Raw genomic sequence first — 72,089 nt, 5'->3', positions numbered from 1 at the left:
TTAAAATTGTGTTATGTTTACATTATATTTCATAATAACTTATGATATTCATCCATAGTTCATTCTTGAATGCATTATTACACAATCATTTCTAAAAAAAGACAAACAGAATCATAAGGGTACATCACATGACATGCATGCTATTTACTATTGGGCCTAATTCAGTGACATAATTAATTGTAGAATTGTAACTTGGGTTAATATTTGTTCAATCAATTAGCTAATTTGCTTATGTTAGGAGACAACAATTGACATGCATACTTTAGAGAGATAAATTTATGGAGGGGGGTTAATAGCAGGCATCCACTCTTTTCTCAGGACATTAGCGAGAGGGGGCTTATTTGCGGTCAAATACGTTACTTTCGTTTTCGGAAAAAAAGTGACTGGAGTTCCTAGCGCAAATTATCCACAGGGACTTGAGAATTTGTTACAGCTACATTTGGACCTACTCTTAGGTTTTCAGAATAATTTTAAACGTTTTAGGGGTTTAGATCAACTCTCGGTAAAAATGCCATCCCCAATGATGATATATAAATATATATAGTTGTAACAAATTCTTATTTTAGCGTAAGTGTGATTTTAAACTGGGACCAAGGATGAATAATGATAGCTGTATAAATAAATAAAAACATTATTACAAAACCATAAAAAAATCAGCTTGTGTCCTAAATGAGTTGTCTGCCCTTGTGTATATAACGAGGCATTGATCTTTGTCCAATGAAAAAAGGGAACACGGGAAAATTAAAAATAAATCTTTTATTCAATAATTGGTGTTCTACACAATACGAACACCGAAAATTATACACATTTTGAACATATAAGCATATAGGTTAGCACAACAGAATATCAAACCGAACTTATAGTTATCACCACGTCACAATGGTCGGTAGCTCAACTTGCGTCGTTTTTATCGGATTCGATGGTCTGTTGAACATTATAGGGAGCGATTGAAAATTGTAAATGGCACAGAAAGATGCATATGTTTCTACAGATTCGTGCAACATGACAAATAAAGCACTAGAATTATTATCTAAAGCTGCAGACCAAAAAACAAGTAGGATGATATGAAAAAAAAATAGAAATGCTAAACTATGAGACCGATTTTTGTCACATAAACGTTCAAACGACAACGGCTTCAAAATGAGTAACTGTGACGTCAAAAAATAACGCAAAACCCATATCCGTCACTGGCTCCACTATCCCTGTTTTACCCTATGTATCATCGTTACCATGACTACACTGCTGAGACTTGTACCCTATCAACCACAGGTACTGGGGCGTATTTGGGTGTAAGGTAAATATCTTTGGTAAGCATATGGTAGATGCAGGCCGCGGACTTCACTTTATGCATGACCTTATCACCGAGGACGTTTGTCTCCAGACTTTTCGCCATCAACTCGTTCACTTCCGTTAACGCCTCCAGAAGGTCAATCCGGAAGTTATGTTGTGCCATCTTATAGAGGACTTCATACATGCAGTATGGCAACCATCCTCCCTTGAAGTCATTGGACCATGCGAAACGCTCTGTTATGAAAGAACAAACATAATTATGTAACCAGACAACCATAGTCACGTGATCAACGTTGGCACTACTCAGACCTGGAAAAAATGGCAAGACACGTGTTGATGATCTTAGCTATACATTCTACCTTCACTTACGTTTAATGGAATATGTTTGTGACCTTGATATTTACCTGAAGCAGATGAGAACATGACGAGACAGTGAGGATAACACGGGATTGTACAGACGTCCACATCACCAGAATGGCGCGGGCGGGGCGGGTAATAGGGCACACGCGAGTTGTCTGCCGCTGACAAGTCTGGATCATCACTGTCTTCTGTATCATCGTCATCTGCGAAAGGAATTTCATCTAGGTTGATCTTCCCCCGAATAGATTGAGACAGGTCTTGCGATGAGCCGTTCGGATCGCCCTGCTCATCCCCTACTGATGGATGTAAGTTATTTATCCCCATCGGACTGTCTCTATCCACGTCCATCCCTTCAGGATGGTCTCTGACGTCATATCGCCGACTCTGGGGAGCACGTACGGCGTCCGTTACTGTGATACCCCGGTCTACTGAGTCACAGTCCGCAGATCCGTGAACGGTACGACAGGCCTAAAAACAAAGAAATAAAGACAGCTTTACAAACCATACCGACCCGTCAAATACAGCAAGCTGTGTAATGTATATGTCAGGTCCAGCCAAAATTTGACAAGTGCAAAACCAGGCTATGTAAAACTAGATGAGAGTTTGTACGAATTCGTTAGGTCTGTTGCTAAAGTTAGCTATACAACATGAAGTAACACCGTAGATCTGCCAGTTTTACTGCGAGACAACCATGAAAATCACCTGTATAAAGAAGAGTTTAGGTTTCCCTCTCAGAGACCGGCAGTAGCTCTCTGTGAACGGTCTGATGATATTATCGGTAGGTATCCAGCGGTCGTAGGTGAAGGTCGTGTGTTGTCGCCTCTGTTTCTCGCTGGGTATCCTCGTTTCCAGACCATGTGAGCTGATCAGGCACAAAAAGCAGTCGCAGTCCGAGGTCAATGTCGAACGTATTTCTGCGTAAAGTAAGGAGGAGTTAATCAACAAAATGAAACTTTTTGTATACCAAAACGGCGCCCAGTAAAGCCCAGTAGGAACAGCCGTTATCTAGAATCAGGTAAATCTACAGATAATGCCTGTGACCGGTGTGCCGGATTGTAACAGCCATTCCGATTCAGGGTAAACCAGGCTGATATGCATCTGTAAAGAAGACGACTTACCTTCAAGTCTTTGCAGTAATTCCGCTGTAGATTTATCCTTCAGTTTTATTACGGTGAAGTTCAGGGCTTTTAAGATCTTTTCAAACACTTCAATATCGCGTTTGGCATATTCTCTATTTGGAGATATTTTCGGGTTCAGGAAGGTCACATTGACAATAAGCACAGCCACTCCACGTGACCTGTAGCTGAAGTCGTACACCGAATCCGAAGTTCGTACATAACTTGGGTCATCGAAGACGTTCCCGAAGGCGGCGTCACCTGTTTGTCCGCGGGGGCTGGATGGAATGTCTGTGAAATGACCAGTCTTTTCCGTGGACACTGGACTCGTAGCTGGGGACTCACTGATGCTAGCAACCCTATTACAAAAACAGGAGAGTTAGTTTCGGAGTTTGATTTCATAGTTTGAGTAGGCAGTGGCGTGGTTACAGAAACATGTTGGGCAATGATGGAGTCATTTGTGATTCTGTACACGAGACCATACCCTATACTACCGACAGTTTTAATTCCTTGCTTCCCCTGTACACGAAATCATCCCCTATACTACCGACAGTTTTAATTCCTTATTCCCCCTGTACACGAGACAATTCCCTATACTACCGACAGTTTTAATTTCTTATTTCCTCTGTACACGAGACCATTCCCTATACTACCGACAGTTTAATTCCTTATTTCCCCTGTACCCGGGCCGTCCCCTATACTACCGACATTTTTAATTCCTTGCTTCCCCTGTACACGAAATCATCCCCTATACTCCCGACAGTTTTAATTCCTTATTTCCCCTATACACGAGACCATCCCCTATACTACCGTAGTTTTAATTCCTTATTTCCCTTTTGCACGAGACCATCCCCTATACTACCGTAGTTTTAATTCCTTATTTCCCCTGTACACGAAACCATCCCCCCATACCCTATACTACCGACAGTTTTAATTCCTTGCTTCCCCTGTACACGAAATCATCCCCTATCCTACCGACAGTTTTAATTCCTTATTCCCCCTGTACACGAGGCAATACCCTATACTACCGACAGTTTAAATTCCTTATTTCCCCTGTACACGAAACCATCCCCCCATACCCTATACTACCGACAGTTTTAATTCTTTATTTCCCCCGTACACGAGACCATTCCCTATACTACCGACAGTTTTAATTCCTTGCTTCCCCTGTACACGAAATCATCCCCTATCCTACCGACAGTTTTAATTCCTTATTCCCCCTGTACACGAGACAATTCCCTATACTCCCGACAGTTTTAATTCCTTATTTCCTCTGTACACGAGACCATTCCCTATACTACCGACAGTTTAATTCCTTATTTCCCCTGTACACGGGCCGTCCCCTATACTACCGACATTTTTAATTCCTTATTTCCCCTGTACACAAGACCATCCCCTATACTACCGACAGTTTTAATTCCTTATTTCCTCTGTACACGAGACCATTCCCTATACTCCCGACAGTTTAATTCCTTATTTCCCCTGTACACGAGCCCATCCCCTATACTACCGACAGTTTTAATTCCTTATTTCCACTGTACACGAGACCATCCCCTATACTACCGACAGTTTTAATTCCTTATTTCCCCTGTACACGAGACCATCCCCTATACTACCGACAGTTTTAATTCCTTATTCCCCCTGTTCACGAGACCATCCCCTATACTACCGACAGTTTTAATTCCTTATTCCCCCTGTACACGAGACCATCCCCTATACTACCGACATTTTTAATTCCTTATTTCCCCTGTACACGAGACCATTCCCTATACTACCGACAGTTTTAATTCCTTATTTCCACTGTACTTGAGACCATCCCCTATACCCCCGACAGTTTTAATTCCTTATTTCCCCTGTACACGAGACCATTCCCTAGACTACCGACAGTTTTAATTCCTTATTTCCACTGTACTTGAGACCATCCCCTATACCACCGACAGTTTTAATTCCTTATTTCCCCTGTACACGAAACCATCCCCTATTCTACCGACAGTTTTAATTCCTTATTTCCCCTGCACACGAGACCATTCCCTATACTACCGACAGTTTAATTCCTTATTTCCCCTGTACACGGGCCGTCCCCTATACTACCGACATTTTTAATTCCTTATTTCCCCTGTACACGAGACCATTCCCTAGACTACCGACAGTTTTAATTCCTTATTTCCACTGTACTTGAGACCATCCCCTATACCCCCGACAGTTTTAATTCCTTATTTCCCCTGTACACGAGACCATTCCCTAGACTACCGACAGTTTTAATTCCTTATTTCCACTGTACTTGAGACCATCCCCTATACCACCGACAGTTTTAATTCCTTATTTCCCCTGTACACGAAACCATCCCCTATTCTACCGACAGTTTTAATTCCTTATTTCCCCTGTACACGAGACCATTCCCTAGACTACCGACAGTTTTAATTCCTTATTTCCACTGTACTTGAGACCATCCCCTATACCACCGACAGTTTTAATTCCTTATTTCCCCTGTACACGAAACCATCCCCTATTCTACCGACAGTTTTAATTCCTTATTCCCCCTGTACACGAGACAATTCCCTATACTACCGACAGTTTTAATTACTTATTTCCCCTGTACACGAAACCATCCCCTATTCTACCGACAGTTTTAATTCCTTATTTCCCCTGCACACGAGACCATTCCCTATACTACCGACAGTTTTAATTCCTTATTTCCACTGTACTTGAGACCATCCCCTATACCACCGACAGTTTTAATTCCTTATTTCCCCTGTACTTGAGACCATCCCCTATACTACCGACAGTTTTAATTCCTTATTTCCCCTAACGGTGTTCGTAAGACAACTGCAACGGAAAAGTAGAATGCTTTGATTTTATGAACTGGAAAATTAGAAATAACACATTTCATATTGTCAATAAGTGTGCAAAAATGCATAATATTGGGAATATGACGAAATAAACCTGGACCACACTTCATTAGCACACAAAATATCTACGCCTAGCTGTATAGCCCTCTGACAGGAACGATGTTCCTTCTACACTGAATAGTCACTGCGGAACTGGGATCTATTTCCCTTGTCTGTCGGAAGATACTTGCCAGAGAACCTTCTTCATAACTTTGGCTTCCATCATACATGTTAGTAATAACTTCGACGTATTTCACATCAATAATATTACTAATTTATTTATTCTATAAAACCCTTATCTCCAATGATTGTCAACGGTTTGTTTTTGGAAAATCGACGAAAGCCGCCCACGTTCATGATGTGAGTTGTCTCCCCTATATATAATGATAAGGATCGAACCTCCGACGACAGATAACCTTAGCCGACATTACAGACTTACACAGAAACAATCACTGATAACTGCCTACCAGTGTTGAGTAACCAGCGGTTTTATCCATGTCTTATCTAACTTGTCTTTATAAATGCGAATTACTTGCCGTTTGCTACAAGCGATCACGTACCAGAAATGTTTATATTCTAATAGTAGTATATTCTGCAAACCAACACCAAATATATGTGAAGCTGTCCTTTTTTTATTTGCTTATTTTTAAGTGTTGCGAGGAGAGTGAAATAATTGTTAATTTCAATGTTTCATTTTAAAATATTTTGGTATTTGAGATGCGAGAATACATTTATTTACCCAAAGTTTCAACAAAAACAATTAAGCATTGAACTGCTTTAATGACACAGCTTTGTAAGCAAACAACATAATGCGCGCTAGCGGTGTCATTCAAATAGATCATAAATACCATACAAAAACAGTTCAATACTTATATTTACGTTTTCTCTACCTCTTATGTTCTTTTTTAACTGATAATTTATATTTAAAATTAAAAATGCCCGCCTTATCGACAGTCCACACAATTTCGTTCAATAGTTTGAACAGCGTATTGTCGCGTGCGGATTGGCGAACAAAGTAGTACTTTGAAATTTTAACAAATACTTCAATTTTATTCCACAATTCAGTATCAATACAATTGCGTATGATATGTCTATAGGGTGATTTAAGTTTATCAATAGAACTCTGCGCTGAAAGTTAGATTTGAAATTGTTTAGATTTTTCCCCGGAACAAATTTCGCGCATGGACAAATACAGTGAACACCGTAAATCCGACCTTGCTCTCCACGACGGAGTTATTTTTGGAAGTTAATTCGAACTTTTCTCTTTGCTCATTTTGTAAAAAATCCACGCGTGACTTTATTTGTTGATAGTATGGGAACCTGACAACAGTCGGTAGATTCTATAACGGCCTCGTTATTTGACATGTCGTCAGAAATCAGGAACCGTGGATGCGAGACGCGTGAAACTGATAGCGTTTGAAGTGAGTGATCTTGCGACGGAGCACAGGTTCGTTACAAAATGTCTGAAATGTTAATGTGTGCTGTGACTCATATCAGTAGGTCTGTAACATATGTGTCAGTAGGTCTATAGAATATGTGTATTTCAGACATTTGTAACGAAACCCCTGTTGATCAGTGCAGTGTAACAGACGATATTTCTGATAAATTGCATGAGCGTTATGGTTATTGGTGATTTCAACCGATGTGCATTTTGTACGATATTGCTTTCGTTGTAATAAAAGTGATTTTTATTTTATTTTTTATTTTACACATAAATTTACAATGACATTGTCAAATCTCACAATGCCCAGCGATATTTCAGCAGCCGTCATGTTTATTTATATTGGATATTGTAGTTCCGGTCAGTGTCGTATTAATACGCTAATACTGGTGTCTCGTGATGTATGGTTATTAAAGTCCCATCAAAGACACAGCTTTCAAAGAGGCTATATAGTGGCAATGCCATGCAAATGTAAATATATATATATACACTGTATCTATATACTGCAATAAACTGACATCAAACCACTCTTGATTTTGAGTACAACACTAGAACTGAGATATCAAGGTCATGAGTTCGAGTCCGGTTTCACGTTTCATATTCCTTTAGTTCCCTGAAAATCACCGCATTATCTTACTTCAGGATAATACGCTAACTTAGAGCGTGGGTGAGGGTAACTGCAGACAAAATGTTCTAGTATTTCTATAAAGACGAAGCACGTCAAGTAGCTTTCTATTTTTTTCTACACACGCATCACATGTACTTCTGTCTTCTGTTCCTATTTCAGACGCCCATCGAAATACAAACATATTTTTGCCTGTCATACAAAGAAAAACTTACCGCTTCGTCAACTTTTTCACACTCGAGTAGAATTTCTTGAAGCCGCTATCAGCATGTGAAACTGAAAATTAATTTTTGAGTGAAATTGATTATCAATACGACGAATATTACTGGAATAATTTTGTATTTATTTGTCAACAAAACCAAGGCAACTGAATAAATCAACTTTGTGTTAACAAAAATCTCCTTTGCAAAACCAATTTACACATAATCAACATCGTGATGGAGGAAAGCACAACGCCAGATGTGTACTGAGAGAAGGGTCGACATCACAAGTCACGTGTGTACTGGAGAGTCGACATCACAAGTCACGTGTGTACTGGAGAGTCGACACCATAACGTTACATGTGTACTGTAGAGTCGACATCATAACACATGTGTACTGGAGAGTCGACACCATAACGTCACATGTGTACTGGAGAGTCGACATCATAACGTCACATATGTACTGGAGAGTCGACATTATAACGCCACATGTGTACTGGATAGTCGACATCACAAGTCACATGTGTACGTGAGAGTCGACATCATAACGCCACATGTGTACTGGAAAGTCACCACCATAACGTCACGTGTGTTCTGGATAGTCGACATTATAACGTCACATGTGTACTGGAGAGTCGACACCATAACGGCACATGTGTACTGGAGAGTCGACATCATAACGTCACATGTGTACTGGAGAGTCGACATCACAAGTCACATGTGTACGTGAGGGTCGACATCATAACGCCACATGTGTACTGGAAAGTCACCACCATAACGTCACGTGTGTTCTGGATAGTCGACATTATAATGTCACATGTGTACTGGATAGTCGACATCATAACGTCACATGTGTACTGGAGAGTCGACACCATAACGGCACATGTGTACATGAGAGTCGACATCACAAGCCACATGTTCACTGGAGAGTCGACATCATAACGTCACATGTGTACGTGAGTGTCGACATCATACCATCGCATGTGTACGTGAGAGTCGACGTCTCAACGTCACGTGTGTACTGGAGAGTCGACATCATAACGTCACATGTGTACGTGAGTGTCGACATCATACCATCGCATGTGTAGGTGAGAGTCGACGTCTCAACGTCACGCGTGTACTGGAGAGTCGACATCATACGTCACATGTGTACTGGAGAGTCGTCATCATAACGGCACATGTGTACGTGAGAATCGACATCATAACGTCACATGTGTACTGGAGAGTCGACATCATAACGGCACATGTGTACGTGAGAGTCGACGTCACAATTCACATGTGCACTGGAGAGTCGACATCATAACGTCACATGTGTACTGGAGAGTCGACATCATAACGGCACATGTGTACGTGAGAGTCGACGTCACAATTCACATGTGCACTGGAGAGTCGACATCATAACGTCACATGTGTACTTTAGAGTCGACATCATACCGTCACATGTGTATGAAAGAGTCGACATCACAAGTCACATGTGCACTGGAGAGTCGACATCATAACGTCACATGTGTACTGGAGAGTCGACATCATAACGTCACATGTGTACGTGAGAGTCGACGTCTCAATGTCACGTGTGTACTTGAGAGTCGACATCATACCGTCACATGTGTACGTGAGAGTCGACGTCTCAATGTCACGTGTGTACGTGAGAGTCGACATCATACCGTCACATGTGTACTGGAGAGTCGACATCATAACGTCACATGTGTACTGGAGAGGTGACGTAACAAAGTCACAAGTGTGTACTGGACAGTCGATATCATAACGTCACATGTGTACGTTAGAGTCGACGTCTCAATGTCACGTGTGTACTTGACAGTCGATATCATAACGTCACATGTGTACGGGAAAGTAGACATCACAACGTCACGTGTACTGGATAGTCGACATCACAATGTCAGATGTCTGATTGAAAGGTAATCACATCACAGCTATGGGCTTGATAGACCCGGTTCTGGAGTATCGTTCGCGGTCTATACATCGGATATATTATGGAGCTATCGTAGTACTCGTGTCGAACATACCCTAAGTCGCGCCTTACCTTCGTCCGAAGTCTCACTTCCGGGTAGATCTGTGTCGCTGTCTCCGCTAGAGTTCGGATTCGCCATGGCTGGTCTGGACGGTGGAGTTTGTTGACTAGCGTGTCACATGAAACATTCGTTTAAATGACCTTTGAACGACACAGAGAGGGATCTACTTTAGTAACATCTTCGCCAATGGTGGGTGATCTTAACGTCACACTTCAGTTCGCGTGGTTATAAATAGATACAGCATATGTCTACACATAGCACTGCAGGGTTTTTTAACCACCTACACATATTCCGATATAAAAACCGCACCCCTTGAACAGGGCAGTATCCGACGGGAAATATATTGATAGGCAAGCACGAGGAAAAATGAAAGCTCAATTCCGGGTACAAATAATCATGATGTGTCATAGGTTTCAGGAAATGTATTGTAAATTCCAAGAAAATTGTGAATGGAGGTAATGGAATAAAAGATATATATAAATATATATCTATACCTATGTAAATTATACCAATCCTTAATACCATATATTCCTTAAACAACTTTTCGGGTTGGTTATACTTTCGGTGGTAATGTTATATACATACATGTACGTGATGAAAATGTCATTTAACACCGATCAAACTGTTCTCGCTTGTCCTTGTACACAGGACAGCATAACCTCTCTATCAATGTTTGTAAAGCCGCTAATTCCTTCCGTGTACAAAGTTCGGGGATACGTACTAGGTGTTACATAGCATTTGATCTGCACTAGTGCACTGTTCAAATATTGGGGTTTCTGTAGGGAAAAAGAGGCCGGGGAGACGTAGAAAGATTATTAAGGGGAGAGTCTAACCGCTCTTTGTCCTATCTCAAGCAAAGAAGAGTTCCAATTTTTTCGTCATTTTTCTGGCTTGAAGTTGGCTGCCTATTTATTTTATCGTTACATACGAAAGAATATTGGTTTTTCATTGTCAATACGTGCACAATTGTTTCATACCAGATCGTACATGTATCTTGCATGTGACACATAGATCTTAATACCAGATTTAATTGAGTATTTCTAAACTAATTACTCTTCTAAAAACAATTATGTATAATAAAAATTGCATATATGCATGTATGTTGGAGTATTCATTGTTTTAAAAGTGTTGGATATAAGCACCGAAACGAACCAGCGTTTGTCTACCTGGCATTTAAACAGGACATCTGGTTGTACCGCATAAAGTGTCAATGTAAGGAGGTTGCGATACATCGGGGTTATACTATAGTCACATATCAAAACATAAATTAATCATCTCTGCGCGTGTAATTAAATATTATCTAATCTATGTCACAAAGTTAGTAAAAAGTTATCTGAGTAATCTACTCCAAAATCATATTTTTTCCTGAATTAGGTTAGCTGTATTGTAGCTGGTACTATTTACTGATAATACTGATAATATGATATTTAGATACATATTGTATGGTCTACTTGATCTATTCAGTGCGATACATTGTGCTGTGTGCACCTTGCAGCCTCCACCGTTTCCTAGTCTGCGTGAAATGGGCAAGCCTTATGCAGTACTTCCCTGTTAGCGACCATGGGCAAGCCCCGATACTCACTGGTAGATATAAGCGAGAATGAAAGGTGAGGGGAAACAACTCTGACAGAACCATCACAAATCTCTTGAATCTCCTACCATTTCGACTCTGTTTTGCCACTAGACCAGTAAGTGCAAAAGATGTTGTGAAAATTCCCCCTCACTTAAACTTCAAAGTGGCGGTTGACACTAAAATGCAGCCATGCCTCCAGGCTGAAAGTCGATGAGACCACTCTTAATGCAATGGATCTCAATAACAACTGTGTCAACCTGAAAAGGTTGAGGATTGCTGGGCAGCGATTTAAGGTTGAGGATTGCTGGGCAGCGACCAAGAACACGAACACTTCACCCTCCTACAGATCATTGGTCTCATTACAATGAAGAACCAGAATTTGGAGGAAGACGACCAATTCAGTGCCTATTTAATTGAAGAATCTTTTTAAAAACAGATCAAAAATTAAATCTCAAACAGAGGCTTTTACATGTACCGCTAAACTGTCTGACATGCAAGAAACTTTGTTCAGAAAAAAATGTAGATATTAAGAGATTTGCTTACAAACAAGTCCAAAAATATGTATACGATTCTTTAAAATCGATTAAAGGACCCGAGTGCTGACGAATTTATTTGCTAATTAAGCGGGCAAGGTTCTGGACAGCTGCATGAACTGTTTTTGTTTTGTGATAAAGGTATATTTTAGAAATAATCAACATATCTGAGTGTACTAGTATTATGGTGAATTATATAACGAGGGTGAACAAATGTTGGAAACGATCATTTATGAAGGTCGTTTGCTGTCTGGGTTTGATCATTTTTCAAACATTTTCGAATCACGACTTTTATTTTCCACTTTAATATAGCAACTTGTTAATTATATCTTTTCGACACAGTAAAATATCTCTTTTTCGTGTCTACCTCTCTGCTTATACGCCTACAATATGCAAGGTTACCTAATTAATCTAATCTTAATTTATTCCAACGGTCACTTCATGCCAATATGTCTTGATTTCGCAACAAGCTGCTCGATTTTTGTCCATTTATGTCCCTATGAAACTGGATATCTTTGGGAAGGTCTTTTCATTTTCAGTCGCCATTTGGTCGACCATGCTTTTTACCAGATGTTTATTCACGTCAATCAAAATCACCTATCTATTGACTTCGCTCGTCAACACATGAGCAGTGGGCAGATTTATATATATACTATTTGAAGTCACTTTGTGGTCAGTTCGGCGGAACGTTCTGATTGCAAGCTTGTCATATTTTTAAATAGATCTAAGGGTTAAATAAAAACGCGTTGTTTGTCTGCTATCAACCAATAATTCATGGTTCTTATCCAATTAAAAATGTCGTTGTATCGAAGACGTGGTAAAATGCCGCAATAGTTCAAGGATATGTTTATTATTCATCTAAACTAGCGGACAGGAAATTGTTGATGCAGTGACTGCCACAGAAATCTATCACTATCAGTAATGCTGGAAAGATCCTAGTCAATTAACTTCTCGATCACCTGATCGTTCATTTGGTCTTCTAGCCACCTAGTGGTAAGATAAAGTATCCACCTCCTATCAGTCTCCTGTAGCGGCATTATGTGTGCTTGGTTGGCTGCGTCTGTCGCATTCCAGATGCACTACTCCTAAAACAGCTTCTTTAGTGGCCATGAAAAAAGGTCCCTGGATTATTGAAGAGCCATGGAAGAGCCTATCACTAGATCATTCGTTCTGTCGTGGTGCTGTAAATAACATCTTTAAAGACGCTCAAGCTACACGCTGTGCGGTGTGTAGAACGAAAAGTTCGTAAATCGAGGACAGCAAGTATATCACAGCAGAAACCGAACATGTGCACAACCTGCAAGTGATACATCCTTGCCCAGATCGTTGTCTCCGGAAACAAAACCTAATGAACAACTGCCTGGTGTCATGGTCAACTTCACAGAGCAATGAAAAACACCACATGTATATGTAAATAGTATGTAACAGAGAAGGGCCGGGATCCGTGTGCTTCTGACCGTTTGTACCAAACGTTAACGGTTAAGTCAAAGGCACTAGAATAAATAAACCAATGCTCATTAACTTAACATGTAATACTGTTTTAATTTTGTTCGTAAATATCACAACTGTTCCCATGTCATGATGAAGGGACTAGTCTCCTGGGGCGGGACTTGGCCCCGGAGCGATTCTTCGAAATATGAAAATTTCATATATGGTTATAGGGTAGGGGTTTCAACTTTCCATGTTATATCCCAAGATTATAATTCTGCTGTGCCTTCATGCTCAGCAATTGTTCATGTGGTTGGTGTGGCGATCTAAACGTTTTATGCTCCGACCCAGGTTTAACGTACCCCGGACTAATCCTACTAGCGAGCTAATATTTGTTTCTCTACACTTACACAGCTAGTCCGAATTATTTTGACGTTTTATCGACTTTTTTTTTTATATCGGTCTGGCGTTAATCGACGCCAGACCGATATTAAAAAAAGTTGATAAAACGTCAGAATAATTCGGACTACTACACAAAGTGCATATATGATTATATAGTGACCTCCGTTATTTTTAAGTACATATCTGTACACCTAAAGTGTCCTCTATTTGAGCCCCACTTTCCAGTAGAAGGGGTTTTACCAACGTCAAAAACTTTCACAAAACACAACTTTGCCCTAGTGATCAGGTCAAATACGCTCCCAATCCGTGGAGCTGTTTTGTATAAGTATTTTAGAAACGATAATACCCTACTTTCCATCTTCGTTTAAATGGGCATTATCCTACGTTTATACAAAATCGAGCTCCTTTTGCCCAATGATGCTCCATACCAAATCCGTTAAAATCCCATTTATAGGTACAAACGGAGTAGGATTTTTAACATTTATTTCGCCAATTGGGCCCCACAACTTTTCCCCCGGCGTGCCAGGGGACACACCTTCTGTTCATACACATTGAATCACCTTCATCAAAAATGTTCTAGATGATATCGTTAAAATCCCTTTACTTGCACTGAATTTCCCACCTAATCAGCACTTCCCATCTGTCCCCAGGAGGGCTACTACCTCAAATAATTGGTTGCCTCTCCTTGGTTCAACAATAATCCAAACCATGGAGTCAAAATCAACTCGGCTGTTCTTGAACAGTAGAGGGGTTTTATTGAAAGTTGACAGACAGTGGAGAGGCTGTACCACCAACGTCACTTGGCCTTTCTGACCACACACTACATCATTGCATAGGCTTATAATCAATCTTGAACTACTGACAACCAAAAACAACACATCAGTCCATACATCCAAGGAGTAAGAATTTTAATACATTAAACTGTCTTTGCAAAAAGTTTAAGATATTTATTAAAATTTCTATAGCTGCTCTTTGAAAAGAATTCTCACTATCTTTCAATATTTCCTGGTATTAGAACAAAGACAGGTCTTACATATACAGTAATTTGTAACTGTTTGCCAATAAATATGTAATCTGTTACAACTGTTTGACAATGAACAGAATGTATAATACAACTTTGTATAAAAACATGATATTGCTACACATATTTTATAGCAAGATTTGCTCTGCCATAAATCCTAGATTCCACTATGGCTGTAGGACTATTAATATTGGATGTTCCAGTATTTCACCAGTAATAACATATCTGGCAAAGCTCACATCACATGGTCTACCACCCCTCTGTAAGCATACTTGTAACACTTGACACAGTTTAGCACTTTTGACACTAGCTTGGAGCACTTAATCATGTACATTGTTTATAAATTATTTCCATTCTAACAATATTGTAAACTATTGAAGAAAACGTCTCGACACCAACTCTTTATTGCGCTGAAATGTTAACTATAGCAGAGTGCGCAAAACTAGGAGTGTTATAATTGGTACATCGACAATATGTCTCTCGCACAATTCATAACAGCCTGATATTTAACATCTCAAAAAAATGTACAATATTCAAAATATTTTGAACTCATAATTTTCTATAAAGGTACCGAATCATACCTAAACCTTCCATTCCAAACCTTGCACGTCCAACTGTCTTCTCTCTTGACGTAAACTACTGATATCACGGTACACATACACATTACAACGTGTCAGGTGTAGTCCAGTATACATTAGCACTACAAACATTCACAAAATATTTAAATCATGACCAAAGTACAGTCAAACTTCTATAAATCAAACTTTGAAGATTCAAATTACTGGCTTTGTCGATCTTTATACAACTCTACTGATATTCCCTTTATGAATCAAACTTTGATGAGTCAAATTTCTCACCGTTTCAAACTACAATCAAGGTCCTATCATTAGGAAATCATTGGAAATTACAACTAATAAATAAAAGTAAAACAATTACCTGTACAAGAATATTAGTGTGTCCAGGGGTCATTTTAACACCCAAACATGCAAACTATATACAGTGTACATGACACATTTTTTCTAATTGTATAAAACCAATGATTACAGATTTCAAATGAGTTTTTAGCCCAGTGTTCCATCACTTCCAAACCACACTTGGTCTTATGCAGTATATGCAAAATCTAAAAAGAAAATGAAGATCAACATTTGCGAGTCAAAGTCTCAATGTTTTTAATTTTCCCAGATAGTCTCGCAAAGTTTGAAACATCGAAGATTGACTGTACTTTATTCTGCCTTAATATGAATTCAGTGTGATTTACTGCTTCAGGTTGGTATATCACATCTTCAATGTATTCATTCTTTTGACCTTTAACTTCTAGTAACTATATCCTGGTCATTGTAGACAACACCTTATGTTGTGATTTGGGATCGGTAAAGCTCACTACCTGGCACTGTGTACTGTATACTTGCTCAAGGGAACTGAAGCAAATGTTACCCTTCATAATGGAAATTCTATGTATGGAAACATGTGTAATGATATTCACTCACACTGTCCTGAAACATTTGCCCAGTGAAAAAAACCTTATTTATCCAGTATACATTTTGTCTTTGCATGTAATGACTATATAGGGTAAACTGTGCTGTCACATTGGCCATTATGATAAATTTGCCCTTATTGCAGAGGACGAAAAGGCATAAATTTAACTGCAGTGAAAAGTTTTTGAGAGATTTTTGAGAGATTTGTCCTCATAATGGAGAGTGAAAAGGGCAGCTGCACTGTGACTAACATTTCCCGGTATACATAAACACTTGACAAAGATACCTGGGTCAAGGAAAACCAAGTCATCAACAACTTTCTGAAATAAAACTTGTGTGAAGGCTAATTAACACCTTCCTCTTATACCTATATCTTTCTGGGCTGGTGAATTTGAGAAAAAGTTTTTGTGTGTGTATTTTTTTTTTCATAGCCAGATAGAAAGAAGTACTTGGCAGATGATCTAACCGACAGTTATAGACAAGTGGTAGCTCAACACATAAAAGCTACACTTTAATAAAGGTGTACATGGACCCCTGTACCACTGCCAAAAACTGAACCTCTACGTCGGAAATATCTTTTTGACATGTCTATAGATCTGACATATATATGAAAAAAATATCTTGCAAAACTTTATTGAAAAAGTTATTTAGATGAAAAAAACAAAAAAGTAACAACAGTGTTCGAAATGTGTTAAATTGCAATGGCACCATATATACCAGGATTCAAACCCAGGACCTCTATTCATTATACTGTTGCTCTAGTAGTACTGTAGTACCTTGACCGAGTCATGATAGTTAGTCGCACTACAATTATCCAAAATGAAATAAAGGAGGTTGCTGTAAGTACAAAAAACTACAGTGGAATTCTCTTAAGTGTTTTGCCTGCAGTGGCACAGAGATCCTTAAAGCTAGTTACTATGTTTAAATCCAAAATTACAAAATTACAACTATAACTAAAAGTTAACTTCACTTGACTTTGTTTAAACTTTTTAATTTAAATTCCAAAAGTTGAGAAAAAAAGATATACGTCTTCAATTTATTGACTAGATGTGGAAGATGTTGAATTTATTCTGGGGAAAGAGAATTTTTTAGAGGAGTTAACATCTGATTTCACTACAGCTACAAGTTTTGTTTTAATTATAACCAGGCCATAGAGTCAACCGCTTTCCCATACACTTAAAATTTAACGATTTCACAAATTTATGTCATTGTCTACAGTGATGGTATACTATACTTTGTATCCCTACTAAACCAAGCCTGGAAACCAGTACTCAATTTAATTCCAATGAAAATTTTGATTTACCTACATCACGGTACTATTTTATGAATAATGTTCTTGTCCAAAAATGTATACAGAAAGTATTCATACTACAGCTGGGGAATTCCGGCTATACAACAGAACTCTAAACAGATACATTTGTGCAACAGTTTTGACTGAAATACATTGTTTTCATGAATTATACCTATTATCAGAATAGCTATGTCTTACAAAAGAGCAAGTAATGCTGCAAATTTGACAAGTTTCCTGTAATGTGTTGTCTGTCAAAAGTTACAAATTACAAAACAGTGAAGGAGTAAGTGAGATTTATCCAGGTAGAAGCTTATATTATATAACTAAATTTGTACTAGCCAAAAGTGCTGTAATATAATTAGAACTGTTGTTTCCCTCCCCTCAACATGGTCTATAGCTATTACGATCTAGTGATATTATTGCAGTTTCAATGTCCATATTTACTGGTCGAGCTGGAGTTGTTCCCCTTCTTCCAGTGTGGTCTGTAAAAGCTGTCCGTCCATGGCCAGCAGGGCCTGTACAGTTTCCAAGGGAATGGGCTCTCCGTCCCCACCCTGGAGTTGTACCGTGCTCCCATCTTGGTTCTGGATGATAATTATGCCATCAGCTGTCTGGTAGATATTTGAGGCAGTGATGATGTGGTCCGAGGGCACCTGTATGCCCTCCACACCCTCCTCCTCCAGAATCTGGTCCTGTACTAGTTGCACCATTTCCGCTTCCTGAAATTCTCCCGTAGCTTCCACAATGGTATCACTGGTATCCATTATATTGTCAAGGCTCTCAACCTCGTTTTTACATAAAATTGTGTCTGTATCAAGGGACTTTTGTAACTCCTCCTGTGGAGAGTTATCTTGTTCCTCCTCCTCCTCCTCAACCACAACAGAAATATCCATGTTTTTCTCCCCGTTGGTGACTGGGGAGAGGGAGGACAGCTGAATCGCTGACTCCTCAATTACTAGACCATGTACCACAGACATTGGTACAGAAGTCAGGGGCCCAGTCAATGAGGTAACACTGTTTTGTTGGTTGTCATTTGCAGATCTGTCCATGGAGCTAGCTTCCAGTAAGTTTTCTACGACTGTATTTGAGGGAGATTGGTTGGGCAGTGACTGAATTACTATCGTGTTAGTAGGTGTTGAGGACTGAACTAGATTAGATGTCATACTCACAGTCACTGGCTGTGACGTGGACGCCTTCTGAGCGTTTGCCAGCGAGGCAAGGTTTGGTGGTAGTAAACTGATACCACCCACAACACTTGGTTTAATGCCTGGTTTAGACTCCACCGTTTGTATAACTACTGGCATACTACTGGACTGTTTACCGACCCCCTGTGCCAGACTGTTTGTATTAGACGATGTGAGCACCGTGCCTCCATGACTAGGTGCTGCTGACACTGTCACAAACCTTGGCTGTGTTGAGGACACTGGTGTAACTGATTGCACGATACTGTCTATCTTACCAAACTTTTGATTGTCAAGCAATGCCGTAGTTGAAGAGGAAGACATTTTACCGTTACTTGCCTCCATGACAACTGGTCGCCCTGTTGTGAACACAAAATTATTTCCACCTGAGCCACCCAACGTGGTCCTTGTCAGCTGCTTCCCAGCGGCCATCTTGGAGAGCAACTGTCGCTGGGTGACATACTCCACACGTTTCACACGAGGCTTGAGGCTGATGTCTACACGTGCAGGGTCACTAGATATTTGTCTATAGTGGAATGTTGATAACTCACTGGCAGGAATCTCTTTTACTTCATATGTATTTAGCTCCAAATTAAGCACCTCAGCCATACCTTTGTTCTCCACCTGTATCAAAACAGAAAGAGTGAAAATCAGACATTTTATTAGATAAAGTTTATACATGATTGTATGAAGTATCCAAGGTATTGTTTGAAGTGATAACATGTCATCATAAAACAGATAATATTGCTCACTGTTAATTTAAACTCTTTCAATGAAAGTAGTAAGAGAATTCAGATATAACTAGATTTTACTTAAACCATTGGCTATACAGATGACTCTGCTTCCTGCAAATGTATATAGTGTTAGGTACTTGAGGTCAAGGTCAACTAGTTGGTTTTTGACCTCATAAACCTCATTTCAATATACCACATTTTGACCAACTGACATTCACATCAAGTCTTACTTTTTCCATAAAATGGTAGATAACTTAGGTCTACACTGTATGTTTAGCTTGAGGCCACATTGAGGTTGAACTGAATGGATTTTATCGCTCGACATGTTCATTGATTATAAAGAACCATCGTCAACCGTCCATTTTCGTAACATACTTCCGGAAAAAGTACAGCTCGGACTCAATTATCTTGATCGAAATGTGCATGTACACCATGTCGTCATTTCCGCATTGCATATCGGGCATTCAATATCGTAGTGCAAATTATAGTTACACCTGGGCCCTTTCGTTTAAACGGTCAAACCGATCGGACCACTGTTGTTTGTTTATTAAATAAGGTGGGACCTAGTAATCTGATGCTGCTTTCAGGCGAGCCTTGAAAAAGCCTTGCAAGGCCTGCATACACCTTTGCAGGTCCGCCAGGATTTATACTCGAAATTGTTACATTTATAAACGGTCAAACCGTTTGCTCTGCATAAAAGAACAGGCCCCTGGTAAACAATAGTACACGTGCGTGCTGATGATATGTCAACACTCAATATCGAGATTTTAACGGGAAATGTATAATCACACGTANATATAGGAAACGCATGGAATGCGGACGTACCGACCTCACATGTGCATATCGCGTGCTTACACGAGTTCATAAGCTCGAGGTCGTTACGATTTTCGCTGTTACAATCGTGTTTACAAATGTAGTCTTCTTACTCTGTGAAAATAATGTTTTGTAAAATATCAAGATACCTATGAAATGCATGTGTGAGTGCACGTGAGAACGGCATACCATGCGATAGCCTCTGGTCACATATGTACCTGACATGTAATTATAAATATACCGTGAGTTAGCGGACTGTGGAATGATGTCCAAAGTGTATACATGACTGATGGTAATTTGGTTCCATTAAAGAACAATAAATTGATAATTTTAATATCATATTTTTGATTTATTTCCAGCATTTTTGTTATATGTAAACCGAGTGAACTGTCTTTGTGTAAACGTCACCCCTCTGCAAAAAGTTCCGATTTTTTTTAGGGAAGATAACTCACACCCGGATCGAAGTGATTGTAAAATGTAAAATAAATTAATTATAAAGCCATTGTGTATATTTTGTTCAATTTCCCACTCTATATGTATAGATCGTTGTGTCCTGTTTGCTTTTAGCTTATAGATAATCACTTTTATCATTACAATTCAATAAAAAACACTTTGTGTAACATGTGTTACCTATTTTGCGATTAATAAAATATTTGTAGGGTTAATTAGAAATGCTTCTTTTCATTTTATTTTTGTTGTCATTGTTCTGAACAATGCCACACACACAAAAAACAGAAAATATTAAAATTGACGAAAATTCAATTGTTTGGTATTTTTTCCAAATAAGTCCCCAAACTATCGGAATGTTTAGATTTTCATAAAATCAACTCTACGTAGTCGCATAACCATTATATGAAAGTTTCAACGAATTTTGCTGGTTAATTGCGAAAGTGTGGAGCCACTTTAAGTTGAAGTCCATTAAAAAAAGGTAGTCAAGATATGCTTTGGAAACTTTTATTATACTGCATTTCAGTACCGGTACTTGAGGTCAAGGTGAAAGGTCAAATTGAGGTCACAATGTGCCCATTTAGGACAACAAAATGCCATCCATTAAGTACCAATAAACAAAGTCTAATGCCAATTCATGAAACCGTAGCTGATAAATGGTCTCAAAATCATAATTTTAGTACTTGAGGTCAATTTCAAAGGTCAAATTGAGGTCATAGTGACCTCGTTTTACAATACGACAAACCATCTTCCCAAGAAGTAACTGTCTGATATATATTAAGTTTGATGCTCATTCATGAAATGATCAGACATTTTCTAGTGCAAATTTTGATACAAAATAAAATCATGCATTTTATGACTCTTCACAAGTTTGACACTTCATGAGACAAAAGGTAACACCATTTTTCATCGCTAAATCATGATCGTTGATATCACTTCTCTCACCCTATTGACTGTTACTTGACAGTATCGCAAGCTAGGATGCAGGTTAACACTAGTTCTGAGGTATTGATCAAAGCAGATCATTACGACCATAAAAAGCATTTTTTTCTTGAAATTTTCCAACTCATTGATATAAATAACAAAGAAAACAGATAATTTAATAATTTCAATTATTACATTAACATCTCCCACTGTTTCCACATTTATCTATGTCTGATGATCATAGGGCATCTCACATCTAGTCCAGACAACCTAAAATCAATGGCAAATAGCTTGATCATTTATTACAATAAATTGGTTATTGAAACATTCTTCTCTGGCTAATAGAATATCTTTCTATGCAGGTTCCACCATATTTTATTTACCTTTAACTTTTTTACATTGCTGATGTTATTTTCTGTGTTAGCTAGTGGCTTCAGATAGGTTTTGCAGAATTTCTGAACTTGTTTGGAAAGTGCCTCAAACTCGTGGTAGATGTCGTCAACATGAGGGAGGGATGGCTTGCCCTTCTCTACTTTCATGAGGAGAAATTCCCAGAGAGTGATGACCTGGGCGAGGCGAGGCAGGACCACCTCCATCAGCTCCTCATCCTCACACTGTCGGATCAGCTGTAACACAACAATAAACTCAGCACAGGGACTCCATACAAACAGATCAGCAGCATGAAAACATTGAACTTAGTACTGGGACTACATACAAGAGGAATTAATTTAAGACCAGATTTTCTTCAGTACAATTCTTTCAAATGTAAGATTCATCAGTTTGGTATGAATAATAAAGACTAAGTTTGTTTTGAACACAAACAGGAATAGAACAATTATTTTGCGAGTTTTCGAAACGTCTGTTTCCATGGTCAAGCAAAGAGTGTAAATGGTCGGTGTCTCGACTCTGAACCGCTGAAAACAACTAACTAAGCCACAGTGGGCTGAATCGAGACATTTTGTCTAATTGTACTAATACTGCAGTCAGTCAGGGGAACGGGTAACATGTTTACCCATTCCGACCCTTGGTGGATGTTAAAATGGGGTCATAAAGATGTACCTTCAACTTTTGGAAGGAAAAATATCCCAATTTTTTTTAATAGTTCCACTTTGCAATATCAAATTGGTGTTTAATGATGCATTCATGACACTATTCCAGTTTCAAAACGAATTTAAGTCTCTTTTATGCCTATGATTTAGGATATGGAAATTTCCGTAGGGGGGTTATCAAATTGAGTAAAACCTGTGGCTTGTAGAAGATTTTGTTCAATTTGAATTGAGGGTGGGGTTTTCCTATCCTAAACTCCTGGGAATGAAAAACAATTTTTCTCTCATTCCAATTACCAGAACAAGCTCAGAAATAGTCAGGCCCATGAAAACATATAATAGTCTAAATTTTATAATGTCGTCATTTTCCACATTGCATCACAATTTTCCCATGTTCATGAAGTCACATCACTGTAGAAGCACATCAGAAAGATAAGAATTTCCTACACCTTTTTCTTGCCCTGGACAACTCTATCTTGCACTAACAGTAGTGAGAGAAAAAGTGTGTATTGGGATGTCTGTAGGCATCTTACGTTAGTAGAGCAGTACAACACCACATGATGACCCCTGTCAAGTCAGAACCTAATCATACAGATTCTGTATAGTCATAATATCAATATATTTAACCTGTGTAATCAAACAGCTAATAATATGAAACCTGTGTGGTTGGGCACCTCATAATGTGAAACTACTCCAACAGTGTTAGAGGTTTACACCGCAAGATACTCTTGACAGGCGCCAGGTGGCAAAATCATATCCGATAGAAAAAAGGCCGACCAGCGGCCTCTTATGTTATAGGAGTAAATATGGAACCTGTGTAATCATGCACCTAATATGAAACCTGTGTAGTCGGGCTGTTAATAAATCCTCATGAATCAGTGTAGCATCACATGTACATTTCATTGTCATGAAACCTGTGCTTTGATAAATCAATTGACCAAATATATAACATTGTACAAACATCTTTGAGCTATTTTAAAAGAATTGAAAAAATATTCAACATGATCTGACATCTGACCAAAATTACAAATTTGCACACTACAAGTATTTTAATTTTGTAATGACTGTCAATGAAGCCATTATTCTTTCCTTCTTAAATCACAAGGAATCTCTGGTTACATCACTGCAGTTATATACATACATCTCGCAGTTTATTTTTTCGCTTGAGTGGATTTTCAAAGTTGCGTCCCCGGTATCCTCCTCGCTGATGGAACATCTTGTTGGGTGTCCCAGTGGAGGGGATCCCAGAGATGGAGTCCTGAGTATTACTGTCCTCCGACAAATTACCTGTACTGTTGCTTAGACCATTATGGGAAACCCTGGCAAAAGCTGAAACAAAACCATTGACCTATTATTTAGTAGATCTATACCACATTTACTGGCCGAATACAAACAACCAATATTTGAAAATAACATCACTCGCAAATTAAGAATAAGTTACAATAAAATCAACATTGCTATAAACCAGTACATGTACTCTAATTGAAAGATAAATGTGTAAAAAAATTGCTCTCGTCATTGTACTTCAACCACATTCAAAGGGAGGGGGCACATCTATCATTTATACATATTAAATTTCCTTTGCCCAAGGATGCTCTAGAACAAGAGAAGGATCTTTGATATTTTCCTCTATTATTTTCCATAATGGGCCCCACCCATCTGCCCCAAGAAAGGGGGCCCTTACACCTCAGTTAATACAAAATTGATTCTTTTGTCTCTAAGCATGCTTCTGACTGCATTTGGTTTGAATCCCTTCGCTTGTCTAGTAGGAGAAAATAATTCCCCCATTTCCCCTTTTGGGTCCAGCCATCTGCCCCCAGAGGGGCCACACCCTCCCTTTATACAAACTTGAGGCTCCTTTGTCCAAAGATGCTCTAGATCAAATTTGGTGGAAATCCTTCTTTTTGTTGAGAAGAAGATTTTAACAGATTTACCTATTTTCTCCCTATTTGGCCCTGCCCTCTGCCCCCAAGGGAACAATACCCTCCATTTATACAAAACTGATAACCCTTTGGCCAATGATGCTCCAGACCAAATTTGGTCAAAATCCCTTCATTGGTACAAAAGAAGAAGATTTTTTAATATTTTCCTCTATTTCCCCTTATGGGCCCCACCCATCTACCCCAAAGAAGGGGGCCCACACACCTCAGTTTATGCAAAATTGATTCTTTTGTCCCTAAGCATGCTTCTGACTGCATTTGGTTTAAATCCCTTCACTTTTACAGTAGGAGAAAAAAAAAACTCTATTTCCCGTATTGGGCCCTGCCCCTCTGCCCCCAGAGGTGCCACACCCTCCATTTATACAAACTTGAGGGTCCTTTATCCAAAGATGCTCTAGAACAAATTTGGTCAAAATACTTCTTTTTGTTGAGAAGATTTTTAAAGATTTACCTATTTTCCCCCTATTTGGCCCTGCCCTCTGCCCCCAAGGGGACCAACCATACCCTCCGTTTATACAAAACTGAGAACCCTTTGGCCAATGATGCTCCAGACCAAATTTGGTCAAAATCCTCTGAGCCGTTAAGGACTAGTAGCGCTTTAAAGGAAAAAGTTGACGGACACCGGACCCTGCGCCATGGCATAAGCTCACTTGGCCCTTGGGGCCAGGTGAGCTAATAAAACAATAAATAACAAATGCTTTTTGAGATGTTCTCAGCAGATATCAATATATATATATATATGCAATACGAGCCATAGTAACATAAAAGGTGTTTTGGTAGGACTTCCCTTTAACTGCAAACACCAGAATCCTTAACCATGATATACATACAAGCCAGACAAGCCTTACATAAATATGTGGTTTATAGGATGGGAATTTTAACTGTTTCCCTGTTAAATTTGTGAAACATGATCTATACAAACCATGTTTACCAGACAGTGATAAAAGTGAACAAAATGACAAAAAGCTATAACATTTCAGTGGCTTGTCAAGAATTATATGGATGTATTGAACTTTAGAATTATTCACACTTAGTTTTACACATGATGTTATAGCTACACTGTTATGCTAGATGGTTAAGTCAAATAACAGCATCCACTCTTTTAAATGGTATGGCTCATCTATATGTTAAAATTCATGTCCTTTTCAACAAATAAAAGTAGCTTACTAGGGCTAGTAGCTATAGAATCACAGTCTGAACAAGTGTGTTTATCATGGTATTATGTCTTCTTGCTCTGGACAATGCATGAAGTGTTTTGATTTTTTTCCCCCACTTGAGGTTAGTCACAACACAACCATGTGTTTTTTTCCTTAAGAAATGCTGATATCGGTACGGTACTACTACTGTTACAATTTCAATATACATATGACCTTATGATTTGTTATTAGAGATTCATATTACTATCCAGCCTCCTCCTTAAAGTAATTGCAAGGAAAGCAACTAAATGATTCCTAGGCCTTTAAGGTTTGGTGGATACAAACTTTGAACTCCAGGAGCAGTTTGAAGTCTACACAAACTTGTTACACACAACACCTAAAGCAACTACCAGGTAGTAAGAATGGTACTAAAACAAAGGTCAATTGAAAACCTACAGTGGAGAGTTTCCTCGGGCAGGTCATCAACAGAGCCATGTTCTGGGTTGAGTCGGTAGTGACGGCCCAGTCCACCTCGTCCAATATAAGACTTGTGACAGGTCTCGCACTTCCAGTTCTTCGGGCGAGGATGTCCCACACCTGTCAGATAACAGCACAGCTAGGATATAGATCAATAGTCACACAACATATTGCAATACAAAATATCATATTTGCATAAGAGATGAGCATAATTTGGGGATAAGTGGTGAAGGAAAGGTCAACAAAATCACTTGCAGAAGTGGTATAAAATGGGGAAAGTACCAATCAAGGGAAGTTGAATATCTATGAAGGGGAAGGGGCAATTATCATGATTAAGAGAAGTACTAGTAGCGATAGGAAAAATTAGCATCGTGTTGAAAAGGTCAGAGGGAGGGAAGTATTGAACGGAAAGGGGCATTTTTTACACCCAAGAATATATATACATTACTGACAACATTTTCAAGATTATGTGCAGGGTTCAAATTGGAAACAAACACAGGTAAATTTAACAAACATGAATGATTCCTAAAACTTGACAAGAGATATGTTATCAATTACATCAAATTTGAACAGAAAACAGAGATACTAATAATGATGGCACATACATCCATGTACAAGAATATACAAGTATACATAGGAGAACCACAGCAGCGCTGTACATGTATTCCATGTACCCAGCTAAAATTGATTTCATCAGCCACCCATTCCTATATTTACATGTCTGCTTCACTGTGGAGTGCAAAATTATTTATTGGATATTGGAATTACAAGCCCTAAAAATAAAACCACAGCCTATATATAGTCAACACAACATCAGATGATATTAATCAAATTTGCAAGCCATTTGAAAAATACTAAATATGTTGAATAGGTGGCTTTATATGGTCAAAATGTGTTTGAGAGTAATAAAATGAAAGTCATGATTTTAAAGCTAGAACAGGTTTCTTTTCAAAATGTACAATCATTATTTATGTTGTTTCACAAAAGACATTGTACATACTGTACACGGATAGGAATGGCCATGGTAATACAAGAGGCCCAGAGGGCCTGTATTGCTCATCTGGATATCTCAGCAATCATGAAAAATATTCTCCAAACAAGATCCAAGGGAATGGGCCAGACCCCAAGGCCAATTCTTGTAGCAACACTAGATTTTTCATACCAGGCTGTTTTATGAATGGTTATAGGGTGGGGATCTCAACTGTTTCCAAGCTGTGACGAAACTAGGCCCCTCTAAGGGTGGTGGCCAGACCCCAGGATCAATTCTAATATCATAACTGCAATCGTCTCTTTATGCCCAGCATTTGTATATATAGTTTTGGGGTGGGGATCTCAACCATTTCAAAGTTATGACCCATAAAAATTGCCCCCTTTTGGCCCCGCCCCTCAGCCCCCTGGGGGTCAGCCCCATCATTCACACAATTTTGAATCCCCACTACCTGCGGATCCTTCCAGTCAAATATGGTTGATATCTATCTCTTAGTTCCAGAGAAGTTGCTTAAAGCAATATAGCCAATTAANATAGTTCTACAGAAGTCGTTTATATCAATATAGCCAATTTGCCCCTTTTTGGCCCCGCCCCTCAACCCCACCATTTTTACAATTTTGAATCCCTGCCTCCATTGAATGCTTCCAACCAAATATGATTGATATCCATTGCATAGTTCTACAGAAGTCGTTTATATCAATATAGCCAATTTGCCCCTTTTTGGCCCCGCCCCTCAACCCCACCATTTGTACAATTTTGAATCCCCACCACCTAGGGATGTTTTCAATCAAACTTAGTTAAATTCCAATCAGTGGTTTAGGTTATGAAGAAGTTGTTTGAAGAAATTGTTGACGTACGGAAGACACGGTATATGGCATAAGCTTGACGGACCTTGGTCCTTCGACCAGGTGAGCCAATAAATATATATATAATCCGAAGTGGTTATTAGAAGTGCACACTCAGTCAAAGATTGATATTGCACTTACTGCAATATGTGACAATTATAAAACACCCCAAGGGACCAAAAGTTTTAAAAATCACATGTTATGGACCAGGAGCTACCATAGAACTGACAAATATTGATGGAGTGGAAAAGCACTGATTGTCAGCTACACCTTGGTAGAAGGTATTCACAGCACGAGCTAATCAGTATGACGTCTAAAAATACAGGCGTTGGAACTGATTTGCAAAGTATTACATATGTGGAAGGTAGGCAGAGTAGAACACCTGATGCGTTGCATGTACATAGCATACAGTGATGGAGTGACAATATACAAATGTACAATGGAGTGGTAACACTTATCATGATACCAACATCAGGGGTGTAGGATTTCACTAGCCCAACAAGTAGGTCTTGAAGATTTATGATGGGACTGGTGAAAAATTTCCAATATTTATTTGAAAAATAAAGGTCATACAAAAGTTACTTTTGAAAATCAACCTGTGGTGAAGTATTTTAAATATGAAATTGTACACCCTTGCAGCATGGAGTGGTATTGTAACAGAGTGATTAGGTGGTAATTCCATGTAGCGGAACTGGACTGGGTCATTCGATGCACCCCCAACCAGGCAGCTCAATTGAGCATCTGTGTAGAGTTTGGAGGGTCCCAGGTTTGAATCCCTGTTAAGCCGTGTATTCTTTCTCACCTAGTACACGGTTGCCTGCGACCAACCCTTGCTTCCATTACTAGGATGAATGCTTGGGAAGGGGATAACTCGAACCTGGATTGTAAGCATAATGTTATTTTCAGGGGCTGAAGATTTAAGGAAAGGAAAGGAGGGATGTAGTAGAACTAGAATGGGTCATTTGATGACGACCAGGTAGCTCAGTTGGTAGAGCATGCGCATCCATCTCGAGTTTAGAGAGTCCTGGGTTCAAATCCTGGTCTGTCAGTACTAGTGCATTTCTCTCTCCTGTTACATACATACACATACATTGGAGAGGCAACAAACATAGAAACCTGGTGTGGTTATAGTGACAACACTGATTACAAACATACAGTGATGAATTATAGGGATATAAAATTTCATATTTTGCGTAGCTCTCAGGAAAATTTAGAAAAAAATCTACCAGTCGAACTATTTTTTTCATAGGAAATGTTTAAAAATGTGACTTTATATTGTATACACCCCCAGGCATTGGGCTAAATGAACTGTACATCACTGACATAACAAATGTATAATATTGGAATGGTAATACATCTCCAGACAACCATTTGTGCTATTGATTGGTATACCTGTCTCAATGCCTATTGATTCAGATCCCTCCCTCTCTTCTCGTTCATCCTCACTGTATTTAAAGTCTGAATAACCTCCATCTGAATCATCATAATCCTCATCCCAATCTAAAACGTGAATATGTTTATAGTCTTTCACCATGTGCTTTGGTGGTTTAGATATTCTACCCGATCTTGTACGTGGCCTGTGTTTTTTTCTAAGTTCTTTTTCCTCTTTGGATAAATCAGGTCCATCCTGTTGTTTATCGGGATCTTCTTCTAACTTGCGTTTCTTGTAAGGTCTGCGACTACTTTGACTTAGCACAACAGTCTGCTGTCCCTGTGATTGGAGTGTGATAGGAGTACCACTGCCACCAGACTTGTGAAGTTCTGAGGGGTAGATAACTCTGTATACAATGCGAGTGTTAGTCTGGGGGTTGTAGAGAATACTGGAACCCTCCTGTGCTGTGCTTTTAGCTACCTGTTGCTCCTGCACTACCTGCATAATCTGTTGCAGCTGTTCTGTAGTGAGGTGTTGTACAGGTGTATACTGATTACCTTGTTGTATGATGCGAATGGGATTTTGACTAGATCCAAGAGGTGCCCCACTCGCCTGATTAACAGGTACAAGTCTCACAGATACACCTGAACTTGTGGTTACTGTGTCCCCTAGTTCACCATCATCCTCACCCTCCTCTATAGTACTTATGCTGGTGTGCAGGGGCCCGTCTTCTGATAAACTGTCCGACGGCTCCAACGTGGCCCCAGATGTGGCTGCATACGTTACATTATCACTTTCAGTAACTACAGAATATGTCACATTATCAAACGTCACTTCGCCCGCGACACCGTGTGATGTGTTGAACGTCCCATCTGCAACCGTATCGGCAATATTTACAGCAACAGATTCGTCTTCTGGCGTTAAACTTGTGGCCACTAAATCGCCCGATGCTTCATCTAATGCTTGCTGTAATAGATCTTCATCTGCAACATCGTTTTCTGAATTGTGTATGCCGTCACCCGATACAATCAAAGTATCTTGACCCAATACATGTGCGGCAGTCATTTCCAAAACACCGTTCACAGTGTCCGCCATGTTTGTTGTGCTTATGTTATTTGCCTATAATATTCCGCGAAATATTTCAAAGCGGAACTTCTGATTACCCAAACTCACTCTCTGATAAAATGCATTGTTTTCAAAAATTTATGTCAAATACACATGTTGAAAATAATGTCGTGTGTTTGATGAAAGCTGGAACAATATCCCACTGGCGCGAATCATTCTATGCATTCTTCCTGCGTAAAATCTGACAATAGGTGTCGCTGGTGTCGACAGTGCAGGCCAACTAATGAACGGGTAGGGCACGGAGAACAGATCAAGGCGCTTCACTCGGCCTCGTGTGCTATGCGCCAGTGCTTAGTCTGGGAATCGGGGCGCGATCAATTTATCGCACATTATGTTGCTGTTTATATCAAACTTCTTGTTTTCCGCATGTACACAACACATGGATTGTATCTGGTGTTATTAAAACACATTCTTTTTGCATGATATAATTTGTTTATAACTGATCAGTGCAAATCGCCAAACTAATTTCAAAGTGGGTAATTAAGCGTTACATTCTCATTAGACTTGTAGACGCTCAAGTTTTTAAAGTTTCATGGGTTATGCTTATTTGGCATAGGTGTAGTTTTGGTATGGTAAAATATGATATTTATAATAATAGAATTAGACTGTTTCAATAGAAAAAACACAGTTCAATTTGGCCCTGATTAACAAAAGATTTTCTCTAAAACAAAAATTAACTGACAGAGCATCTTTATTTTTCTGTGGCTATGTTCCATTCCAATCATATCAATATGCAATTTTTATCAAATTATTATTCATCTGATACATCATTGTCAGAGGTAGGGATGCGACTGAAGTCCAAATTATTGGGGCATCCAAAAATTTGTTTGGAAATACACAGTGTATATGTTGTGGTCGGAATATTTAAAAAATATATATATAGGGTATACTTCACTACGCTCGATACTATGTTAAAAACATGTTGAAGTTAGCTCTAATTTCATTGTTTCCGCAGGACATGTCTAATGCTGAAAATAGGAAAAAGAACTTCAGCCACTAGCATTCTGATGCTCGGCCAAGTAAAGTGTTACTGTCCCAGGTAATCAGAGGCCATACCAACCATCTTGAATCCCAAAAAAATAAAGTCGTCACAAAGCATACTTTGAATCAGACAATCAAAGTATCAACAAAGTCGACCTTATAGAACTTACGTTATAACCGCCGTTATTGTCTCAGAAAATCGGATGGCAATGCAGCCATCTTGAAAACCGAATTTTTAAAAGAATTATATATATATCCCCGCTGTACCACCCCACATAATATGAACAAAGCCAGTCCATACTATAACTCAAGTTGCACAGTTGCAACTGTTATAGTTCCAGCCAATCATACGTCATGGTGGCCATCTTGCACCACAACAATTTGCCCATTCCCAGAAAGTCTCATTGCACATAAATTTGAAAATTTTCCAGCCAGGGCTTGAAATGATAAGTAAAAAAACATCACCGGGGAAATTCGAAACCGGAATATATTTCAGGTGTGCAACTATACATGATGTACCGATCATACCTTAAACGTTTTGTTGAAATCAGCTTAATAGTTCAGGAAGAGTTTTCTGGACAGTATTTTATCTGTCAGATGAATCGACTGACAGACAGACTGTGGACAACTTCGTTGCGGCCGGGGGTGTCAATATTAAAATTACCCATAATACCTGAACTTATATATAAATATACAAAAAATGCAAGACGGCACAAGATAACTTAAACGGATTTCGTCTCGGTGGGTTGCCCCTTGACCCATTAGAGGGGTTCGTTCCTTCGGCGAGGGGATACACAATGACAGTATTTAAAATGCCGAAGAAAGAGTATTGCAAAACATGTGAAGGTTTATCATAATGTTTGAAGAAATACGGCCGGTAGATTGATGATATTATATGGAGTGTGACAGACAGATGGGACAAAAATATAACACATCCGTTACGCTAATTATATTATATAATCATATAACTTTTCGTATTAGTTAAAATTAGTTTTAAATCATCTTTAGCTTTAGTTCGCATCAGTACTATATATTTGAAATTGTTTTCCAGGTCATCTTAATAAATAATATTCCATCTATATTGGAATATTGATACGAAAAGATTAAAATAAATAGTCCGTAGTTGGCCCTAAATTTGTTTTATTCAAGTCCACAATCAAGTATCCTTATTTTCTATTGTCGGAGTTCTTCCTCTTTGACCTGTAGTGAATGCTTATTTCGACTAAACCCGTGCGGATTATTTTTAGCACGGGGTGTTTGGTATTTGTCCTTATTATATTGCGCATGAATGTCTTGGAACTATTCTGAAAATATTTGTAGAAAAAAACCCGGATTCAACGTTTATTTGGAAGAGTCCTCATAACATTATCCGGACTAATTAGTCCCCCGTATTGACCGACACTTATTGTTACATAGATACTCCGAATTAACAACACATAATTATTGCAACAATAATTCTCCGGAATAACGTATACATGTTACAACAATACTCCACCGGACCCAGGGACACATTTTGTTACACTTTTCCTCCGGACTAACGGGAACATATCGTAAAAATATTCCTCCAGATTTACGGGACATGTACAACAATCCTCCGGATAAACAAACACAAATAGTTACAAAAACCCTTTTTTATAGACATTTATAATTCCAATAAACCTCCATATTCATGGACATATAGTTTTACAATAATATTCCGGAATAACGGAAATATATTGTTACATATTTCTTCCGATTCCACGAGAGCAAACTATTGCAATATTCTTCCAACCTTTCGGATACATATTTTGTAATAATGACGTAAATCCTTCAAATTTACCGAATCATTTGGTTTCTGTGACAATCTTAGTGTGACTTTGAGGAATATTATAGAATATTTTGTTCCTGATAATCAGGAGGATACTTGTAATAAGTTGTTCCATTAATCGGGAGGATTATCGTAAAAAATCATTTTCCCGTTAATCCGGATGTTTCTTTTGTAGGAATATATGTTGGATTATTGTTATAACACGTATCTGTAATTCTGTAAAATCGTGTAACCCTTCACTCGCTACCTGTTAGTTGTTTTATGCACAGGGACCCGATACTTTGTTACAGCTATAATTGGACCTAAACTAAGGTTGTTGTTGTTTTTTTACATAATTTAGGGGTTGAAATCGAAATTCGGTTAAAATGACACCCTCAATGATCGTATATATGATCATTGGGGTGTCATTTTTACCGAAAGTCGATATTAAACCCTAAAAAGACAACCCAATGATCATATACCCCCTTAAACATGTAAAATTACTCAAAACACCTTAGTTTAGGTCCAAATATAGCTGTAACAAAGTATCGGGTCCCTGTGGGTTTTTTGTTCCTTTGATCCAATTGTTTGTAAACTAATGAATTTTAGTATTGACACAAACAGTTTTCCGAAAGTTTGGAAGTATGCGAAAGTAAGCCCTCTTTTTAAAAAGGGTAAAAAGGAGCTTTTGTGTAACTACAGACCAATATCAGTACTTCCTGTTTTATCAAAATGTCTAGAAAAAACATATTCATGACAATTTTCATAAATTTTTGTCTGACCACAATTTGATTTAAGATAGCAAATCTGGCTTCAGAGCAAAACACTCATGTCAGACTGCGCTAACTAATATTACAAACACCTGGTATGAGGCTATAGACAAAGGTATCTTGACAGCTGTTCTATTTCTAGATTTTCGAAAGGCATTCGACCTTGTGAACCACTCGGTTTTGATGTCTAAATTGGAATTGTATGGTTATTCATCCAAAACAATGGTCTTTTTTTCTAAGTTATTTGAGCGGTAGATTTCAAATTTTAAACTTTTAAGTGATTCTCTCCCTCTTACAGTCGGTGTCCCTCAAGGGTCAATATTGGGGCTTCTTTTGTTCATTTTATATGTAAATGACCTGCCCCTGATTACAAATCAAACTTCTTTGTATATGTACGCTGATGACACCGCAGCACAATCGCAAGGGAAATCACTTGACATTGTAAATACCAAACTCAATGCTGATGCAAAGTTAGTGTCAAAATGGTGCGATGAAAACAAAATGTGTATAAACACAGAAAAAACAAAAGTCATGCTTGTTACTTCTTCACAGAAAAAAAATGTAAATTAACAGAAGAATTGTCAGTTGTTATCAACAATATAAACATTGAAAATGTAAAATGTGAAAAACTTTTGGGAGTGTTCAATAGATGATCGTCTCTCTTGGAACATTCAATTTACAAATGTCTGAAAAAAGATATCATGTCAATTTTTTTAGATGCCAGTCATATAATATAGCTCCACAAAATTTGAATGATTTTACATATACCTATCATCATCTACCAATGTGTTTGTTTCACTTGCCATGTCATAAGACAAACATTTTTAGTAAATCAGGGACCCACAAACATTTTTAGTATAATCAGGGACCCCTTGCACGGAATCTTTTACCAAGTCACATTAGAAATTGTACTTCACTTTCAGAATTTAAGAGATCTGGAAAACAATTTTACTTGAAATGATTTATGATTGCCTTCCTTATCCTGTATTTTATACATGTATATTTCTTAAAGCTGTAAATATTGTACTTTTGATCATACATTGTATCAGGACCATATGTAAGATGAGCTTCATGCTCAATGTTATCAAGAATAAATAAAGCCTTTATTATTATTATTTGTTAGGATGCCTCATGCGACATCATAAGGTGGTGGCCAGTTTCGCCCTTAAAATACAACATCCTTTGCCTTGATGGTCAGTAGTGGTTGCAAAAACAATGCTGTACATGTAGGCTTCCACGATGCTTCCTCTGGGTGATGAACAGACCAGCATATTCTCAACCGTCAAGAGGATTTGAAGAAATTGCATTTTGCACCAGCACATGTGGCTTTACAATCAATGGCATACATAATGTTGGGTGTTCTTGTAGCTCTCACCACTGTCACTATTATAAGTTTTACTGTTAATGTTTAGCAATCCTTGCTAATTAAATTAAGTTTGTTGATATGTTCAGTTGAACAATTATCTTCCGACTTGTATTCGTAATCTCACAACATTGTTAAACTAGGATCTTGGCGCCCACCATTATGCCATCTTCGCGAGTTCTATGTCAGTTCGATCTTTTCTCTTATTTGATTGATTGAGTCATGTAAACAGTAAATGCACCTTGAGGTAACCATTTTGTTGATTCCATCAAATCTCAAAAGTAAACATGCACAATTAAGGACCAAGGAAAACCTACGGAACAAAGTTGAGAAAGATTTTTCCATTACTACCTGAGAAATAGCCATAACAAACATTCACAGTCAAAATCCAGGATGGCTACCTGTCGGCCGTTTTGTTTATCCAATCAGTCTCAAAAGTAAACATGAACTATTAGGGACCAAAGGGGACCTACATATCAAGTGCGAGAAAGATCCCTCCAGTACTTTCCGAGAGCCATGTCGGAAAAAATAAACATGCACAGCTACAGACCAAGGGGAATTTACATATCAAATTTGAGAACGATTCCTCAAGGACTTCCTGTGAAATAGAGATAACAAACATACAGTCAAAATCCAGGATGGCTGTCTGTCGGCCATTTTGTTTATATGAGCCATCTCAAAATTGAACATGCCCAACAAGGGAAGAAGGGAAACCAACATAGCAAATTAAGAAAGATCCCTCAAGTCCTTCCCGAGGATAGCGTTGACCAACATTCACTGTCAAAATCCAAGATGGCCACTTCTCATCCATTTTGTTTATCGGAGGCATCTCAAAAGTAAATATGCACAACAAAAGACCAAGGGGAACCTACAGATCAAATTCAAGATCCCTCCAGTACTATCTAAGAAATAGCAATAACAAACATTCATTGTCAAAATCAAAGATGGCCACCTGTCGGCCATTGTGTTTATCCGATCAGTCTCTAAAGTAAACATGCACAATAAGGGACCAACATATCAAGTGCGAGAAAGATCCCTCCTGACCTTTCTGAGAAATAGCGATAAAAAGAATTGTTGAAAGACGGACGGACCACTGAAAACAGGTGATTTGAATAGCCCATCATCTGATGATGGTGGGTTAAAAATTTGACTTTTATGTACAAATAATGTATTGTTTCATCGTGTATGAAGATGTCGGTTTAATGGGTGAATGATGCTGTATATTGTTACTTATAAGGAATGTTTTAAAATGTACCTTTTGATGCTGGTGTAATTTTAAAGCAACACTGAGCCAGCATTGCTACTGATTAATAAACATTAATTGATGTACAAACCTTGTAGTTCACTGCCAGACATATAATAAACAAAGATTAATTGTACTACTAATTCAGTTTAATACTTTCTCCTGTATTAAAGGAAGTTAGAGTTACTTCCCTTGTAAGGTTTTGGTAAAGTGTAAAATTGACAGTCCGAAGTCTAGAGTTTGACCCCTGCAGGTTTTTTCCTTTTAAAGGACTTTTTAGACAAATACTTTATAAAAGTGACAAGGGGAATACATGTTTTATATATCAACACGATCTTACCCTTTCACCAAAATGAAATCACAAGAAAACTCTGTCTTCGTTGGGTAGAAATCTTTAATGGAATCTGAAGTATAAACCAGGACCATGATCTGTGTTTTGTATAATCTAGTACAGGCTACAGATTCTGGTGGATCTCCATCTGCGGCTGACATCTAAAGACCTATGCTGTTCATCAAATATGACAATGTAAATAATGTATGGCCTAACTGTCCTCTTATACTCCCCACCATATTTCTTTATCTGGTTGGTTAGTGGTTAACAAAAAGTTCCTTAGAAAATAACACAACAATTTGCAGGCAAAGAAAATAAATTGTAGGACTAATGAATATATATTGTAATTTTGGCATTCTATAAAAAACGAGTATAAAAAGTTAAAAGCAGTATCTGTCATTACACCTTTAGAAAACCACAAGATTCAATATCAGTCGATATAAAACTGCAGAAGGCTATGAATGGATCGCAGAGGATTCCGTTGTTGACCTGTAGAGGCTTATATATAACACATCAATTAAATAAGTATTTCTCAAGTAAATACAGGGTAACAAGTTCACAGGTAACATCCCAAACATCTGCTAGCACGGAGTCAGTGTCACAGGTCAAAGGGCAAAGGCCACAGCAATGTCAAAGCTCAAAGGGCACAGACCATGGCATATCAGTCATGTGATATAGGTACCATGCCCCTTGTGCTTGTGACTAAACATTCGATATATATAAATAATAAAAACAATGCTCACTACCCAGACATCTGGCCGTGTCAACACTGTCAGTATACTAATAAAACAGTTTCATGTTTCAGGTTGATTGCTGCTCGTGTTTTGTTTTGCATTCTGTGACACTGTCCCAGTCATAATTTACTTATATCTTGTGGAATAAATATAAGAAATGGAAATAATTCAAATAAAGATTCTACTTTTCTATATATCTACATGAAAATTCCCTGCATACTTTAACAGAAAACAGGAAGAGATTTGCCTCCCTTTGTTCCATTCTCTCTGCTAACATTCACAGGTTGAACATTCTCAAGGTCACATCTTCTGGCAGTGAATTTCATCTGAAGTAATCATTGCATTTATCACACCAGCCTGAAATGGAAAAGTCCCTACACCTAGTTACATTCTTGATTTTTGTTAAGTACACCACCATAAACACATTTTGATTATAGTCCAAGCAGTGAGGGAACCTTTCCAGTCAGGTGGTGTCACTCCAGGTCCAGGAAATTGTGTAGTCAGGAATAGCTGTATCGGCTGTTCATTCACACATTTTACACTCTATTGCTCAATCATATCAGCATTTCCTCTATGAATGCCATGCATAGATAAAGGGTTTGTGTTTTGGTTTGAACAATGCTGGCATGGGTTGCCAGCTTGTCTCGTCGCACTCGGCACACAATTGTCCCACAGGCGAACGTCTTGACCCCAGAAGGGTGCTAGACGTGCAGCAAAAATACTGTTCCCTATGGGTCTACTCTACATCCCCGAGACCTGCCGTCAGAGTAGAAACTTTGTTAAAAATAGTTAATTTATTTTTGCTTACAAATATGCCGTAAAAAATCTAGTACATCCTGCTTATTAACAGCATCGTACAAACTTGTCTTTATATAAAAAAGACGTAGTAATAAGGATGTTGCCAGTTGGACAAATGGACATATCTATGCTGCACGTCCGGCATAAAAGGTCAATGATTCTGTGTTATTTGAGGTCAACACAAAGTTCTCAAAGGTCACTTTCTCCATATAAGGCTGTTGAGAATGACATGTAGTCGAGGGCGCCGGGAATGCCGTCCCTGCCAGTGTAGGGAGCCATCCTCTGGATACAGTACTCAGCCTGGTCGGGAGGAAGCTCTTGGCGCAGGATTTGGGCAGTGATGTATGGCTGCACACACAAAAATAAGGTAAGTAAGAATTGCACCATACAGGTTTTAAGATATTTTTTTATTCTCTTTGATTTCAGCTAATTTTACATTATTTTTACATTTTCTCAGATTTATCACTCTTTCATTTTTTCACAGGCACATTGATTAACAACCAATTTAACCGACATTGAAAATGCGATTTTTTTAATTTTTCCCTTTTGTTCTTAAATGTAGTATTGCAGAATTATTGCACCTACATAACACAATATTACATAAGAGTTTTATTTATATTAACTGGCTTTTTATTTTACATTACCTGGCTACATCTCTACAAATAAGCTGGTAGACAGGTATCTGATGCATAGAAGGGAATATACAAGCTAACACAATGACATCTCCCTGGGTTATTTTACCTGTAGTGTAACACTAACCTTATCTGCGGCCAGAATTTTGAAAGACTTCATCACTTGCTCTGCTGTGTCTGTGTCTGCAGTCTCACGTGTCATGAAGTCGAGGAAAGCGTCAAATGTGATGTACTGGCAATGGTTGGGGTCAACTATTGACATAATCCTATTGAAGTCAGTTTCTCCCTGTTAATAAACAATATTGTATATTATTTCAAAGTGTATGGTTTTGAAAAGAAACTATAAAATGTCTACAAGACATTTACTCAAGCTTCTATACAAAGAAGTGCTAATTATTGACAAAATTCCATGAATAATAACAGTGATCTTGACTTTGACCTTGGACCATCAAAGATTAAATCAATATGGAAGTTGTCTCATACTTGACCTTTGTATAAAGTTTGTTGGCGTTTGGGTGGCACAGCAGAAAGTGCACTCGCCTTTCATCAAAATGACTTGGGTTTGATGCCCCAATCACACCTAAAAAGCTATTTGGTTACCTGTCCATTCATGTGGGATTCGTCAATATACTCCGGTTTCTCCCATACATTCCTACTCATGGTGAACACTATAATTTTGGTTAAAAACCTTGTGGTATTAAACAATTCCCTATACAAAAGTGGTACACTTCAAAATCTGTGCAATCTTGAAATCTGATCAATATTATCATTAAATTATTAAGTGTCTGAAGGATTTTGCTGGCTAAAGTATACCATGAACTTGACTTTGCCCAGGTATTCTAGCATATACATTTTCACTGTTATTACATTGCAAAAGGTCCTAGTTTTGGTTCCTTAAAACTGGGCTCCCAAATATGACCCCTCACTTCAATCTGACCCCTACCATCCTGACCCCTACCACCCAATGACCCCTGACCCCTAACAGATTCATATCACCCAATGACCATGGATAATAATTTGTGACGTTTGAGATGACCTGCAAACTAGGTTGTGATAAAGCGGTATATAAAAACCTCAAATTATTGAAATTATTATTATTATTATGACCCCTAGCAGATTTATACCACCCACTGACCCCTTATCTCTACCATCCAATAAACCCTACCACTCACAGACATCTCACAAACTGAAACTTATGAACCCTGACCCCTACCACACACCAACCTGTTTGTCTTCACGGATGTTGTAGCCAAGACTGACAAGGCACGCCTTGAACTCCTTGGGTGTGAGCCTCCTGCTCCTCTCCTTGTCGAAGTGGTTAAACGACATACGGAACTCATTCATCTGGTCTTCACTAATTCCCTTCGAGTCTCTCGTCAAAATCTGCATAAAACAACCAGTATATTGTGCATATTTATTCATCTCATTTTAAAATAAAAAGAGGTATATATTTTATGCTGAAAATCATGATATATGTTGCTTGAATACAGGTTTTAGTTTTCAAAAGGATGATACAATGGCAAATATTGGTATGAGTAGAAAAATTACCATTAATGAACAATGTGAAAATATCATATCAATGGTAAACATAAATCCAAATCAATTTGGGCTATTGACTGCCCCATCGCTTTTGATGAGGTCCTCATTGCCATGGAAAAATTGATACCATTGGATCACCAAATGATGATAAAATTTTAAAGATGATAAGCTGAACAATTCTGTACCTGGTTCTCTACTTCGTTAATATTTCTTGCGACAGCAGTCAACAATTGCTCCCATCCAACACGGAGAGTCTGAAAAAGACAGCATACAGATTCACACATCAAAACTTGTCTGGCATACATGGTAAGAAATTACAATCAGTACAGGTCAAAAACTCTATAAAACTGTCGGATTTAATTATACATTGATACAAAGAAACACTTCCTTTAATCATTAACAATATGGATACTTTTCTCTATTTCATGTGTTAATGGTTTGATATTTTGAAACTCTTACCTCCATAGTGTACTGGGTGTATTTGTTCTCGAAGATCATAGCTTCCTGGACAGACTGTAACACACAAACATCAACATTACTGTACAACATTTCAGGGAACAAATACTGTACAATCACTGGATAATTTGTTCAAATAGCATCTGAACGAAATTTATCACTTGACTGTGTCGTTGCATTGAACAGACATCCACTAAACCAGATACCAGAGTTGTGTGGAGTAAACTTGGGCAACTTCATTTATCACTTTAGGTATACTGCATTCCAAATGGTTCACGAAAAATTGTTTCTTTAACTTTAAGAAATCCCAGATGCATTTGACCTCTGCGACCTTAATTATTGACTTCGTCCCTACAATATTGCTTCAAATTTCTGTGACAAAATTTTGATAAAAAAGAATAATTTCACTCTCTGACCATAGCTTTACAACAATAAGCAAATAACATCAATCCCAACACTATTGCTTCATAATGTAAATTTGACATTCATGACCTTGAACTTTCACTACATGACCTTGACCTAACTCCTATATAGCACTTAACATCGGTCTCAATAATGTTATTCGTGATAAAATGCAATGTTTATCATTAGGACTTTAACCTTTAACTATGTGAATCTGACCCTGGAACACTTGCCATAAATCCCAACAATATGGCTTCATTATGTTATGCAACCATCACTGTTGAGAGGATATGGAAGTCGACATCTGTGACATTAACCATGCCTCAAAGCGTTATTGCACAACTAAAACTCAAAGGGAACTAGTGATCCAAATTTGAGAAAGATCTATCCAGTGTTTTCTGTGAACAGTCAAAACAAATTTTGACCTTGAAATCCAAGATGGCTGCCTGTTGACCATATTGTTTTCCAAATCCATATAAAAAGGATAAATTTCAAAACTAGACCCCAAGAGAAACTATGTAAGCTGAAAGAAGCCCTGGTGGACTTATATGGGATGGACCTAGTGAGACTGGATGGATCTTGTAATTTTATATTGTTTTCTTGTCAAAGCCTATGATTAGCTTTACATGTGTAACAGGAGAGAGAATAGTGTGCTTCCACCTGGGATTATACACTCGATCTTAAGGTTCCTAGTCAGACACTCTACCACTGAGCTAAAGGGAAATTCCCTCTAGCTTTGTAGCCCAAAGATAGAAGGCGACCATAACCTTATGTACAATTTAAACCTGCCGCACATGTTTGCAAGGTTTTACATCTTAAACTTATACTGCATTTTAAATGCAGATGCAAAAAAGTTATTCTGGATAAACGAAAATGCCCCCAAATTCCTCATTTGATGGGCTGCTGGTAACAGATGTACAGCTACAGATCAGCTTACCTCATTGATCTTTTCAAGCTCATCAATGTTAGGTTTGTACGAGTTGGTTGTCTTCTCGTAGGTCCTCAGTTTGTTGAGCTGATCCTCCAGAGACGACTTCATATTCACACCGATAGATGCAACAGCATCAAGGTGGTTCTCGATCCAGGGCCCAATGGTGTTGGCCTTGGAGGCGAACTGGCGCCTCAGGTGCTCGTTGTGCTGCTGTTTCACCATCTCATCCTGGAGGGTTCTGTCACGCTGGGGTACCAGGCGCTTCACCTCATTCCACTTGTTGGCAATATCCTGATATACAAATACAAGTTGTCATACTTTAATACACACTAAACTAATAAAATTGTAAATATAACATCGTCTTTTGGTACAATCTGACACACAATCAAATCTGTTATTTCTATCTGAATAAACAATTAGTCATTTATCATCCAACAACAGGTACTTATTTGAGCCAGCTGTCTTTTTTTATTGAAGAAAAATAAGTTTATTTCAAAATATTTTCTTGCAATGTCTTTACATCTCATATCATTACTGACAACCAAATTTGTCTCCATTCACTTACCTTCAAAATTCATTAGAAATATGTTTATGTTTATAATCGCCAATTACACAAGAACCTCATAACATTTATCTTATAGTGATCTAAAGTCATGTATGGCATTTATCTTATAGTGATCTTAATCATGTATGACATTAATATCATAGCGATCTCAAGTCATGTATAGCATTTATTTTAAAGTGATCTTAAGCCATGTATGACATATTTTAAAGTGATTTCTTGTCATGTATGTTCATTTACTTATAGCCATATCTAGACAATACATGACAATAATCAGACATGCTACAGATTTCCGCTTCTGATCCCTCTGTAACAAAAGGACCTGTAAATGATGAGTATACATGTATCTACATCTACCGACGCACACAAGACCTGTTAATCATGAGTATAGCTACAACAAAACCCTTCCTAACAGGAAAGAATTATAATTATGATTTCACCGTATTTCACTATGGTTATAATGCATCCTTGTAAAACACAGAGTATCATTATGTTAACAGCAATCCAGGGACTGTTTAAGTGTGTTACACATTGATCATGTGACAGGTCAAAACTTAAAATTATGATATCCCAGAGAAAGTAATAGTCTTCACTTAATATGAATGTAGTTTATAAAAGAGTATTGACACACTTTAGTATCGGTTACTGACTACCTAGTGGTCTTGTTAAGATAGTTCCTAGACTGATGTAGACAGAATATAAATCACCCAATCACCACAACTAATACAACAAGACACTAATAGTCATAACAGTTAATTTTTCATATACTCTGTATGTATCTGATTCAAAGAGAAAAAATATTTTTAATTTGTGAAATAGAAAAAAGAAAGAAATAAGATGAGTTTTAACTCCAGGAGCCTCTGTTGAGTACAGTTAACTACCGGTATACCTAGCAGGTCTATAGTCGGAATGAAACGCTCAACATTGAACTTATACTATTACAAAGTTTGATTTTAAATATTTCGAAACATTGAAATTAATAATAAACTGCTCAACATTGAACTTATACTATTACAAAGTTTGATTTTAAATATTTCGAAACATTGAAATTAATCATAAACTATGTTTTGACAAAGTTAGATTTTAACATTTCCATCAATGAGTTTTCTCTTTCATGAAATAAACTTTTAACTTTTCCTATAATTGAAAAAGTTTCATTTAAAGCACTTTCAAACATTAAAATTAAACTGTTAAGGTAAAAGTAGATACAGAAGTGCCAATGACAAAATCGAACATGAAGCTTCTGAATATCATCAATGGGGAATTATACATAGAGGGAAAATGTACACATTGATCTTAATGATTGATCTCTGAAATTTGGTTAAAGCAAAAATGCAACCAGATGAATAATATGATTAAATCAAGCTATTTGTTTATCTTTTGGATGTACCTCCTGTAATCAATGTACCAAAAACAAAACAATTCTTCTTCTAAATAATTACAATATATTCCCCAACAAGTAAGCATCCGTAACGTAAAACAACAATGATATATGATTCCTTTCAAGTCAAAGCTTAAAAGGTTCGTCAAAAATTTGAATGAAAACAAAATATCCGTGCTACTGAAAATTTCAATTTACTACTTGGTTGACTTCTAAAACTTTACTTTTTACCACTTCTTGGTTAATTCTAAAATAATTCTTCATTTCCTTGACGTTCAATAAATCATGTTCCAAAGTTACCGATGCCACTTGTTTTCCATGACATGAGTACGAGAAGACAAAGATTAGTGTCTGGGTACAATGTTCTGGGTATATACAGGCCAAGCTGAACATGCCATCACCACGATAGAGAGGGAATTGTTTTAGTGTATACAGTACTAACCTCCTATACAGTCCAAACAGCCCCGCAGCAAAGAGCGTGTCATAAAATAACAGAGCACAAACTTTAACAATCTGGTCGGTCCCAAACACAAGCCAGGAACGTGTTGTGTCCACGGGTTAATGTTTAAAGTGATCAACGTATCATATACAGACCAGAAGCAGGACACAACAGAATTTGTTTTCGTCTTAATAACCAGCAACACTCTTAAATGAAATCTCATGAACATGGGCAATTTCCAATGCTCCCTCTGACACAAATTTGTCTTAAACCTCTTATCTAGTAAAACATTTACATATTGAAATCACGTTTTCCATGATGTCCATATTTACTGATAATTGCATCCTGCTTCCATTGGAGAATATTGTGATATCATGCATATATGAGGTTTCAAATGATTTAGCTCATTAACAAGGACTCAGTCAGGTATATATATATAATCAAAGAAGCTTAACAATTCTTCTCATTTATCAATAATACTAAAATTGATATTCTCTCAAACAAAATATACTTCAGAAATCTTCAAAACGAAATTAATGGTCCTTAACAAGCTTTAGAAGAGCAGCTATGTTTCTATACAAAACAAGTGCAGTTGTGTGGCAGAAAGCATCCACCTAGCTGCGACCTAACCACGTAAAGCATGCACTAGTCCAGGTAGGAGACAACATGCCGTTGCCAACTCTTATTGTCACGGTTTCCATAAACTGTAGGATTTGTATTGGTAAGGGCTAACATTCTCAGAACAGCTAAGGTAATACGAAAACAGGTGTTTCTCTATCAAATTCAATAAGGAACTACACTTTATTTTCAAAGTGTTATTTCAAACAACGGGGTGAGAACTCGACCTACATGGTCAGGCATGTGAAATCTACACAGCCTCTACAACCACACCAAGCCATGCCGGGGGTAAACGAATGATGCATACCTGTGCGGCTACAGTGGTGTAGGGGTTTTCCGTGACCTGAATGCCATGATCACGGGCAAGCTTGTGAACCTCTGTGGCGAGGGTCATAATCGAGTTGAACTCTTTATCAGCTTCACCAAGAGTCTGCTTGAACTGTTCATGAGCTCCCATTAATTCCTGAAAACAGTTTATATTTCAAATATCAAAAATATATTCACTTTGTTAACAGAACATTTATCTATGTACACTAGTTTATGTTAAAATCTGGATATTTAGAGGAAAATAAACATGTTAAAATACTGCAAACATAACTTTTTCAACCCACTCAAATTCTTTACGCATTGTCGAATATTAACAGATTAGCACATTGATAAATTGGTGCCCCCAAAAATACGCAATAATAAAGAACAATATATAGTTAATTCATAATTTAGTGCAAAATTTAAAGCACGAAATAAGACAACTGCTAAAAAATGTATGCTTACAATACATGACAAATGAAAGTTTATATCATACCCTAAGGAAACATAGCATGCTACGTTTTTATATATTTGGCCATAAATATCATTTAACAGATGTATGAATTTGCTGCAGAATGTCAATCTTAACATGTGACTGTAGGTGGAGACAATGAAGGTACCTGGATTTCCTCTGTGGTATGGACAATAAACATGTCGAGGAGGTCCTCCTTAGCACCATCCAGCCAGTTGTTGAAAGGCTGTAAATACAAATACATAAACTTGGAATGCACAGGAATGTCAATGGAAAATCTAACCTAACATTGTGATAAATGGTAACAGATCACTTAAAACTCAAATATACATACTCGCCTATATCATCTATAATACTAATTATCAATTCCATACTCGCCTATATCATCTATAATACTAATTATCAATTCCATACTCGCCTATATCATCTATAATACTAATTATCAATTCCATACTCGCCTATATCATCTATAATACTAATTATCAATTCCATACTCGCCTATATCATCTATAATACTAATTATCAATTCCATACTCGCCTATATCATCTATAATACTAATTATCAATTCCATACTCGCCTATATCATCTATAATACTAATTATCAATTCCATACTCGCCTATATCATCTATAATACTAATTATCAATTCCATACTCGCCTATATCATCTATAATACTAATTATCAATTCCATACTCGCCTATATCATCTATAATACTAATTATTAATTCCATACTTGCCCATATCATCTATAATACTAACTATTAATTCCATACTTGCCCATATCATCTATAATACTAACTATCAATTCCATACTTGCCCATATCATCTATAATACTAATTATCAGTTCCATTCTCGCCCATATTATCTATAATACTAACTATTAATTCCATACTCGCCTATATCATTTACAGTAACAATCAATTTCATACTCGCTTTTATCATCTACAGTAACTATTAATTCCATACTCGCCTATATCATCTATAATACCAACTATCAATTCCATACTCGCCCATATTATCTATAATACTAACTATTAATTCCATCCTCGCCCATATCATCTACAATAACCACCAGTTAATTCTCTATCAGGTGTACTTACTGCAGCCCTCTTGGCAAAATCTAGATGATATCTATCAATCATCTCCAAAATCTTTTCAGCTTCCTATAAAATAGAAATAAATCCATACAATAAACAAGTGGATACTATCAAAACATGACCTATCATTCTCTGTTAACTGTTACTCATTTTGGCATCAATAAAACTTACTGTTACAAACTTTTATTACTTTTTATGACTTGATGTTTAAGCTTTAATATATAAATATGAATAAAATATTAAACTTTAAAGTTCCTGTTTAGAGGATTTCTAATTTTCAAGAGAATAACAAACATACAGTTAGATATCTGTATAGAGTTATGTACCTTGCGTACATAAACCCCTTATGTTACCTGAACTGGTTCATCAAGTCTATGGCATATGAGATCAGTACATGCCTATAACATTTCCCAGTACAAGCGAGATGACATTAACGTATTGACTTACATCCAATCCCTGCCTTCTCTGCTGCGTCAAAGTTCCGAGTCTGTCCCACTGGTCACAGATCGTCTGTAAAGGAAAACACATAAGTAACATAGGAAAACATAGGCACAGAACTCAGATATATATCTACTGATCAAAAGGCATTCTGTCAAACTTAAATCTGACATCACTCTATTGTACAGAGTATATTGTCTTGGAAATTCAAATTTTATCTACCTGAACTTATAATTCAAACTTTATCATTTATATTAAAGAAATGTTACATCATTAATTCCCTTACATGAGCTATTTGGGGACACTGATTACCTTAACACTTTAATGAAGTTTTATGGACATGAATTTGGTAAATATGGTTTGTGACCTTTACCTTAATTGCATCACCCTGAAACACATACTTGTTCAAGGTACTGTTAAACTTTAAATACTATCACTACCATTGACCTTGGCTCTAACACCCTGAATAACCTTGACCTAGGTTGCAACACCCGTAATGTCAAACTCTATAGAGGAATTCTCATTCTTGACTATTGTATGAAGTTTTATCCAAATCTGGTCGGAAATAAAGTTGCTAGAGGGATGACGACAGTTTTCTTCAAATAGAAATGGTAACCTTGACCTTAACCCCCGAAACAACAAAACTGTTTGACTTGACATGAAGGGATGATGAAATAGATCTCTGTATTTTATATGCTTTTGTATATGGACTTACCTGACATCTTGAATTGACAGTGACACAGTCATGATAACCTAAGGCACTGTAATGTAAAAACATAAACCATCAGATATCCACATAATAAGACGGGCTGGTAAGAGCAGTCAATAAAACGAAACTTTCTGGTGGATTCTGCATTAATATTTCAAATCAACTACATCAATGCTTATCGTTTGTTCATTTATAACCACTAAAATGTCAGTACATTTCAAATAGTTTTTTAGTCTCTTGCACAAAACCTGACTCTACGTAATGAACATTTATAAATCATATAACATCAATTATACTCAACATCTCACAATTGAATTTTGTAATTACGATCCATAATTCCCTAATAAGCCCATAGGAATGCTACCTACTTGAGTTCTTGGGCAATTGCTGCAATTTGTTCTACTCTGTCTTGATGGGCAGCCAAATCGCTCTCAAAGGCTTCATGTTTCTTCTTCATGGCCTGTAGAATAAACAAATTAATAAATAAATTCACAACATTTGATATAGCACCCTATCCAGCTAGAATAAGCCACTCAAAGTACTTTACAGTACATAGATACACAATATATACAATCAATACAATTAACATAACTATTAAATAAAACATTAATCAATACAATTATGAGGAATTTGTAGGAGCTGCCTTATCAGGCACTAACTACTAGTCATATGCCCCTAGCTTATATCTCCCTATGTGTTTATGCAAGTACAACCTCACAATATGTCATCTCATGTTAGAATTTTTTTTGGCCAAACCACACATTCCTACATTACTAGAACGATTCAAGAATTTATGAAATATTGCTTTATGTTTTGAGATTCAATCATTATCTTCACCTTTACCTGTAAGTCACCTGACCTTCTACTGAACTAATCAAGGTTTGACTTCATTCACAGGTTCAATGAGGCTTTACTTTACTTTAAGTTCACTGAGACTTGTTCTTAGAGATTTACCATACTTTGAGTTCAATGAGACTTGACCTTTACTTAAAAGATTTTACCGTACCTTGAGTTCATTGAGACTTGACCTAAGGTAATCTTGACTCTGCAGCATGTCCTCCTTGCCGACCGCCCATTCCTCATGGATCTCACATCTGTGGCGGAACTTCTGGGCAAGGTGGTCTAACCGTTCAAGCCTGAAGTCAATATGACCAACACATCAGCATAAACGAAACAATTCAGGCAGAACTTTTCAACATTAAAGTCCTTATTTTAACAAATTTGAAACGATGATTCCTGTCAACTGATTTCTGAGGCTGACAAAACCAATCAATTAACTGATGCCAATGACACTCAATAAATATTCATTAGATATCGTCTTAGTGGTGACAACAATCCATTTGTAAATAATAATCCTTATAATGCCAGGTACACATTATAGGTTGTTTGTGAGTTGCCATTCAATCTTTGATTTTACATTTGTTCCCCTGAAGTTTACATTGCCAATATTAACTTATTAAAATCTCACCTTTGCAATTCAGAGAGGAGCCATTCTTCAAAACCTTTCTCTGCCCGTTCCAGACCTTTCCATGCATTAGCAATATCCTGAAAAGGTATGATGTAGAAATGAAGGCAACGTCTAATGTAAAACAATTTACCATTAAACAAGGGGGCTAATTCAAAAAAGGACAAAAACAGCACATTCCTAGTTGTTCCTACTAAATATATGTAGGTGAATTCACACTTTGTGAAATCATCTTAAAAAAGGCCAGAGGGTAAAAAAGCTTACAGAATACAGTATAAATAAGAATAGAACAAAAAACCTGGCACATAGTAACATCTGTATATCCTATCATTAACAGCTACACATATTTACCCTGAACAGTAATCAAAAGAGTAACTCTAGAACGTGTCCCAGACATGTCTAGTACTCCAGCAGTACCTCTAAGTCTGTGTCCTAAACAAGTCTGGTACTCCAGCAGCACCTCTTAGTCTGTGTCCTTAACTCATTCACCCCTGAAGACACATTTGAACTCTTCCAATTCAAAGGTTGGAATAGTTCATTGTGAAATTTCAGGGGTGAATGAGTTAACAAGTCTGGTACTCTAGACATTAGCTCTACACCTATTCAGTGTCCAAAACAGGTCTAGTATACAGAAAACAGTGTTAAGTAAATATCCAAGACAGGTCCATTATCAACCATTTGTCTGACTACTCACTGAAACAAGCTTTCCATTGGTGGGCATGTACGCGGGCCTGTTGCTGAGCCTAAGTCTAGTCTGTAATGTGTTGAAACTGTTTTCTAGACGAGCCTTGTCCTGCAGCTTTGGTGGTTTGTGTTTCCTTCTGTAGTCACGGAATTCCTCTAACTTTCTCTGTGTTCCAGGTAACGTGTTGTCAGTTGTTCTGTTTTCCAGCCAGGGGGTTGTTCTAGCAATCCATTCCAAAAGCTAAAACATGAAAAAAAATGTTTAGCATGAAGAAAAGTATTTTTTGAAATTTGTATTTTTCACACAATTTTGTGTCTAGAAAAATTTCAATAACAGTAAACTTTTTAATTCCGCTTTAAAAGCTATAATGACTTTCATTTAAACTGTTAAGAGTGAATGCTAACTTAAAGCAAAACCAAATATCCTTACTTCACTTGCTAATCTTTCATATTCTTCCATTAAACGTTCATTCTCCTGGTTGACTTTCAGTACTTTACAGATTCTGTTTGCTGCAGTCTCGGCCTGGGAAAATAAAAGAGAAAAAAGATTGAGATGTCATTAAAATTAAAAGCAACATGCATGATTCATTCTTTTCTTAACAATAATTTGGAAATTTTTACCACAAATTAATGCTGACAGACATGAATTCAGATCAGATTTGATTATGAATGACCAACATATTAACTAATGCCTGGTAATGAGGCCACTGGTGTTTAGATACCGACCTGCTGAGCTCCTGAGAAGGCGTGATAGTAGGAGGACACATAGGCCATGACGGACCTCTCATCAGGTTTGGCGGAGTTTACCATATCTGTCGACATAAAACGATTTTAATTAGGTAAATAAACGGGCAGCTATCAGCCTGGTAGTAGTACTGCCAGTATATCAAGGTTACAAAATTTTATTTTGTAATTAAGTATATGCATAAGTAACATCTTTAAACAATGATTTTTGTATCTTCAAAAGTGGAATATTTCATGAAAATATGAAACATGAGAGAATTCCCCAAATATTTGGTTTTCTTTGTTATTTTTTGTTGAAAACATTCATTATATCATATTAAGTTTAATTTCTGTACTTCTAAATGTAAAAATAAATATTCCATTTTGGACAGAGGCTAATCTATCAGTTTTTGGACTGGCAAAAGTCTGTCACCCCAATGAAGGTAGATGTACCAAATCTGAGGTCTATATACATTTATATGAGTGACTGACCAGTTCATAAACTGTCATATGGACCTCATCCATACACAATATTTGTAATACTATATGAAACCTTGATGGAACAAATAAACAAAAGTTGCAAATAAATGTGTTTGGAGAAGCTGTGTTTTACCAGTAGAGTGAAACACAATATACAACAATTAGTACCTTCAGCATCCAACATCCTTGGGATATCCAAGTGTTGTTCAGCAACATCGAAAGCCAGGTTCAAGTTTTCCATTGGTCTGTCCTGAATGGTCAAACACACAACATTGACACTTCTTCCAAATAAACTACATGATAAAATTCTGGTAATAGTTTATTTTCCACTGCACATCAAACTTAGTATATTTTCCACTGCAAACTTAAAATAATTTCATACAATTCATAAATATTTATGAGAAAATTGCTAAGCTGATAAATAGAATCCATATTTATATAATATCAAATTGTACTACACAACATTTACCAAAATGTCAACAGTTCCATTTTATTTATATATTCAACACAGAACAAATATTTTCAAGGCTTGAAGATGTCAAAACCATGATTAAAACATGCCAAAGAAATTTTACTATTTTTCAAACATCAATAAAAACTATGTAACATAACAACATAATCAGTACAACATGCAGTGTTACAGAGTGGGGCGAGTGGGAACTAGCTACTGTAGGCGAGTATTTGACAACAATCTGTGGGATAATCTATACGTTTAAAATGGGACCTACAGCTCTCACTAAATATACAGGGTCTGCATTGATTAGTAATTAGCAGAAATGCAGTTAATTGGTTACAAATAGGGTAAATAAAGGCTGGTTTGCCGTTGTTGTAGCAATTTCAAAACAGAGGACTTAACATAATCTGCTCAAAGTGATATTTCCTTTGCAATTTATGGTAAAGAAATTGCATAAAAACAACGTTCCATTTTTTCCATTACTTGCAGATGCCTAAGGTTCATTAAACTTTTTTAAGATTTTTATTTCGTTAATTCAATTTTGTACATGCCATAAAAACTGTTGTAGTCTAATAAATTTTATTCAATTAACCAGAAAAAGATAAGTATCCATTTGGTTTCATTTTGCCTATATAAAACCTTTAGATATTTCTATAAAACCTTACAATAACTCTTTCATAAATAGATGACAAATGATGCTGATAGTGATGTGATATTAGTGTTGACAACACACTGTGTACAGCGGGTGGTCTACACCCGGTGCTAGCCTTCAGCTAGACTCACCTTGGAAAGTTTGTGGTAATCTAATAAGTCAGGGCGATGTCTATGTATCAATGCACAGAACGCCAAACCATCTTTAAAGCTGAAGAAAATAAGGGATGAGATGGTTACATGCAGAAACGGGCACAGATGTCAAGACACAGCCAGTAAGTGTCCGATGTTTTGATTGGACAATACCTCAAGTCCACCTATATCTTCACGGGGCAAAACCCCTTCACACTTCACACTCTACACACATTAACATGCAATAAGTAAGCAAACTTATTGATCAACATTAAATGCAATATGCACTAGTTAGAGAATGGATAATGGATTCCTTCATTATAGCTTATTCATTCCCAATTTACAATGTAAATGGTTGCAATTTTTTCCCTGTTGATCTTTCTAACCGACTAATTAAAAACAATTGTCACAACATTTTACCATGTATTGTTTGTTGAAGTACAGTTCAAACAAAAGAGGCATGAATGCTCTAGTTATGCTATCAAAAGAATATTATCATTTTTTTTATTAAAATGTTAATGTTAGAGAAAAACTTATCTGAAAAGTTCTATAAGATAAAAAATGGCAGATTTTCTCAAATACTTTGTTCATTATAAGATTTGACACATGTAAATGCAAAATTTGAATTTTTATCAGTGAATTCTGGTGAAAAGGCTAAGATCCACAAAACACAGAATAGCAGCATTTTTTTTTTTTCTCTACATAAGAAAAATTGGCAAAAGTTAAAGCTTTACCAAACCTCATTTTACCCCTAACCTATGACCTAACCTCAAAATTACTTCATCTGTGAAATACTACAAAACCTTCCTTTCTTGTCAATTGACGACATTCACATTTGTTTTTATATAGTTTTCTCGACAGTTACAAACACATACTGAAGGAAGCTGTCAGTATCCATTCTGTAGTAACGACACACAAAATGTTGTGTATAACAAGCTCATACACACTGTGTGCCAACATGGGAACTGGAATACAAGCCATGCGACAAGGTCAAAGGTCACACAAAATATAACACACTCAAACAAAAATGCAAAAATTTTAAATTTTAGTTAAATTGAGTGATTTTCAATTCTGACCGTTTCTTTGTATGTTGTTATTCAGAAAATTAAGGAATCTTCAGATGGGAAATATAAGTTTCAAATTAACCCTTTGCACCAAAAAACCTGAAAGGCGGCATCCAACAGAGGGGATGTTAAATGGTCAATGTACATGGTTTAAAGGTCTATACATGTTTTGAGAACATAGCAACACTTACAGGCTGGAGGAGGGTGAAGGTGTGAAGGTGTGAAGGAGGGTCAAATAAGCTGTATACATATGGACAAATACCAAGCAGGTCACAACTGGTTGAATATCTTAGTGTACACTCATGAAAAGTCTAGAGCACACACAACCGTTTCGTTTATCAGCTATACGTTCTGATAATATTCACATTTGATTAATATTCTGCAGTTCTAGTTTTACTTATCCAACCAGTTGTCACTTCACACATTTGCATTCAGGAAACTAAATAAATAATTAATTAAGGTAAAATAATGTTATAGGGTACTATCAAAGGGGTGAATCTGCACAAAAAGAATGTATAATAAGTAAAAAAATTAAATGATAATAGGGTCATTCCAGGCAGATGCTGAAAGATTGATGAAGTTACCCTGGTCAGCTTGTAATAATCTAAAAGTTCTGGTCGATGCCTGTGGATCAAGGCACAGAAGGCCAAGCCATCCTTCCAACTGAAATAGGTAACAGCAGGCTACACATCGACTCGCTTGTATCAGTGGTATGTAACGTTAGTCTGGAGACATTACAAGGTGAACTGGACAGGGGGTTTACAGCCACATGTATATCCTTAGCAACAAATAACGAATCCTTGAATTTTGAGGACATTTTTTCTTTCTCAAACAGACGTCTGAAGATGAGCAATTTTTGACAGGGAAAACACAGCATGAGTTGACGTTTTCAATAAGATAGGGTCATTTTCTACTGCAATTGCTTACTCTACTCGACTTTTTTTCATTTACACTTATTTATACCACAGTGATGTTGTTAGAATTACATCAATAGACAAAATAAGCCACCCAGCTCCTGCCGAGAGTGACTTAAAAATTGGCATTCAAACATCTGTCTGTGATAACAGACTAATGGAAACCACAAAATATGGCACAACTGGTCTTTAAAAACAAATTTATCAATTTCTAAATATGTTATTCCTGTTGTTTCTGAAATTGCAGACCTATAGGAAAGATAAAGACTTTGTACATGATGAATTCTCCATATCTTGTTAAAATTCAAAAATAAAACTGGCAAAAACAATTTGATTTACAGCATACTGTTCTTGGTTATAACTCCACATTATTTTTGACACCTATTACAATGAGAGGGTAATGATTAATGACTGAAGTTTCAATAAAATCAGAAAATAATGTTGATGAAATTTAGCCAGACTACACAAGGTCACTGTGAGGTCACTGAGGTGGCTGTGTGTCAGTGTTGTCAAGGCCACATACACATGTACATAAGGTGTGTGAGGGATTGGTGCAAAAATGAACATCACATAACATGAAACATGTATAAACAGAAAAAAATATCAGATTTCTAATCCTCAACTTTCAGAAGCAAAAACATCAATATATGACGAACACATATCATCCATAGCAGAAATTTAGTAGTAAATATTGAATGTTTTCTAAGATTCCACATCGGTCAAAATATTATTCAATTGCAAATGTCATATGGGTAATGCCAATACAAAAACTTTAGACAGCAGTCCTATCATACACTATATAATTATTGATCATGTTATTATATTATCCACAAAACCATGAATTTTTTGTCCAGCTTAATTTTTGCCCTCTGGCTTTTCAAACCAAATATTGTTAAACGGAAAATATAACAGGAGTTCTATTGTATTCTACACAGTAATATCAACTATCAACTTATGATGACTGACATGTTTCAATATATGAAAGACAAGGCATGTAAGTGTTAAAACATGGTTTGTTTACAGCTAATTACAGCTAGGAGGGCGGAACGGCTACCTGAGATGGAAGTTCTGAACGTTGGTGTTCTTGTAGGGAGCAGTTTTCCTCTGACACCACAGCAACAGGCCCTCCTTTGCTGTCAATTCTACAATGCAACAAAGTTCCATGGTAACAAATACACGTAAAGACTAAAAAGATACAAACATGCTCAAATGGTGATGTTTAAAGTGATTCTATTGCCTATGTAGTGTCAAGACATATTCCAATGATTGCTGCCAACATAAAGGTCATGTTGTCGAAGTCACATAAATCATAATAACATACAACATTTATATAGTGCCCTATATAATTTGCAAAATAACTCCATTGTGCATTTGAAACCCTTTACACATATTCTTACATAGGAAACAATCCACATTGAGTTTAACACACACAAAAATGGTAACAGTTTTGAGATTCAATTCACCAGAGATGCATGTTTATCCAAATTATAAAACTACAGATTATGTGAATTGACATATGAAGGCAAAACAAAGGGAAATACAATCATTTTTGCCTTTGCAATAAAGTCGTGTCATTCTATTTGTAACTTGTAACCTAACAATATTGCTATTCCACTTGTTATTATTGTTCATTGATAGCATAATGCCATCAAACAGCGAATCACCCAATAACATTATAATCTCTTTATCATTAGTAGTTTCTTTTATTGCAGTACAGTTTAATATCATTAACGTTAACAGTAGTTATTCTGTTACCTATACACATTTAATACTTTACCTTCTACTGTAATATCCTGGATGGCAAACCTCAAAATAATGGTCCATATCATACCCAGTGTCATCTTGACATTGCCGTCAACAATTTCTGGAAAATAAATGGCACATTAATTAGACATGTTTCTATTTCTGCAATGGTTCCTATATTTTGACAGAGGTATTAGCTTAGAGAGATAACCCATTTCTTAGATTTTGATTACAAATGTCATTTTCACCATCGCAGAAGTTTGTAATATTACACCAACAACTTTTTCTTGAAGATCATATTTTGCCGTTCAACAGATTTTGATAAAAAAAAGGCAATAATGCTGTGTTTGGGGGCTCAGCTTTTATATCACAGTCAATGATAAATGGCAGAAATCTAACTTTTTGAACATGAGTTCAATAAAGAACTTTTATCAATATAAGTTCTTAATATTTTGTTGTTGTAATCTTGTTTTAATGGACAACAATGGACATTATAGCACCATATCAATAATATTTTTCTCATCTTTGTTTATCATGTGAACACAAAACTTGATGCAGCAGGCTCAAAAGTGTTGATGACAATGTAGCCAAGTCCTTTTAAAAACTTTAAATCATGGTTTTAATCATTTCTTTTTAGTTTTGCCCATTTTTTTTAATCAAAATACATCTGATGGTTGAGACCATTCCAGTCATCAAACCATTGAGGACAAGCGTTGATGTACCTGATGATTACACACCTATATGACAGCCTTCCCTGACCCACTGTCTGTAGAGGTCCATTCTTACCCTATAATACAATACCAGCATGGCGTGTGCTGGACATCACGTCGCCATTGTATGGACCGACTCACCCATGCAGGATTATAATACTGCTATAGAATCTCAATAGTGGTAAGATTATTGGGTCTGAAGCAGGGTACAATGTCACTCCAGACAATGAGCTCACTGGAATTGATGCTGCTCACTGAGTTTGTAGGCTAGCTATTCTGTACTGTGTTAAACTTGTGTGAAGGACAAGTTTCCAGTTTATCCTTGTCATTTCTTATTTTGAACCAAACAATCTATAATCTTTACGTATATATGTGGATTGATCATTTGCTTAAATTTCAGTAAACAGCCTTTCATCTTTGGACTTAGGATTCTCCCCATATATATAGAGCACTCTTTATTTTTTCCAAACCATTAAGAAGCATCAAAAGGTCATGTTGCTGTTCCTTTATAATGGTTATAATATACATACACTGAAAAACTGACCACCAGTGTTGTTCATCACATGACATACTGGACTTCTGGTCTTCATCAGCAGCACAAACTGGACCCTTAAGTAATTGTGGTTTCTGATCATTAATATAAACCTGATCACAAGTACATAGTACTAGTGTTTCATTAGACTAAATTTGACCATAGTGTTGCTGGTGGACTATCATCACTTGACCAGAAGTGTTGCTAGCAAACCAATAAACACTAACCTTGCTAGTAGACTTATGAACATTTGACCACTAGTATTGCTATAGCAGTATAATGAATATTTGACCACTAGTGTTGTTTAACTAATTCTCCCCTGAAATTTGATAATGAACTATTACAATCTTTGAATTGGAAGAGTTCAAATGTGTCTTCAGGGGTGAATGAGTTAAATTGTCTCTGTAAGCATATATGTCAGACTGATAAGCTTGACCACCAGTGCTGTTCATCACTGAAAAACCTACCTTCAGCACCAATGCTGACCAGTCGAACACCCTTGCCTGCAATATAATCAAGGGCTTTGTTGACGTTGGCGATTTTGTGAAACCTCATTTTTCCACGGTCTGGCTTAGGTAACTGCTCCCCAGATATAACCTCTAATAATAACATCAACTTTAATCCATTTCGAAAATCTTCTTCTATGCTTTCTATTTGTGTTCCTGCCTTCCTTAGATGAGAATTGCACCATGCTGTAAATGTCTGCAAAAAAGAAACAAGAAGGAGAGATTATTAAACAGTGATTAATGATGATTTATTTAATTAGGATACAGAAATCCTCCACACACCTAATGATGATATCAATACTACCAGTAGGTTCAGCAAAGGAATTATCACTTCCACTAAGCCCCTGCTAAAATTATGAGTTTGTATTGGTGATTTTTTACAATAACACAGAATACAATAACCATGTGAACCAGTTTTTACAATCAACAGATTATGTAAACTTCCTATTGCTATTGTAGTGTTTAGTTTGTGTATATGGGATTTCGCGTGGTGTATACATGTACTTGTTACTGTGTAGTCCTTTCAAAACTATGAACAGATTCTACTTTGTATACAATACGATCCTAGTAGACCCATTTGAAAATATGTAAGTTTTGAACAATAACTGTTTGCTTGCGGAAACATGAAAGGACTTTAAAAGACTAATCAGAATACCAGAACTTAATTAGACTTCAAAGGTGTTCAGACTTTTTGATGTATGTCTATTTTACCTGTATAAAACTGTGTGATGACTATAATTACAAAATAATTGCAGTATTTTTTTGAAATATAACTTATCAAAAGTCAACTACTGAAAACTGGACTTCTTGCATGATCATTTCAGTATTTCTTGAAAACCTGATATTGTATACATTCTATACACCAGCTGGTAAGTTATGATAATTGTCTTTACAATGCAGTGATATAATTTCTTCCTTAATTTTACAGCAGCCTGTTCCTACATGAATTGGGAAAATATAGAAATATTTTTTTATTGAAATCGGAAAGATATTCCTCATTTTTCCTTTATTTTTGGAAAATAAAACATTTTTTCTTTCTTTTTTTCTGGCAGGGGGGGGGGAGAAGGCTGTTTTCGTCTGTAAAAATCACCGCAATGGTATGATACCTACATGCACAATAAACCTATAAATAAAGACAGTTTCCAAGACAACCTTTTGTTTTGTGTTCATTATGAAAAGTGACTTCCAGTTTCAGAATTGATTGTAGCTACTGAAAGTAGGATGATCATGACTGTGATGTATGTAATCATTTATGTCAGTGGTCCTGATGAATTTATACCAGAAAGATGAATAGACAAACCTTCTGAGGGTATCAATCAAACTTAGTGACAGTAGCTATAGTGATTAACCTATATTGTATATACAATAGTATGCCAATTGTACAGAGATGTGTCCGCTACCATTTTCTTTTGTACTTTGGATTCATTTTAATCTTGAGCCGAATCCAAAAATTATAAAACCCAGAGAAAATAGGATTAGACAAAAAAAAAATATCAAGTAAGCCATAAAATGTTTTATGGTTGGCACCAAAAAAGTGGTTGGCAACAAAAAAGTAGTATCAGTCAGGTAGCAGAAATCCAACTATATTTTGTTTAAGTAGTTACATGGTGATTGACCTTATAATCTAAATAAAGCATACTAATATAACTTTATAGTAACTTGCCACATAACTCACATTCAAGTATCATCCCATACCATCTACATTACCATTGGTTTAAACCTGCATTAAGTTATGTACAGCTGTACTCTGATCAAATTTTAATGAATGGTATAAATCTTCATGTTTATTCACCAAATGCTGATGGTAAGTATATTCAAATGCAGTGATCCAATTAAATTGTAAGGAAAGTCTTGTCACATAATGATCTGGGACCTAATTTACATACATTATAAATGTATGGTAAGCAATCCAATAACACAATGCACCTTATAACACATTTAGCAGGAATATGGATATGTTTCAAAAAAGTAATTACTACCGTAATAGCTGTTTTTAAGCATATCACTACCTTCATGTATGGTATTGTATACTCTGCAATATATACTGTACACACCAGGGGTTGAAACTGACTTTTCTGTCACTTGCTATTTTACAGATGATGTACCTATAGCTACAACTAACAAATCAGCAGCATGATCGTGTGAATTTTGCACATTGTACACCTAATGCTATTGTTTTTTGCTACATTTACAAATCTACTTACTGACAAGATGGTTAGATTGAAAGTCTTGTAAAAGCTTGAAGGAACTTTCCTTTACTTTCTTTGGAAGTTATAAATAGAAATTGAGGACAAAAGTAACAGATGCAAGACATTAGATATCAGATACCAAAGGTAGTGGCTTTATAATTGGCCAGTGTATATGTGCAAAAATTCATTAACGTTTTAGATGCATATCTGGGCAGGTGATGAATAAAATAATGTCAATGAGGCAGAAAAAGTCACTATAAAAAATATCTGATTCATGTGGAAAGGTTCACTTAGACAGCTGGAAATTCTTGAGAAATCGAAATAAATTTCAAATCTGACATGTATACCTGATTTCAATGACATGCATATGACACTTTTGTGTGAATTTAAATATTAACCTTGTAGTTAGACCAAAGTTAATTATTGAAATTGAAAACAGCTCTTAATTATAACCACTTTGAAAATATTTTATCTAATCTTAGACCAACTCTCCCAACATGACATGCTCCAATGCACTGATGTGTTACATTTAAATCTTCATTAATTTTAATTTCTAGAAACAGTTGTGTGCAGCCTGGGGGTAAAATAGTGGTTGCTAAAACTATGTGACCGTGTAGACGTATTTGTATTTATATGTTCCCCCGGAAGGTAATATATACATTGACCTGGACATGTTTTACAGTGGGATGGCTTGTGAGGAATGTGTCAGCTCACTGACATCGTACATACACATCAAGTACTATTTTACAGTAAATATATGACAGCAAAATTTCATACTCTACTAGAATGTCATAGTTCACTGTTAAATAAGTTGTTTGTTTGTTGATACACAAACCCAATTAGTTACTTCTCAATTTCTAAGAAAATTAAACCATCTGAGATTTTAATGAAAATGACTTCATAGAAATTGTGTAAGAAGTTAAAGAATGTCAGAGATCGACGGCCATCTTTGGATGTTGTCAACCCTTGCTTTAAGTTACTACATATCTTGTTATTATAACATATTTATTTCCTGTTACTTTACATCATATACTGGATTACATGTATATAAATAAACATGGGACACATTTCTTATTGATAAGAATAAGACCTTCACACAAAGTACATCAGCCCAAAGTTTTGATATTATCGGGAAATAGGTATCCTGGGTTACTAGGGTAAACAGGAGCCAGGTCCAAATAAAGAAAACATAGAAATTTGAAAATGTTCAAATAAAACTCAAAACCCTTCTTGTCAAGTTGTTGTTTGAATAGATCTCCTACATGTACACAAGACTTTTTCACAACAGAACCAACATTACATATCTCATATATTTAGTAGTGAAGTGGATAAGGAATGTTCAGGTTAAATTAGTATATTTGTTCCTTTCTTATGGAACTCTTTCAAGCCTTTGGCTACATATGGAATCGGCTGAGTACACACACATGTGTATATGGAGGATTCTAGCTATAAATTTCTGACTATAGGATAGGTCAAGTACACATGTAGGGTAGGTACTAGCTAATTACTGACAATAAGTAAAGTATACTACTGTAGCTATAGAATATGATGAGTACAGATGCATGATACTACCCAATTACTGACAGTAAGTCATGTGTACTACTGTATTTAGAGAATCTGATAAGCACAGATGTAGGGGTACTAGCTAATTATTGACAGTAAGTCATGTGTACTACTGTAGTGATTTATAGAAGCTGATGAGCACAGATGTAGGGTACTAGCTAATTACTGAGGGTAAGTCATGTGTACTACTGTATTTAGAAAATCTGATGAGCACAGATGTAGGGTACTAGCTAATTACTGAGGGTAAGTCATGTGTACTACTGTATTTAGAGAATCTGATGAGCACAGATGTAGGGTACTACCTAATTACTGACAGTAACTTTAATAAGTTGAGTATACTACTGTAGTTATAGAATCTGATGAGCACAGATGTAGGGCACTAGCAGTTGCTTCTGACCGACATTCAAGTGTACATGTACTACTGTATTTACTTACAGGTAAAGGTATACATAGAGGAGGATTTGATAACGATGAGACTCGAGTATACATGTAGCTATAAACTGACAGTAAGAAGCATACTTCTGTAGGTAATATTGACGGAGATAAACCGAATTGATGACACATTTAGTAGCTGCATATGCTGTACGTATGTTTTGAGGAGTATCTGGATCATGGGGACAGATCTTTATCATATACTTCCCTACTACCTATACAGACCTGTCAGAGAACCTTACAGTAAAAAGTAACTACTACTGACACAGTGACATGTGAAACAGCAAACTGTTTTTAGGACTGCCAGAGATTATCTCAATTTTAATGATGTCATAGCTAGCTGGACACACCTACTGGGACAAGTCAATCCTCATTTACATACACATGGATTAGGTATGCATGGAATGTAAATTTCATGTCAAAATTTTAAAACAAATAATATCCTGTTTCTGATAACCTTAGTGTCATGGTATTTCACCTTTAGCTATTTCAGCATACCGGGACGTCAGTCAAGTGTATACTAATGAAACACTGTATATGTGTGTTTTGACTGTTTTCTGTGTCAGCTCACACAATTGTTTGTTTCTTCTGTATTTATCTATAAAGAGCCTCTATCCTGACCAGAAGATACATTTTTAGTATCTTTTACTCTTAGATAAACTTACAAGCTGTTATACTGGAAATTTGCCAGACATGAAGGTAAACGCATAAAACAATATACCTTCTATATTTAACATAACGCTGCAGTCAGAAAACCAAGGTACATGTAGACCAGCAATAAGCTGAGTTGGCAGTATGGTTTGGTTTCACTCCGACTGTATGGATACTGGCATGTGTTTAATGATCTCCAACATCTCCACTTGATTACATCACATCTCGGCACATGTTTACCTCATCACAGCATTTGGCCACTAATCATATAATCATGTAGCTAACGTAGACATGAAAGAAATATCCTCCATGTAGCTTTTAAATTTTAATTAAAATTACTCAATATTTCGCATACTATTTCATTTATCTGTGTTTATATCAATACTGAATATTTCAAAAGTTTGTATGAGTTAATTAGTACTAGAAAAAATTTTACATAGACTTTGATACTTCATACATGATGAAACCTTAGTATTAACAGTTAAGGGTACACTGTAAACTATTGTAGTCATGTTCCTAACACTAACTAGACAATGGTCTACCTATATACTTTATAATAATACAAGGACAATGTTAAAGGTTAAAGGTTATTATGTTATGTATCATATATATGGGGCGGTTTCAACCTATCAATTAATCATATAAGAAAATTATTTAATTAGGAAGCAGTACCAAGTATCTTATTATCAAATTTAAAAACAAATAAATGGTCAATGTCAGATTCTTGTAGAGAATATTTACAGCTTTGTATCCAGAAATTGATTAGGATCTTGTATTAAACTACTTCACTGCTGATTTATTTTGATATTTCAAGTCAATTCCTTATTTTAATTCAGTGCTCCAGCAAATAAGAAGTTTAAGTCAGTAGAACCACCTGGGAAAATGTGCTTCCCTTGCCCTTTCTTCCACTGATTGTATTAATTATATGCTGCCAGTATAATACACCACAGTACATTAAGGAGGTTACACTGATCCCCTGTAAATACCATCCTATCTCTTACACCCTACTGATGACACTACTCTAATGACTTACAGGTTTGCCGGCTACCTGAGGTGTGGATTCCCCTAGGCTGAAGCCTTGTTTGGGCATGGGCTAGTCCATTTACATATGCTTCACACATACATAATATTGCAGCCTCAATGTTAACTAAAAGATGTACAACATTAAAATACTCTGACTTGTGTGCATTAAGAACACTTTAATAGCTCAATAGATTGAAGTACTGGCGTTGCATACATAAACTATTTGTAGAACTATTTCTGGTATGCAATATTTTATCCACATGTCCGATATCTTACACTCCACTGGGCATGCGTACAACGAACTACCGGTGTGATATTTCACTAGGTGCCACTGTCATTCACAAATGTGTCTTACCTTTCATATCCTACCTGTATCTTACTAATAATTAAACATTTGAACGCAACAATGAAATAGACGAAGGACATTTGACATGTTTTCCCGTAAGTTGTCCTCAGTGTGACATAATTAAATGACTGGACACCGTGTAATATTCCAAACGAAGGTACGCCTTATATCCAACAGGATAGCACTTGTTCCGTGGCTGCTGCACAGATCCACAGTGTATATCCGTAGTGAACAAATGAAGCGAACGACACAGTCTTTACATTTTGATAAAATTCGAATAAAATTTCAACTGCACACTCGGTGATTAATCCATTATGAGATTAGCACATAACTCCGCCCTATTTACGTCGCTTCCTTATATGGCTACCATATTTGAAAAACATGGCTGCCACAAAGCCACAACACACTGCTATCTCGGTTTATTACTTTCCCGAAAAGGTTTAATTCCACTTTACTGCACACAGAGCGTAGTCCTATGTGTTGACATGACATGTATTGGGGTATTGGGTCTACTATCCTTGTGTACTTTACAGAACAAATAGGAAGAATGCCGGGTGATGACAGCAGGGAAACTGACCTTTTTCTGTTGCTTTTCCCATGCCGGATCTAATAATCCCTCTCTATCCCATTCCTCTTCCTCCTCCATGTAACCATCCTCATAGTATCCGTCCGCCATTTTGGCTCCTCTCTTCGATGTTCTGCAGGCAATGAGCGAAGAGAACGAGAGACAATTTCAGATGGTATATCTTCTCGGGGTCTCTCTTTCCACCCCGCCAGAGGTAATCGATCACGTGACGACTTCCGGAGTTATTCGTGCTTTATCGTCTCTGATCATAGAAACAACGTTTTTCGGAACCTCTCTGACAACATCCGTGCTGTGTATAATACACGACCTTTCCCTGGAGTAGCCACTCCCCCTTTCAATAGTAGACTAGTCCTACAGCATTGTCATTAATAGGGGAACAATACTAATATATGCAGATCACACAAATGATTCATTTTCTACATTTCTTAATATTTTAGTACATCAGGATACAAAAAAAGGAGTTATTTATAGCAGACAGTGATACATTATAAGGTCTAACAAAGTTTCATCAGATAATTTTATGCGGTTAAAATACATTTAGAAAGATAATTGAAAAACTCCCTTATTCATCAACCATATATGGATTTTCAAGATATCGAAGTACTTTTACATTTGATAAGTCACTATCGCACCATAAGCGTGTAGTTTAATCCAGTATTTAACTACTGAATTTGCTATCTAAGTCCATGATTTAACACGAACTATCATGTTTTTTGTGCCGGGTGTTTTTTAAACAAGAACACTTACATGATTTTAAATGACCTTCATATAAAACATGCGTTTTCAAATACTTATTACCCCAATGATAAATCTCAGTTTTTTAAACTAATTCCCAGTCGGGATGCATAATTTATATATCGTCAGGACAGTTTAGCACTTCCGTAAATAAGAATTCGATATGATATCTTGCTATAATTGCAATTATGGTTTCCTGTAGGACTGATAAACATGGGGCTATATTTCCGTAATCGGAAGTGCAGAAGGGAATATTAATGTACATTGACGTACAGTTTGTCCATCTTGAGCCATTTGATACAAAATTGAAATAAGTATTTAACGCAGTGATGTTTACAATTGACTTATGACCGCAGTCAGAAGAACACCAAAGCAGTGCATAAGGTATTATCATTAAAAAAAAAAGAAATCTTACAAACATATGTTTATAAATGAGACTCAAATAATCCAGTCATCCCACGTTTGAAGACAAGCTAGTGCGACATTTTCTGGCGTATAAATCTTTTCTTTTCCTTAATTTGAAAACTGAAATGCAACAGTCAAGTGTTAAATCGATTTTCTGCAAAAAACAGTTCTATGTCACGGAATTTGTCATTTTTTTTATTTTGGTTGTGAGTTATTTTTATTTCAGAGAGTCATTGTAAATGAACACCCCGCAACGATGTTTGGTACTAAGATATTTGAGTCCCGGGTCCGTATTCATGAAACCGTTCTCGTGCTCAAACAGAAATTATGTTTTCAAGCCCATTTTTTTTTGTTCCATTGATAACATAATTTAAATGACAATTTGTGGATGAGTTGGAATATTTTTTAAGGGAGGTCAAGCCGAATGCTATATTGAATTGTTTAAACTTGACATTTAACTGTGTCATCTGATTTAAGGGAGTTACAAGAAAGTTTGATGTAGCACAGAATCATTACTTGAGCATGAGAATGGTTTCATGAATTCGGGCCATGGAACCTAATTTCCCTGTGGGACTCCTCAAGTTTTTGGTAACCACCATATCTCATAGTAATGAGACCCATTAAAGGTTTTGGGAAAACATGTCCAGAGACCTGAAATACGGTCAGATATCTGCGCCAAGAGCAAACCTCTTTCCTAGTGCTCAAGCTTATTGATATAAATGGTCAGCCTCTAAATGTCATGAAACTTTTCTCTGTATCAGATGGTTGTTATTTATTATTTGTACGTATGACGGTATGAGTATGTCACAATGGTCAATACTATTGTAATGGTCATTTCGTTCTATCTCTAGTGAGTATAGAGTAAACAAGGACATTTCTGTGTCAAGGGTCAAACTTGATAATGTCAGGGATTGCTGACCAAATCAAACTAAACTTTTCCAACGGTCATATGTTTCTGTGTCAATATTCTGATCTCATTACATTAAACAAGATTTGAAACGTAAATCCAAAACGAATAGGAAAATCAATGCACGGAATCACACTTACACTAGAGTGTTTTTCTAGCGAACGTTCCTTTTTATTTGGAAGTTTCTGTTTACAATGTTTTAGACATCCCGGCCTACGACGTTATTATTTCATCGTCAACAGTGCGTGTTTCCCTGAACTATATGCGTACAAGTGCACACTTCACACTAAACATCACGTGACTGTTCGATTGCTACAGCGACGTGTGACACCACTCGGTAACGAGAGGGGAGTGGATTATAGTGTGAATTCCATATATAGAGTACACAAGTGTTTTTATATAACACTTAATTTTCGTGTTTCCTATATGGGCACGTGTCCTCGAAAGTGACAGTATTTCCGTATTTCACATATCGGCTAATAAATAATGTGACAATGTGCTATTCTTTGTTCTCAGGGGTTGACACTAATAGATCTAGTGAATCACCTAACCTAACTGGTCATTTGGACTTGTGAAAAATATGATTATAAAATAAGAATATTCCTTTTTTTAAATTTAGAAAACTGCTTGAAATAAGATATATTGCATGATAATTGTCATAATTTTCCCAAAACCTTTACAATATTTGTATGGCAATTATTTTAAGTCCCCTATACTACAGTCGATTACTTTTGATGTTTCGTGCCGTAGATCACGATGTTACATTGGCGAAGGACTAGTACAAAATGTATTCAACTAGTCCTGTGGACTACCGAGCAAAAACCGTTAGTGTCTAACCCTGGAACTTCTCCTACCTATTGTGAACATTGTGACAAGGCTCTACGCTAGTTATTTCAGTCGTAACGCTAACTGACTGTTCTTGTCTAATTTGAATATTGTGATCAGGCGCTTGTTAGAAAAGATATTTTCTTGTGAATCCTGTGATATGGTGCAACTCTAGCTTCCGGTTATATATATTACTGAGTATTTTTTTATCAAGCACCACTTTAGCTGGCATTCTCTTTACGTGAGGATATTTTGACCAGGCATAAAACGATAGCTGGCATTTTTTACTTGTGAATATTTTGATCATATATTTTATAATCTGGCTTTTCTGTTTATTTGTGAATATTGTTATCAGTCGCTACTCTAACTGGCTTTTCCTTCTCTTTACGCGTGAATATTTCTATCAGGAGGTAATCTAGTTGGCTTTTCTCTTTACGCGTGAATAGTGTGATCAGGTGCTGCTATAACTGACAATTTATTCTCGTTGCTTTTGAATATTTTAACCAGACGCTACTCAAGCTGGCGCCTCTTTACTTGTTGATATTGTGGACAGGAGCTCCTCTTGCTGGCCGCTCTTTTACTTGTGAATGTTGTGATCAGGAGCTATGTGAGCTGGCTATTATCTTTATTTCTGGATTATGTGATCAGAAGCTATGCTAGCTGACTGTTCTATTGCGTAAGGTGAATATATAGGTTTAAAAGGTGGAAACCTCATTCGTTTCGATGATTCAGGGACTAAGTCACCAGGGGCGGGACCGGGCAACGGTACCAATCATGTTTTCATGTTTTCAATGCCCTGCAAAAGTGTATATGGTTATAGAATAGGGAACCAATAATTTCCATGCTATTAACAACGCACCTAGTGTGTAGGGCGTTGCTTTTAATTAAGTTCTGAATTTCTTTGACCCTTTTGATCGAAGTATGTCAAATCCATTAATATAAGGAAACTATCACGATCCTAGGTCATTCACTTCGTCATAAGAAGCTGTTAAAAGGAGAATTTGACGGATGGTGGACGACGGACGGCACACCACAAGCTCATAGACTTTGTCAAATACTTACTAAAGTAATATTGTGTTAGGTAAATACTTCCAAGCAAAGTGTCGAAAGATTTAGAAATTAAAATAACGCATATGTTATTTTGTGTATACTGAGTTAAGACTCTGTTGTCTTTTAGTGATTATTTACGTTGTATATATATATTACAACATGTAAGTATATCTAATGCATTTGGCCGCGCGGAGAGAGTTGTTAGGGAAGGTAAGGTGCACCCTCCTACGCACGTGTACAATCCAACACATGTCTCTGATCAGGGAGGTGTATTCGGCTGATTCGGCAGAAATTATGTTTTTCTCGTGTACTCGACACATGCCACAGTTATATATAACAAGCCTTTATACCCGTCGTCTATGTCGAAAATAGCTGACGAGAAAGACGATATAGCCCGTCTATGTGGCCTTGTATTGATGTACCGTAAACCTGCTGGATGTACCGTAGTCTCTTTGGCAAAGTTGGGGGTTTCTTTTCCCTCTCTCTACTTTGGGACACGAAATTTTCGGAATGTTTAATTGATTATTTCTCTTCTCTAACTACTTTTTATGTTGTTTTCCTAATGCTTAAGTTAGTAATACCTTGCTTTTGGTGTTATGCTGAGTGTTCGACCAAGCGAAGGAGGACAATTGGGCCTGTCTCCGGACAAAGACAACCCAAAGTTCCTAACATTGGTACCATCCTGCGATCAGGTTGGCGTTCAGCTTTAAAAACCCAGAGTACGTATATATATCTTATACTGCTGCTATATGAGATCAACAGGGCTTACGTTGGCATGCTTACGGTAGTATAAAACACGAAGTCAAACAGGGCTCAGGTTGACACGACTACGGTTTCAAAGCACACGGAGCTCTATTAGACATATAAGTAAAGAGGGCTCGCATTTACACGACTACGGTAGTTTGAGTACACATTTCTTAACATGACTCGCGTTGACACCACTACGGTAGTACAGTACATATATCGCGTGTTTGTCATAATTGACACTGTATTTTGAACACATCGCTGAGTTGTCGGGTGATAAAGGTACAGATAATGGGTATACCTAGCTCTCGGTAGCCACCCGAGCACCCAATGTAACAGGGCAGGGTTTCCAGTCTGACCAATCTTCGTGACATAACCCGCCAGTGACCACCGGTCAAGTACCTGATAAGAGATTACACAGGTTTGGTCAAAGTCACTAATGACCATTTTGTTATCCTCTCAAAAATTAGTATTGCTTTTAAGTAAAGAACTCATTTATAGACGATGACTAATTACAAAAAAAAACGTATTTTTATTTGGTATTTACACGTAAACCGATCGACCTGACACGTTAGGCCAGGTCATTCGCTACTATTTCGGACAGTTTGAGGTTTTAGTTCTAATTTTGCTGGCAATGATGAAATAACGGTGTATTCGTACATGGCTTTGGCGTATACATCGTTCAGATACCTTGTTATTTTTCTCCGAACACACATATTTCTCCCACTCACAGAGGCATACTGCCAATAGTCTAACAAACAGTCTGGCATCAGCACAACAAACACAAATTCTCTCCTATTAAAGTCTAACATATCTCTCTCTCTACAATAAACCATGATTCGGTCCAGCTGAAATACTCTTTCTGAACGTCTAAAAGAGAGTTCCCATATAGTAGCTTCTAATTCCGGGAATCTCCATACAATCACAAGTAGCTGTATAACACGCTGACGGGGCTTCCCGTATCGTTCATCCGATTGGAAAGTTGTTAAAAGTCGGTCATGCTATGATTACAATCGTAAATAAATAAGTCTGCCCGAGTCCTTTAATTGATACGAGCGATATTTTGTTATAATAGAGTAAATTGATTGAAGTTAACATAGAGACGCCATCTAGTGCGACCGTATTATTTATTTGTTCATTTATTTATCGTTTACCGGCCCAGCGACATAACAAGGTCATTTAGGTCCATCACATGGTAAAGTGGCTATGAGACCGGCGACTATAGGAGGCCAGTTCAGATAAAAATGGTTGGAATGGACAGAAAAGACGGGGAGCTGTGCCTATTTTTTACCTACAGGGACAGTAGAGAAGGCTTATCGGTTATCCAGTGTTGCCACCTATTGTGTGACGGTTTATAATATGTATGATGGTGCAATTTACTGTGACCTTCATCATTTAGTGGCGCCATCTGTAGCATAAGTTATCTCATATAGGCACGGTAGTTTAGTGGTAGGACGCCGGGCTCATGACCGACGGGTTGCGGGTTCGAGTCACGGCACGACTCTGTGTTGTATCTTTGAGCAAGATACTTTACTCCGCTTGTTCCAGTCTACTCAGCTGTAAATGAGTACATGGTTGGACAGTGCTAGAAGAAATGGTAGCTCCGGCTGTATGCTCCCCAGGGAGTTGAGAAAGATATTGGCTGGCTGGAAAGGCCCTATAACCACGGATGATAATTTGTGAACCGCTTTGAGACGAATATAAGAACCTCGAATTATTATCCTTATTATTTTAAAGTAGCGACACCTACAGTGAGCACCGTTTACTGAGTATGTATCGTTTCCTCTCGAAGGAAGCTGATTTCCCGTATATCAAGCGGCAACACCTAATGAACATGGTTCACTGTGTCATGTGGGAGCCACATATATCATCTTGAGGAAGAGCA

At 37.0% G+C, this 72,089-nt stretch overlaps 3 protein-coding genes across 5 annotated transcripts; all 3 read right to left on the bottom strand.

Annotated features, from left to right (window-relative positions):
• Nucleotides 1-741: 741 nt before the first annotated feature.
• Nucleotides 742-11,525, bottom strand: LOC110459182. 2 transcript variants are annotated; one of them, XM_021511323.1, is made up of 7 exons: nucleotides 11,438-11,525; nucleotides 9,961-10,089; nucleotides 7,935-7,995; nucleotides 2,769-3,124; nucleotides 2,353-2,564; nucleotides 1,695-2,118; nucleotides 742-1,524 (listed from the first exon to the last, which is right to left on the bottom strand). In XM_021511323.1, exons 2-7 carry the CDS (start codon nucleotides 10,025-10,027, stop codon nucleotides 1,235-1,237), a joined length of 1,410 nt encoding a protein of 469 aa, XP_021366998.1. In that variant the 5' UTR covers nucleotides 10,028-10,089; nucleotides 11,438-11,525; the 3' UTR covers nucleotides 742-1,234. The 2 variants fall into 2 exon arrangements, with proteins under 2 accessions (XP_021366998.1, XP_021366999.1); XM_021511324.1 differs by lacking the exon at nucleotides 11,438-11,525 and adding an exon at nucleotides 10,535-10,617.
• A 3,257-nt stretch (nucleotides 11,526-14,782) lies between these two features.
• LOC110459172 lies at nucleotides 14,783-30,897 on the bottom strand. Its single transcript, XM_021511301.1, has 5 exons — nucleotides 29,596-30,897; nucleotides 26,350-26,490; nucleotides 23,959-24,146; nucleotides 22,155-22,397; nucleotides 14,783-19,477 (listed from the first exon to the last, which is right to left on the bottom strand). Exons 1-5 carry the CDS (start codon nucleotides 30,668-30,670, stop codon nucleotides 18,113-18,115), a joined length of 3,012 nt encoding a protein of 1,003 aa, XP_021366976.1. The 5' UTR covers nucleotides 30,671-30,897; the 3' UTR covers nucleotides 14,783-18,112.
• A 6,322-nt stretch (nucleotides 30,898-37,219) lies between these two features.
• On the bottom strand, nucleotides 37,220-65,628 carry LOC110459175 (alpha-actinin, sarcomeric-like). 2 transcript variants are annotated; one of them, XM_021511308.1, is made up of 23 exons: nucleotides 65,530-65,628; nucleotides 58,710-58,944; nucleotides 57,035-57,121; nucleotides 56,312-56,399; nucleotides 54,928-55,006; nucleotides 52,211-52,292; nucleotides 51,566-51,651; nucleotides 51,270-51,362; nucleotides 50,850-51,080; nucleotides 50,159-50,235; nucleotides 49,697-49,826; nucleotides 49,059-49,150; nucleotides 48,697-48,742; nucleotides 47,991-48,053; nucleotides 47,547-47,609; nucleotides 46,593-46,670; nucleotides 45,974-46,129; nucleotides 42,673-42,957; nucleotides 41,337-41,390; nucleotides 41,063-41,131; nucleotides 40,563-40,721; nucleotides 39,466-39,624; nucleotides 37,220-39,054 (listed from the first exon to the last, which is right to left on the bottom strand). In XM_021511308.1, the coding sequence occupies exons 1-23, from the start codon at nucleotides 65,626-65,628 to the stop codon at nucleotides 38,896-38,898; spliced, it is 2,670 nt and encodes an 889-aa protein (XP_021366983.1). In that variant the 3' UTR covers nucleotides 37,220-38,895. The 2 variants fall into 2 exon arrangements, with proteins under 2 accessions (XP_021366983.1, XP_021366984.1); XM_021511309.1 differs by lacking the exon at nucleotides 54,928-55,006 and adding an exon at nucleotides 53,280-53,358.
• Between the last annotated feature and the right edge of the window lie 6,461 nt (nucleotides 65,629-72,089).

This window comes from Mizuhopecten yessoensis, unplaced genomic scaffold (genome assembly GCF_002113885.1).
Source record: "Mizuhopecten yessoensis strain PY_sf001 unplaced genomic scaffold, ASM211388v2 scaffold9985, whole genome shotgun sequence".
NCBI classification, from domain to species: domain Eukaryota; kingdom Metazoa; phylum Mollusca; class Bivalvia; order Pectinida; family Pectinidae; genus Mizuhopecten; species Mizuhopecten yessoensis.
Note: the sequence above shows the minus strand (reverse complement) of the source record. Positions and strands in the feature narration are given on the sequence as shown.

Bases quoted from the DNA above. Each gene is read 5' to 3' on its own strand.
- LOC110459182 (XM_021511323.1), bottom strand. From the start codon at position 10,027: ATGGCGAATCCGAACTCTAGCGGAGACAGCGACACAGATCTACCCGGA. The intron at 7,996-9,960 runs GTAAGGCGCGAC...ATTAATTTTCAG, and splicing joins AAGTGAGACTTCGGACGAAG to TTTCACATGCTGATAGCGGC. The intron at 2,119-2,352 runs GTGATTTTCATG...CTTTGTTTTTAG, and splicing joins CTAAACTCTTCTTTATACAG to GCCTGTCGTACCGTTCACGG.
- LOC110459172 (XM_021511301.1), bottom strand. From the start codon at position 30,670: ATGGCGGACACTGTGAACGGTGTTTTGGAAATGACTGCCGCACATGTA. The intron at 24,147-26,349 runs GTAGGTTTTCAA...GTTTTGTTTCAG, and splicing joins GCCCGAGGAAACTCTCCACT to CTTTTGCCAGGGTTTCCCAT. The intron at 22,398-23,958 runs GTATGTATATAA...GTTGTGTTACAG, and splicing joins GAAAAAATAAACTGCGAGAT to CTGATCCGACAGTGTGAGGA.
- LOC110459175 (XM_021511308.1), bottom strand. From the start codon at position 65,628: ATGGCGGACGGATACTATGAGGATGGTTACATGGAGGAGGAAGAGGAA. The intron at 56,400-57,034 runs GTAAAGTATTAA...GTTGCATTGTAG, and splicing joins CCAGGATATTACAGTAGAAG to AATTGACAGCAAAGGAGGGC. The intron at 46,671-47,546 runs GTAAGTACACCT...TTGTATTTACAG, and splicing joins ATTTTGCCAAGAGGGCTGCA to CCTTTCAACAACTGGCTGGA.